A 61806-nucleotide genomic window follows, 5' to 3' on the forward strand; every position below is an offset into this window, starting at 1 on the left:
AATCGACGCCACATCATCTTGGAAGGTAAAAGATTAAATTTTTAGCATCACACGCATAAAAAAAGACTTCAAAGAGGTAAATACACGTCTACCTAGTGTTATTTTTTTGCAAAAAACCCTAAAACACCTTTGTTCGGCTGTGAATTTATTTGCACCTGTGTAGTGAATCGGTTTACATAGAGCTTAATCAGTATATACTGATTGATCACTCTAAGGTTAAGGTTTTGAGATTTTTCTTAAATTTTCATAATTTTCATGTATTTTGAGTAAATAACATGCATACCAAGTTTCTAATCGCAAAACATAAAGTTTAAGCTAAGAAATTACCTCTCTAATAGCTCGAAAAGCACGATGTGTGCTCAATTTTGTTAGAAGATGAATCTCCTCTCCTTTCACAAGCCCAAGGTCGTTTTGGCAGAAAATTGGGGGGGGGGGGGGAGGGGGACTCCCAATTTGGTACAATTGGAGGTTCATCCAACTAACCTAGAAGGTGAACTTGCTATTTAGAGACTGATTTTGTGGAAAACGATTAAGAATTGAGTGAGAAATTAAAGAAAGAGCAAAAAGGAGCTTCAGAGAGAAACTAAGAAAATGGGTAAGGTGTAGAAAGAAATGTGAATAAGCCTATATATATGTCTTGAGGAAGGGGTAAAAATGTCATTCAAGTTCTTGACCTGTCAAAATTCAGTTTTAGTCTAAAAAGTTGGTACAAGTTTGCAGAATACATATAGAAGCTCGATTGACACCTTGAGGGGAATTTTTTAAAAAATTACAAGTTTGGTCCCTGACCTAGAGAAATTATGTTTTAGTCCCTAGATGGGCCAAATGCCAGTATAGCTTCTGGAAAGTATCAAAACAAGTCAAATTAATGCCCCGTGGTGGGAAATTTCAACCCAAGTACCCGAAAGTGAAAAATTACTAAATTGACCTGAAGCGGAAAATTGTTTCCTAGAATGGAAAATAGTAGAGGGAAGCCTCTGCAATCACCAATTCAACGGGCGTAGCTTCCAATTCCATGGGCATGGATCCCAATTCTAAATCAGACGCAGTTCCCAAAAAGCAAGCGAAGTCCTTAAATTCCCAATGGAGCGAAGTCCTCAACTCAAGTGGGCGTGGCCCCACATTGAATCAGCAATCGAAGTTTGAGCTTACAAGGCGTGGCTTCTATAGCTCACATATCCTTTTGCTATATCCTTAATGTCTATGATTTGTCTCTGTTTATTTAATATATTTGCATGGTCATAAATTTGACAAATCAGGGGCAGCTGTCAGCATCCTTTTTTCAGATTTAGATATCGAGAGAAAAATATAAAACCCTATAATGAAAATTACTGCTTTCTCAGGTCTGAAAGTGCAGGACATATGAATCTGAGGCTAGGATCGAGGATAATCCAACTAGAATTACTTTTTTGAAATCAATTTAGATCTAATTGTTAGAAAAAATTAAGATTAAGGGTCAAAATAATAATTTTATAAACTCAAGGACCTAATTATAATTTTCCAAGCTCCCTCTATATAGAGCCCATCGGCTTTATGAAGAGCCAATCGGCTCTACATCAAGCTAATTGAAATTTTATACTCTGACGCTGTTTTCTGTGACGATTTCATGTCTAAATACAGATTCTAGAAGGTTTTCTTGACGACAATCATCCTTTTAATCGATAATTATTTAAATTTTAAGAAAATGAGATAATTATCGAAATATTCATAAAATCTATCGTTTTCTTTAGGGTTTCCTTTGAAACCCTACCTTTATAAATAGAAAGAGGTGTTTAAAGTTTTGGGGGAGAATCAAGAATTGAAAATTGGCCGTAAGTAAGATTGAGACTTGAGAGACATTAAGAAAGAAAGAAAGAACAGCGAAAAAATCCAGAGAGAAAAGAAAGAAAGATATTGTCATCCTTAGTTATCATTAGAAGATCCAAGCCATTTAAGAAAGAACGATTTTAGGAAACAATCCACCGAAGAAAGATCATTTTTGGAAACTATTTCTAAATCGACAAAAGGTTTCTCTAAGCCTGATTCAGCACTAGATTCCTACCCAGTCTTCGATTCAACTACATCCTCATCACTTGAGACTCGTAGATCCAGCATTCACGGTGACAACCTGAGGGTTCCTTCAACTATACATCCACATTCATCATAAAATCAGTTCTTTCATTTCTTTTTTTGTGTTCTTTTATTATTTTTTCTAAGAAACATTATTAAGATTTTGATCTATGATAAGTATGATTAGATTAGGTCTTTTTATGAATATACATGTTAATAGGGTTTGATTCTGATAATAAGAACTTAAGATTTTGAAATCTAATATTTTGTCAATTAGGATTTTTAGATCTAATTAGAAACATGTTATAGGATCAATATTTAGATTTATTTGTCATTATGATTAGGTAATCAAACCTGTTAAACATGATTTTCTTATTATGATTTGCCATATGTTAGTTTATTACACTTAGGGTTTTTATCAATTTTAGATTTTGATTATTCTATTGACTTCTGTTACTTTTATTTCAATAATTTTTATCATATTTTTCTCATTCTAATTGATTTTAATGTCTATGCATGTGAAATTCTGCTTTGGATATGCAAAATTATATTAAAGAACGATGAGAACCAGCTTGAAAAACCCTAGAGCCAACTGGCTCTATGATGAGCTGATCGGCTCTTCACATAGAGCCAATCGGTTGTTCAAGCCAGCCCTCAAATTTTTTTTTGGCGATTTTTTATGTACTTTTTGCTTATGTATAGTTTTAGGTCTTTTTCTTTTCGCAATCATAGTTGTAGGTAGGTTGTAATTATTAGGTTTTACTTTCTACTTTATTTTGTTTATCTTGTTTATTATATGTTAATTAAATATATAATTATGTAATTGATTAATTAAAATAGGCTATATAGACTTAGGGTTATAAATCGATCCAACATGAATATGGTAGTCTAACAAGTTAATCAACTTTAATTGGGTTAAAACCCTAAAATCCGAGTAGACTTAGTGGGCTTTGACATGATTAGTTAGAGTTTGGACTTAGTTAGAATTAGGATCACATTGAATGAGCCTCATCATAATAAGTAGTCCATTAGGCTTAAAGGTTGAAATGCAAGAGCATAATTGGTAATTGGGCTAGACTAGGTGAGCCTTACACATAATTGATTAGGAAATTATGCTAACTATTTTAATATGGGCTAGGTTGAATAAAATGGGCTAGACTTAGGTGTATTATGTGTGTTATTTAGCTTGCCTGTTTATAAATTGCTTGCATTTATAGGAAATAATTTGTTAGAAAATAAAATTAAAGACGAATATATACAAATAAGGAAGTTGGCTTCTGAATCCATCTCTAGACTCTATGGCGTAAGCTTCCTCATGGAATTTGAGAAACGCCACTCATTAGTAAAAGTATCCTGGTAATTACCCGGGTGGTGACTTCTATCTTCGCACTAGTCTCAGTGATTAGTTAGCGTGTTTCCGATTAGGTTGAAATGCCTTACAGTATCGTAGCCACTAAAGAAACTTGGGTGCGCGCTCGAAACCGCCGCCCATCATAACCCTTTGTAAAGTTTGACTTTTGATCCTACCTTTTCATATTTCAATATTTCTAATTTGTCCCCTCATTAGAAATATTGCTTATTGTATCTAAACAATATTTTTCATGACAAATTATGCCATTACCCATAAAACTCTATACCAATTAGATCACTTTAATTTTAGCTAAATAAATAATGGTTTAATACATTTGATTATTACATATGTGGCCCAATAAATTTTCTAACATCTCCCACTAGGCCATATATGTATCTTTAAAATTGTGTTAGACTTTATGAGCTCAAAATCTTGCCATTACAAACATGAGGCATATCCCAATATCTCGTCCATTAGTTAAATCAATATAAGATCAAAGCTTTATTATATCAATCATAACTAAACCAATCAACCAATAATATTAATATAACTAATAACATAGATCAATCATGAAATGTGTAGCATGAAAACCACATGCAGGTGATCTATACATGTCGATTTTCAACTAGTCCTACTTTACTTTAATGAGATCATATAGTAACTTGATGGTACAAATTATAATAAACTGAATACCAAACTTTATTTCTGATGAGAAAAAAATCCAAATACAAAATTATGCATGCACTAAATCAAACATAGAACATATGATACTACATGATAAACTCCCACTAAACCATATATTCCTCAAGTTCTAAGACACCTATGTGAGCAGTGTGCTCATGAAAGACCTTAGATGGGAGTCCTTTTATAAGAGGATCTCCTATCATGGAGTTTGTCCCTAAATGCTCTATGAAAATCTATTTGTTATATACCCTTTCCTTGAAAACTAGGTGTCTGTAGCGACTACGACATTGTAGGGCTTTTCAACCTAATCAAGAACACGCTAACTAGTACTAAGACTAGCGCGAAGATGGAAGCTGCCATCCGGGCAATCACTGGGATACTTTTACTAATAAGTGGAGTTTCTCAGATTCCATAAGGAAGCTTACCCCATAAATCCAGAGATGGATTCAGAAGCCAACTTCCTTATTTGTGTATCTTAGACTTTAATTTTATTGTTTAAAAAATTATTCTCTATAAACACAATAGTTCATACACATGCATACCAAATAACACATATAATTTAGTTAGGTTTAGCCAATTTTATTAAATCTAGCGCAAATTAAAATTGTTAACCTTGCTTGCTAATTAATTATGTATGAGGCTTTCCTAGTTTAGCCCAATTACAAGTTATGTTTTTTCAAGCTTTTAATCCTAGATGGGCTACATATTATGATAAGACCCACTTTGTGTGAACTTAATTCTAATATAGTCGAATCCTAACTAAAAACATGGTAAAGCCCACTAAGTCTACTTTAATTTTAAAGTTTAAGCCCAATTAATATTGATTAGCCTATTGGACTATAGTTTTCACCAGGTTCACTTTTAACCTAAAGCCTATATGTCATTTTTAGTTAGGCAGTTATGTTACAATTATTTATCATACATTAAACCAAGAAATAAACAAAAAAGAGCAAAAAGATAAATCTAAATATTACAACCAGCTTACAACTAAATTTGCAAAGAAAATTCCTAAAACCTAGCTACAATACACAAAACCGATAGAGGTACATCAAAAACTTGCAAAACACAAAAAATAAATAGGGCAAAGGAGTGCAGTGTCGATCGGCTCCAGGGCATCCAGGCTGACTTTTTTAGTTTTCTGTGTAATCCTCACGTCCCAAAACCGATTTTGACATGCACAAAAGGTAAAAAAAAGATTAGAAAATGAAAGAAATAAAATAAAAATAACAAACAACAATCGATTGAACAAAAACCCTAAAAATTAATACAAACCCTAAAAACTGAGAACACAATGAACAAGATTGGCATATATTCAAAACCTTATGCATGTGATTAATCAGATTCAAAACCCTAATAAACTAAGTTAATTACAAAATCATAAAGAAAAGGGAAATCTAATCATATAATCTTATGCATGTGATTAATCAGATTCAAAACGATAATGCTAGCATATTATCATATTCAAAACCTTAATGTTCTTATTATCAGATTTCAAAAACCAATAAATTAATGACATGCAGATTAATTGAAAATCCTAATATAATCATATTAATCATAAAAATAAAACAGAAAAGTAACCCTGATCGTGCTTCTAAGGAAAAGTATAAAAAATAAGAAAACCAGTTTAGAGTGACGTTGATGATGATGGATGCATGTTGGGGAACCCTCAGAATGTCACTGTAGTTGATGGTTCTATGAGTCTCAAGAGATGAAGAAGCGGTTAAGTCGAAGATTGGTTAGGAAACCAGTGCTGGAAGTGGTATTGAGAAAGCTTCTGTCGAGTTTAAAAAAGTTTCCAAGTCTCAGTTCTTACTTAGTGGTCTTCTTTCTCAATGACTTAAACCCTTCTGCCTAGTAATGAATGTAAGTTTTTTTTTCTCTTGCTGAAATGATGTTAGCTTCTGTTACTCTTTTCTTTCTTTTTGTCATCTTTTCATTGTTTTCTTTAAATCCTAAACATCTCTTTCTATTTATTAGAGATAGGGTTTCAAACAAAATCCTAAAGAAATAGATAATCTTCAATTTTTTTTAAAAATAAATTGATACATATATCCAATATTAATTCTTTAAAGTTTGAATAAATATCATTAAAAATCTATAACTATCATCAAATATTTCAAAAATATGTATTTAGATATAAAAACATTAAAAAAATATGGCATCAAAGCGAGAAAGCCCCAATCGCCATTGTGTAGAGCCGATCAACTCTGCACAGGGCCGATTGGCTCTATGCAAAGTTGATTGGCTCCATCCATGGAAAGTTTGAAAAAAATTTGCAATTAAGTACTGATCCTCCAAAATCTATTCTTTTGACCCTCAAACTTTATTTTTCTTGATAATTAATTCAAAATTGATTTTAAGAAGGTAATTTTGGCTGGATTTAGTTTAAGTCTAACCTCAGATTCACCCGTCCTTTGGCTGACAACTGCCCTTGGTTTGTCAAAATCGATAAGCATGCAATGCGTTTAAATAAATTGAGATAAGTCTTAATATCAAGAATATGACAAGGATATCTTTATGAGCTGTAGAAGCTACGCCTTGTAAGCTCGAACTTTGGTTGTTAATTTGATGTGGGGACCATGCCTGCTTGAATTTTTTAGGACTTCGCTTGCTATCTGGGAACCATGCCCATTGATTTCATGATTGCAGAAATTTACATTGCTAGTTTCCATTTCCAGAATCAGATTACCACTTTGGGCTACTTCGATAATTTTCCATTTTCTGGTGCTTTCAATTAGAATTTTCCGCTTTAGGGTACGATCTGATTCATTTTGATGTCTTCTGAAAGCTATATTAGTATTTGATCCACTCAAGAAATAAAGCATAATTTTGATGGGTCGAGGACCGAACTTGTAATTTTCAGGGAACTCTCACTTTAAAATGCCAACTGGCCTTCTATGCATCTTTTGAGGACTTACATCAACTTCTTTGGAGCTAAACATGATTTTGCTAGGTCGGGGACCTAAATGACACTTTTGTTCTCTTCAAGACATATATATATTCTTATATCCATCATTCATTCACTTTATCTATTTTCCTTCACTTTTCTCTCTCAAAACCCTTTTTCACTCTTTCTGTTATTTCTCTCTCATTTCTCAACCAAATTTCATGAGATTATTCTTGAAATGGCGAGCTCTTCCTCAAGGTTTGTTGGACGTACTCCAATCGCACCGGATTAGGAGTTCTCTCCTCCAATTTATTACCAAAATGACCTTGGGCTTATGAATGGAGAGGAAATTCCTCTTTTGGCAAAATTAAACACCCATCAGGCATTTTTGGCTGTCAGAGAGGTAATTTCTTGGCTTAAACTTTGTTTCATGTGGCTGATGTACTAGATATATATGTTATTTATCCAAAATATGCAAAAAATTATGAAAAAATGTCAAAATCATGTCCTAGCCTCAGAGATCCGATCGGTCATCTGTAGTGCCGTACCGATCGGCTTTACACAATGTCGATTGCCTCTGTGTGGAGCCGATTAGCTCTGGACAGTCCGAATCAACTATGCATAGGCCGAGAAAGGGTTTTTAAGGATCTTTTACAAAAATATCAACTAATAGACATAAATTTACTTGTCTAGGGTCTTTTCGCACATGAATTATGTCTAATACCTATGCATTTGGCTTTTCAAGGTCACTTTGTGTCGATCCAGTGGTTCGATGAGCTCCCTAGCATTGTTCAGGCAAAGATCGGAGATACCGGCTTCCGTCAGTTCATAGCTACATCCCGTCAGTCATCGGCAGGGTTGACCACATCTCTATTTATGCCTTGCTCGAAAGGTGGATGGACACTACTCACACCTTCCACACCCTAGTCGGTGAGCTGACACTCTCCCTTTTTTTCTTTTCTACTATTACAAGCATCGATTTCTCCGGCATATATGCCCAATGCCATTTGATAATGCGATCCACGATCAGAGTTTCAACATCCGGGAGCGGTTCATCACTGATTTACTCGGGTTCTTGCCGACATTTAAGACCTCACACTGTGTCACTTGTCAAAGCATCCCCCTCCACTACCAAGGCTTTGTTCCTCGGAATGCTCAGGAGGTTGATCAGATGGCCTGAGCCTTCTTGGTATACCTCTTTGGCACGACTTTGTTGAGTGACTCGAGGATTTAATTGAACTTTCACTACTTAGCCCCACTACTGGATTTGGATTAGGTCTCCTCCTACAACTGGAGATCTACGACTCTAACATACTTGTATCACCAAATGGACATTACTGTCTGAGGCAGTAAGAGGATCTGCGGCTTTTGGCACGCGATCCATGTGAGTTATGCTTTAACTCCTCTCATCTGTATACAGCCAATCGACTATGTGTGTGCTGATTGAATCTTTTGCACTTCGACGTCATTTTTCTCGATGATTTTACGTCCAGATACAGATCCTAGAAGGTTTTTGACGATAATCAAAAATTTTAATAATAATTATTTAAATTTAAAAAATTAAATTAGATATTTATTAACATTATTTTTTACAATTATCGTCTCTCTTAAAAAAAATTTTAAAAGCCTATCTCTATAAATAGAAAGAGATGATTATAGTTAAGATTAACTAATAACTAATAATAAGAAGCGACGCTCAAAAAAAAAAAAAAAAAAAGAGAAAAACCCGCAGAAGAAAAATCGGGAGAAAGAAAAACAATTATTGCTCGTTGACATAGAACTCAAGTCACTAAGAAAAAAGCCACTTAAGAAAGAACTGTTTTTAAAAAATAATTTTTTTAATCAACAAAAATTTTTCAACACAATTAGTCAGACATACATCCATCGTTATCTTAAAATGATATGATAATAAGAACTGATGACCTGATAATAAGAACTGATGACCGCTTGTGGATTTTAATGTTACTTCTAACAAAAATAAAATTAAGTTTTACGTATAACTTTGTTAAGAAGTAGATATAAGTTGACGTTGACAAGACTGAAGACAAATTTGACTTTTATTCTAGAAGAAAGAAAAACAATAAATCGAAAATTAAAAATCAAATATATATTTAGCTATAAATCAAAAAGAGGTGACCGTTCTTATAAAAAGTTTGTGCCAAAATTAACTTTTATTTCTTATAAAAACAGAAAAAATTATCCTGCCATTATTAAATAAATCTTGGTTAGTTTATTTGAATTCTGTAAAACAGAAATAACAGAGAAAAATTCTTGAATTTTTCAAAAATGGAAACTGTAAACACCAGAATCTCAATTCTGTAAAAAAGAAATCAGTACACTAATCAATTAATTGAGCTCATCCTGAATAACTAATCAGTAAGGAAGAATAATCTCAAAACAGTGCACCCCATCAAACTCCGGCGCAAATCTTGGCCTTCTCCGCTCCTGTTGCGGCGGCTGCGAGGATCCTTTCACATTCTCCGGAGGCGAAACTGACCTTTCCCCATCCGTCCCACTCTTCTTCTTCATCGAATTTGCGGGGGCTGTGGCCTTATTCCCATCTTGGATAGCGGAACCAACAGAAAACTTGAGTTTCTGCCCGGAGGATTCTGCGCACAAGGCATCAAAAGAGCTGAACATAGACATCATCATGGCTACGAGATTGCAAGATTTCTTTGCTTTTATGACCGACTATGATACTTCTCAATGAAGAATATATGCTGATTGCTGTTTGGATATATATATATAGAGAGAGAGAGAGAGCGGAGTCGTAATTAACTGGAACCATCTGGAAAGACGCGGTGGATAACCGCTGACTGTCGAGGTTGGACCTGTCAATTTGGTGGGACAGGCTGATTACGTGGACGGCTGTGATTAAACTTAGTACAGAGGTTCAAGTGGTGGCGTGGAGAGGTACCGAATGTATCTCTTTTATTACAAGGAAGTTTCTATAACTGACTAGATCCATCCATGTGTTTGAAGGGGTCTTCGACACGCAGGATCGCAACGGTTGAGGAGGTGGTCAAATCATTTTCATCAACTGGACCATAAACTAATTCAGTAAAGATAATGGTCGCTGTAGTTTAAATCTACATTTTATAATTAATTGGTTCGGTCAGAAACGACGAGTACCAGAAAAAATAATATGAATTTTTTTATTCCGACCAAATTCAACGAATTTTATATAACTTAACAGTAGAATCTCGTTTTTCTGCTAGCTTATTAATTAAACTAATTTTACAATATTAGGATATAACTAACGTTTTATAAATTGAAATTATTAACAATATCAGTATATAATAAAAATGGCTTGTGATTTAAGGCATATATTATTATTTATTTTAGAAAACATATAGAAAACCGTAATATATATTCTTTTATACTTTTTTCAAATTTTTATAAAATTTGAGGTATCTTATTTTTTCTGTTATTATTGATACTTAGAAAATGTATTATTTAATTATTATAATCACTAAAAACAGTTAGAAAAAATATATAATAAACACCTGTCTCTTTTTGGCTCATACTTTAAATTTTTACTTAAATGACTCGATTTGGCTCATTGATTGAATTTATAGCCAAATTAAAACCTCAGTTAAAATTGAATACTACCCTCTTGACCCTCAATAAATCTATTTTTACTTTAATATCATTTGTCTCTTTAAGAATTACATAAAATCACGAAAAAAGTGAGAAAAGAAATAACTTCACTCTTTATTTTTCTTATTGATTCATGATTTTCATGAATCAATAAAAAAATAAAGGGTGTAATATTGGTAACTCGTTTCTGATGTGTAAATATATGTGGCAGTTACATGTAAGTTGTTGATAATAAATAATGACACATTATTTACCATGTCACCCTATTTTGATCGAAATTTTAATTTAACTATAATTACAATCAATTAGCCAAATCGAACTATTTAAGTAAATTAAAAAATAGACTAAATCTGCAATTAAATGTAAAGATTTAAATTTTTAGTATTATTAGACCTTCATAAAATTATATACAAAATTTTACTTCTCTAAAATGTCCGGTATTAGTGACCTAATTTTCAACCAACCATATGCCTTACTTCTTCAAAACTCTTTAAATAGTAGTAACTAATTTGCAACAAAATCAAAGTTTGAAGATCAAATAATACAAAATTTATTTTTTATAATCATTATCTATTATAATTTCAGTGATGTATGTAATCTATAATTTCATCAATGGTAAAATAATTTCAGGCTAAATTATTAATGTGTCTTTTTTAGTACTCGCAAGTACACAAATCATTCCTATAGTAAGGGGTAAGTTCACCACGAGGTCGATCTCTTAAGGAACTATGATGCCACTTATTTTAAAGATTAATTATTAACACAAGACAATCAAAGTAAATCTAAATACTCTAAATTAATATTTTGAGAAGATAATATTCATAAAATAAAGTAACTAAACAATAAATAAATATGCATTGCAAATGCAAATGCAAATGCTTATGATCTAAAACTATATGCTAAAGATAGTATTTAGTCTAGTCATTTACTTAATAATCTCCTTATTTTACTTAAAGCATACATCTAATGAATGAGATGATAATGTGCATTTTTTCCTAAATCACTCAAGCTAATGATGCAATCTAGTTTTCTTATACCAACATAGATTAAAGTAAAGATGATGTTTCTAATACTTTTAATCTAAAGATTTTCATAACAAATATTACTGTTAGATTGATATGATGGTCAATCAATAATAATAGATGAAACTAATAAATATATGAAGGTAAAGAAATCATTCATTAAATAAATAAATAACAAGGTTCATACATAAGTAAAAAGGATAAACTAAACACCTTATGAAAACTAGCTTAACATATTTAACCCAATGATCATGGTATTAAATATAAAGACATAAAATAAAATAAAATAAAAAGTAAAAACTCCCTCTAGATCAAGAATTTCTTCAAGTAAGAAGAAGATTAGTCATCACTCTACTTCTTGAAAAGCTCCTTAGATCTTAAGAAGAGTAATGAAAACTAAACTAAATGTTTATGAAGAACTGTAGAGAATTATGGAGAGAATAATGGTGGGCAGGTAGGAGAAAACTTCCCTCTCCCCCTCGTAAAATTAGGTTTTGCAGAGATATATATAGAGAAGTGTCCTCCTCTATATAAATCTTTCTAGAGATAAGTATACTAATATAAGTCTATCTAGCATATAAGACTTTAAGTATCTTTATCTCCACCAAATACTATCCCATAAATAACTCTTAATATAAATCCTAATAATTATACAAAATAACTAAAATTTCTCTTGGGCTTTGTAATTAGCAGTCCATGCGTCTTAATCTTAGGCCTTGACGCTAACATATCCAATTAAGCTTCTTTTCGAGTATTTAGCTCCATATTTTCCTCTTTTGGCTAATATTACCTGAAAATTGACAATTAAGCTTAAGTGAGGTAAAAACACATATTTTCACCATATTATTTACAGAAATATATCATTAAAGCTCTAAAATACCCTTAAATATCTATATATAATTTGGACCGATCAAATACCCCCACACTTAAACCTTTACTTGTCCTCGAGTAAATAGCAACTGAGAATTAACTTTTGCAAAAATCATGAAGAACATTCATATTTAGCTTCAAGATATTATTCAAAAGAATCTCACTAATGCAAAGATCATGTCAACCCAAGAACACTTGAATCGTAATAATTTTCTTTAAAAATATAAACTCAATCATTGTTAATCAAAAGACTCAAGCATCCAATCCTGCACACTTGTTTCACAACAAATAGTCTAACTCATCTTCAAAGGATACAACTATGATGCATAATCCAAATTATCATAATTCTATTCAAAAAGGCAAAATCTTTATTCACAAACAAGAGATCAATAGGCATTTATCACTTGCTTTTGAAGCTCTTATGCTTTTTTTTTCTTTTTTGTACACCCCTTGGATCTTAACTTTTGATACTTGGGGTATTTATTTCTTTCTTGAGATGTTATGCCTCTTTACACAAATACAAACATGGGTAATGAATGTACCTGGTTACTCAACAAAACATACTTCAAAATGCTTTGCATACTCATAATCTTAATTGCATTTTTACGCGAAAACCGAACATTAGTCGTGTAGATTTTCGGTTACTAAGCAACTAAAATTAGCAAAGTAGAATTATTAAAATTAGAGCTTTAAACTTGCCCATATCATATCTCACAACCTTAGACAAGCCAATTTAATAACAAGAAAATCATAATCTAAATCATATACTTCTAATTATACCCAACTCAAATTTGTCAAACTATTTATCATTTCCATAAGTAAAGAATAGATACTTGATCATTTAAGTGCAAATAACTCATGAGTTCATATTATACATATTAAGAATTAACTTAAGAGTTCAAGAAACTCGATATAATGGCATTCTTTTATCGACTCTTATACAGAATAATAAGAAAAAGCTCAGTAGAAAAATTTAAATTTTGTAAAAATTCATCAAAGTTGTTAATTATCATGTCATGACATGTAAAGTTTAATCGAAGAAATATTCTATTTCCCTCCCCCAAACTTAAATTTGATATTGTCGTTAATGTTATTGCATATATAAGAATAAAGAATAAGAAGAGAGGAAAAGTTAGAATACTTCCCTGGAGTTTTGCAATGCATAGTAAGCCATGAACTTGAATTCCAATCTTCACCATCCAAACCTTAGAAGCACACTTGAACACACATCATTGATAATTATAAAAGAAATAAATAAATAAGGAATTAAAAATAATAAACCATCCTAAATATACTAGAAAGATTAAATCCTAAGATAACTAAAAGTTAGGTCCTAATAAATAAATATAAATCCTAGAATAAAATTTAAAATAAAGTCCTAAATCAATGATATAACTATTTATGTGGAGGAGATGGATATATATTTTATTTTTAAAGAGAGTATTTTAACTTAAAAATAACTCATTTTTTTATTATAATCAATCCCTAATTTTTTAGATTTAATTATTTTAATTTTTGCCCAAAAATAGCCAAGAATCCAAAAATTTTGCATTTTTCAGTGGCCCGTGGAATTTTCAGCGCCCCGCAAACTGCGTTGTCAAGCTGCTGATGCGTCTGCCTACACTACGGGCCCGTTCGCGCACGCTGCTTGTTTGTCGCACCCAGCAGCCCCTCTGAGACCCGCGGGCAGCTTGCTGGTGCCGTTGTTGTGCACCTCGCAGCCTTGTCTATGGCATGTAGCCTGCAACTCACCTTGCATGCTGTCGCTGCTGTCCTCCTTATAGCAGCAACAGCGCCTCGTGGGTGGCTTCCCTCGTGGCTCGCAGCTCCTTCGCGCCTCGCGGCAGCATGCAGGTGCTGGTGGTACCGCGGTTGACTCTGCTGCTGCTTGACTGCTGCGGGCCCGTGTCGTCTTTGTCATGCCTCTGTTACGGGCCCGTGTGAAAATTCGATGCCGCGACGTGGCTCGCTCAAAAATATATTTTTTAAAAAAGGTTTAATTGCTTCACATGGAGACATATTGTCTTTTAGGGATCAAAGAAGGTAAGAATACTTACTTTTTCATCATAAGCCTACAAGGTAAACATAAAACACTAAAATAAAAAAATAAAAGAAAATAAAAATAAAAATAACTTAAATGTATAAAAATAAAAATGTAATTGCTAAGTTTATTGTCTATAAGTAGACATTCCCGATTACGCTCATGGTGGGCTTTCATCCGCGCACTCCACCTCTTGGTCATAAGTCATTCCTTTCAAGTATGACTTCATATTTTTAATGCAAACATCTAAAGTATCACGAAAGTTCTTGTAAATTAAGAATGAGATATCATCATATAATTGTTCATAAACAAGAGAATCTAAATAATTATATGAACACTTATCAATAGTAGATTTAGGAGATAAAGTTAGAGAATTAAATATTTTAAATTCCATAGTTTCTCCTAAAATTGTCATGGTAAGTTTTTCATCACGCACATCAATCACAGTTTTAGTAGTTGCCATGAAAGGTCTACCAAGGAGTATAGTTTGTTCTTTATCCTTTGCTGGTATGTTTTCCATGTCAAGCACTACAAAATCAACAGGAATTATTAACTTACCTATTTATACTAGCAAGTCTTCTACTATACCTCTAGGATATTTTATCGATCTATCAGCAAATTATAGAGACATAATGGTAGGCTTCAACTCTCCCAAGCCAAGTTGTTCATACATCGAATAAGGCATCAAGTTGATGCTTGCTCTCAAATCTAACATGGCTTTTGTATCCTTTTAGTCATCTATTGTAATATCAATGGTGAAGCTACCATGATCCTTCATCTTAAGGGGCAATAAATGTTGAAGCATTATACTTGCTACTTGTACTTTTTCGTTGTTCGCATATCGTATTTTGTTAGTGTTCAACTCTTCAAAGAATTTTTCATAATCTAGCTTATTCCTGATAACATACAACAAAGGTAAATTAGTATTAACTTTAGAAAGCATCTCAATATTTTTAAAATTTTTTTATCCTTTTTGCTCTCTTTAGGTTGGTTTAGAAAAGGGAACAGGTGGTCTATAAGGCTGAGCTATCTTATGAAATTTAGGTCCATAAAGTGCTTCCTTTTCTTTCTTCTCAAGCCTAAGATTAGGCTCTACTTTTTCTTCCTTTTGTATGCTCTCCTTATTGATTTGCACTATTCCATCATTTTTAGGTGTACCTGCATAAGAAGAAGAACTCCTTTAATTTTTCATAGTAATATTATTGACAACCTCATCTCTTCTAATAGTAGTAATAGAATTGGCTTGTTCAGGTTGACTTGATAGTTTTCTTTTTATTGAGATCTTCAAAAATTTATCCCATTTGAGCTTCTAACCGTTTCATTAAGCCTCAATGGACTCTGTCTTTTTTTCATTCCTCTCCATTCTATCATGAGACGCCATCATAAATGATTGAAGTGTTTCTTTCAAACTTGGTTTCTTTTGTTCATTAGATCAAAGAGTTTGTTCTTGATCTTGAAAGAAAGGGTTGGAGTCCCTTTGGAATTGAGAATATTGATCTTGGTAATGAGGTTAATTTTGATTTCTCAATAATCGTGGTGGGTTTTTGGTCATTGTATTTTTAAGAAAAATTTGGATGGTTTCTCCAACCTGTCTTATATGTGTTGGAATAAAGGTCATTCATAGGATGCATGGGTTGGTAAGAGTCCATCAAATTTATTTGGTCATACATGTTTCTTCTATAATTATCAAAAGATGAACAGATATTAGCACCATAACCATAAATACCACAACCATAAATACCACAAATACCATACCTCATTATTTGGTGAGTTTTTTATTGAAGCAAACATCTTAATTTGCTTAGTCAATTCAACCAATTGCATGGTCATCTCACTACTAGCTACTACTTTATTTACTTCTACTATTTTTGTCCTCATATTCTTTTATTGAGAATTGGCTCCTAACATTTCAAAGATATCATAAACCTCATCAACGGACATAGCACCCCAGCTGCATTATCAACCATACATTGATATTATTGTATCAACCCATCATAAAATAATTGGTTAGTTATTAGGAGTGGGAATCCATAGTGTGGATATTCTAATAAAAGTGATTTGAAGCAATCCCTTCATGAAAAGATTCAGCACCCTTTTGATAAAAAGTAGAAATTTCAGCTCTTAATTATTTGGTCTTTTACTTTGAGTAAAATCTATTTATAAACTTTTGATAAACTTCATTCTAATTTCTTAAATAATTAAAAGGCAAGGTCATTAACCAAGCATTTTCTCTTTCTTTCAATGAATAAGGGAAACACATCATTCTTAATTGATCTCTATTTAATCCAGATAATGGGAAAGTATGAACTATAGCATAAAATTCTCTAATGACTATTAATGCATCCTCACTAGGCATATCATAAAATGAATGAAGCATATTAAAATGAATGTTCTTAAATTCATAATTCCTAGATGCATCACCTAGAACTATGCATGAAGTAATGTTACCAATTATAGGCCCTGCATAATCTTTCATAGCTATTGTTCTTTCAGCTCCTATTTCTCTTAGTGGATTTGCCATGATATCAACTTCTTCTTTTAATTCTCCTTCTAGTTATTTCTTGCTAGGCATACAAAATAAAAGGAAGTTTCAGATAAAAAAAACTTAAAAATAAAATTTATAAACAAAACAAGAACACATAAACAAAATAAATCATAACACATAAGATAAACAAATAAAACAAAACAAAAATACATAAACAAAGTAAATCACAAAACACAAAACAACTAACAAACACAAGACACTTTTGATAGTCAATCAATATAATAAATTTGAACACAGTTCTCCGGCAACTGCGCAAAAACTTTATGTGTTTTTTATTAGTACTTGCAAGTGCACGAACCGTTCCTATAGTAAGAGTAAGTTTACCATGAGGTCGATCTCTCAAGGAATTATGAGGCCACTTATTATAAAGATTAATTATCAACACAAGACAACAAAAGTAAATCTAAACACTCTAAATTAGTATTTTGAGAAGATAATATTCACAAAATAAAGTAACTAAATAATAAATAAATATGTAATGCAAATGCAAATGCTTATCATCTAAAACTATATGCTAAAGATAGTATTTAATCTAGCCATTTACTTAGTAATCTCCTTAATTTACTTAACGCATAGATCTAATGAATGAGATGGTGATGTGCCTTTTTCCTAAATCACTCAAGCTAATGATGCAATCTAATTTTCTTATACCAACATAGATTAAAGTAAATATGATGTTTCTAATACTTTTAATCTAAAGATTTTCATAATAAATATTACTACTAGATTGATATGATGGTCAACCAATAATAATAGATGAAACTAATAAATATATGAAGGTAAAGAAATCATTCATTAATAAATAAATAATAAGGTTCATACATAAGTAAAAAGGCTAAACTAAATACTTATGAAAACTAGCCTAACATATTTAACCCAATGATTATGGTATTAAATAGAAAGACATAAAATAAAATAAAAAAGTAAAAACTCCCTCTAGATTAAGAATTTCTTCAAGTAAGAAGAAGATTAGTCCTCACTCCACTTCTTGACAAGCTCCTTAGATCTTAAGAAGCGTAATGAAAACTAAACTAAATATTTATGAAGAACTGTAGAGAATTATGGAGAGAATAATGGTGGGCAGGTATAGAGAGCGGTGGAGAAAATCGCACCCCCCCCCCCCCCCCCCCCCCCCTTAGAATTAGGTTTTGCAAAGATATATATAGAGAAGAGTTCTCCTCTATATAAATCTCCCTAAAGATAAGTATACTAATATAAGTCTATCTAATATATAAGACTTTAAGTATCTTTATCTCCAACAAGTTGCTAACTTTCACCAATGATTTAGGGAAAAATCAATTCAGTGGGGTAGGGCTTACTGAGTTATAACAGCTCAAACTCACTAATTCATTTAATTTTTAGGTTCAAATCATCATTTCTAATGATTAATCCAAGCTAACTAATAGTTGGTTTTAAAATATATAAATATTTTTTCTCTCATTTTATATTGATATGGAAAATTACACTCATTTCTCTTCAAATTCATGATGTTTATATCATGATTGAACTCGAACCAAAAGCACCATAGATTTTATGACATTCTCATCATTATTCAAACCAAAAGCACTGTAGATTTTAAGGTTTTGATCTGGCTCATTACATGAGGGTTCATGACGCACTCCAATAATAGAAGTGCCAAATAACTAAAGCTAATATAGTTCAATCTTTATCTCCCTATTTCAAATGATGCTTGTACAATAAATAGTAAATGAATATAAGCTATTAATATTGACCTTTAAATGAATTGGTTAATGAAATTACAGTAAAAGAGGAAAACTTTCATTGATTAATAAATAAATTACAAGCTTAGTATATACATACAACTAGTTCCTAAACGTAACATAAGACAAAGATAAGTGCCTATTGCCACTTGTCTCTCATGAACTTGATTACTGCAATAACAAACCCCCCGTGACAACTTTGACTTTACTGACTAACCAGCTCCACTAGATCATAAGCTACTTCTTAACTATTACATAAAAAAAAGGAAAAAATTTCTCTTATTAACAACACCCCCCACCCCCCACCCCCCCCCCCCCCCCCCTTTCTCAAGCTAGAGTATACACATTGGGTATGTCGAGCTTAGAAATGGCAAATTTAAGAAATAGCAGGAGCTGAAAGGTTTCCTAGGATTTGGTGAGTAGTAAAAACTAGCAGCAAGTGAACCACTCCATCTTGAATCTTCTATCGAACAACATGACAATCAATTTGGTTTGTTCATTCATGAAAATAAGGATTATGAGCAATGTACAAAGCTGATTCATTGTCATATTAAGGGTTAGTAGGACCAGAATCTTGAATGTGCAGATCAATTAATAAATAAAGAAGCCACTAAACTCACAAGTTGTGTAAGCCAAAGCTCAATATTTAGCTTCACTAGAAGAATGAGAAATAGTGCTTTATTTCTTGGACTTATAGGACATCAAGGAAGCTCTAATAAAAACACAGTAACCACTAATAAACCTTCTAGTATTAAGGCAAGTGGCCAATCTACATCCGAAAATCCTTTAATTTTGAAATTAGAAGTAGAAGAATAAAACAGCCATTGACCATGAACATTCTTGAGTACTTGAGGATTCTGTGAGCATCTTGTAAATGAATTGTAGTTGGCTTATTAGAAGTTGAGATAGTTGTTGAACAACAAAAGAAATGTTAGGGCTTGTAGTGCATAAGTATAAAAGAAATTTCTAATTAATCTCCTATAAGGTTGAATGTCTGATAGAGGGTCACCAACATCAGTAGACTGATAAATGGATTTAACCATTAGAGAAGACACTAGTTTAGAATCAAGAAAACTAATTTCCTTAAATAAATCCAATGTGTACATCCATTTACAAATGTTAATACCAGCTTTAGTTCTAGCAACTTCAATGCTAAAAAATATTTTAAGCAACCAAGATCTTTAATCTCAAATTTGTCATGAAGACATTACTTAATAGAATCAATTTATTGTCACTTGCTAAAATAACATCATCCACATAGATTAATAAAGCAATAAAACAAGTAAAGTTATGCTTGATGAACAAAGAAGAACCAGTTATTGCCTATGTAAAATCTTGATCAAGCAAAGAAGAAATGAGCTTGGCATTCCATTATCTACTAGCTTGCTTCAAGCTATATAGAGATTTCTGCAATCTGCAGACTTAAATAAGTTGTTGAGCTTGAAAACTAAGGGGAAGCTGCAAGTATACCTCTTCATGAAGATCCCCATGAAGAAAGATAATATCTAACTGATAAAGGAACTAATTCATTGATGCTTTAAAGGCCAAAAAATTTCTAATAGTTGTCATTTTAGCAACTAGAGAAAAAATATCCAAAAAATTAACTCCCTCTTATTGTGTATACTCTTTGGCCACTAACCTAGCATTACACCTTTCAATTATCTCATATGCATGATTTTAACTTTATGCAGCCACTTACAACCTATTGGTGTCTTATTGGGTGGTAACTTTGTCAACTGCCATGTATTATTTGCCTGAAGAGCATAAGTTTTTTGCTTCCATAACATCTCTAAGAATATTTAACTACTTTAGAGTAAATAAGACTATCAAGTTGAGTACTAAAGGCCTTATGTGAGGGGAAACGACTAGAGCATGAATATGCTTTATGGATAGTATTAGGTAAGGTCTCTGATCTGGTTGGTTTCTATGGTTTTAGTTGATAGTGATAGTCTTTAAAAGTGTGCATGATATGTTGTATAATATATCTTTTAAGAGATAGATTATCAACATAATATTTATAATCTAGTAAAGGAGTAGGTAGAATAGGTGAAGAGGCTACAGGATTAGGTAAAGAAACAAACACATAATTAGGGAATGATGACTGAACTGATCTAGATGAAGAAACAATAGGTGTGGGTAGTGAAGGTAAAGAGGAATTAACAATCATACTATCACTCATATAAATTATATCATCAACAGAACATATTGGCAAACAAATTGTGCAACTCAACTATAGGAGATGCAAGACTATGAAAATGAAAAAAAATTCATAGAAAGAAACATTTAAAGAAACAAAGATATGCTTGGATTTAAGATAAAAAGTTAAAGCCTTTAATAAGGAAATCCAATGAATATACATTGTGAAGCTCTGGGATCAAAATTTCATTTGTCATGAGAATGAGTAACAGAATAAACAAGACATCCAAAAGTCTCAAAGGTGGTGTAGCTAACAAAATTTGGAAAGGAGTAAGGTTCTATATAACATGTGAAGGAGTCATGTTAATTAAGTAGACAAAATGGAAAATACAATCAGACTAGAAGGAAGAAGCAAATTTGCTTGACATCTAAGAGCTCTTGCCATATTCATAATATGCTTATGATTCCTTTCAACCACATTATTTTTCTCAAGATTATATATACAACTAGTTTGATAAGTTATGCCTTTAGAACAAAAAAATTGAGGCATGTGAAACTCCAAACCATTGTCTGTTCTTATGGTTTTGTTGACTAAATCAAATTGAGTTTGAACAAAGAAAATAAAGTTTTGAACAAGTTGTGAGACTTCTTATTTAGTTTTGAGCATGAATACCCATGTATATCTACTTTATCATCCACAACTATAAGAAAACATTTATGATCATAATGAGAAGAACCTTTGAAAAGCCCCCGTGTATCCATATGAACTAAATCAAAAATCTGATTTACAATGGAATTGCTTACAGGAAAACACAATTTTCTTTATTTTGCCAAATGACAGATCTTACAATGTGTAATAGAAGGAATTCCAATTTCAGAACCTGTAGAATCTTTAGTCTAGGAATTGAAAGATGACCTATTCTATAGTGCTTGAGTTGACTAGATCTAGGCGAAGATTTCGGGCATATGCTGCCACGATCCAAGCTGTGGGCCCATGACCGATGCTAGGGAATGGGTAGGCGTAGAGCTACTGAAATCTGTAGCAAGCCTGACTAATCAATAATTCAAATAAAATATATTTACATATAGTATACCAATGATTCATTGACTAATAATCATTCCTACAACTATTACATAAATTATATCAGTCCATTTGCATAAACAATTAATACAACATTAGAGTATAACATGCCAAATCTTAATAATACGTTTTAGAATAATTACTACGGATTGTCTAGGAATCCAAATAGCTAAGAATACAATGAAAAGTAATTACATTGAGCTTGAGGAAGAAGGAAGTCGGGCTGCCAAAATGAAAGGACCTGCGAAAAACTTAGTTGTCACTTAAAAAATTAAGTTCGAGATTGTCAATTTTGAGAATGAATTAAAATCATAAAATCTGAAAATAAATACAACCATCCAAATAAATAAATAATTAAATAATAAAAATTATTATAGAATAAATAAAATGCGTGTCATGTCATAATTCAGAAAATTCAATTTTAACATATACAGGATGAGTACATTAGCAGAATCCTAGAGTCCAATTCTATTAGCCATTGGACTCTCTTATTCCAATAAAATAAGTGCCCATAAAGTAAAACTAGACCAGGGCATATCACATAATTATTCATCTGTTACTTGTCTCTGATTATTACCGGTGCGCATGTAGTCTTAATGCAACCCATCAGATGGCATATTCTATTGTCGTCTCATCCCGAGTTATATTGCAATTATAGCATCAATAATATTAAAAATAACATGAATCACAAGCAATCATAATAATATTGGATTATTAAAATTAAATAGCATCGGTTATGGTGGACATAAAAATTAAAAGCAGTATTCATGGTAATAATAATAACAATGATAAAAGTGATGGCAAATAATACTATAATAATATTAAAAATAATTAATAATATTATTAATTAATTAATTAATTAACACTGTATTTAAATAGTGGCATGACACATGCATCATAAATTATATAACTTTAACTCACAGTTCTAATGAATTTTCTCTAGCTGCTCCTACGCCTCTAGTGAAGTTGGTTGAACCGTCAGATTATCTAATCACGGAAATAGTTCAATCAATAAAGTATTTTATAATTTATTCTAGGCCTAAACTCCTAGAATTAGACTGCCTAAAAGTTTTAACTTGAAAATTCCACCAAAAATTCGGCAGAACCTTCTCTAAGATACGGATGGGTCAAGAACCTATTAAAAATACTCCTAATAATTATTAAATATTTCACAAGAGTCGAGTCACCTATAACTGGATTATTTTTTCCGATTCCGTACATATCACAATACAACAATTAATAATAAATTAAACACGATTAATTCTTAATCATAAATCAACTCACAATAATTTTTCAGTACTTAATTTAATTATTTACAGCCAGTATTTCACAAAATTAAATAATAACTAACCACTATAATAAATATATAATATTATTACTAATTAATTAAGTTAAATTAATTAATTATTTATAATTAACAATTAATGAATTAAATATTACTAATAATTTTAAATAATATTTTTGAATCCAAATAAATTATATTGAGCCAAAAATCTAAAATTTCGGCGTCCAATAAGTAACGGAGTCTGAAAGTTGGTACAGTCAACTGTGTCGAAATTCAAATCCGAAAGCCCCGATGGGAAGCTTGAGACACATGGACCCTTGAATATACCAAATCGCAGCCTAAATCTCGCTGGAAAATGCCAAATCGCGATGGAGAAGAATCTATTCTGATGACGCGGTGTAGAGGCTGTCGACGACGGAATGAGAGAGGGGAAGGGCTGACTTAAGATTTTTGATGGTGGAGAGTCTAAATCCGGCGGGAATTTGAGAAAAGAGGCCAGCAAAACAATAGGAGCTGCAGGTGACGTCCTTCTTCTCCCTTGCTCCAACGATATTCCGGCAAGAAAATGGAAAGGAATGGGTCACCGGTGAGAAGAGAGGGAGGGGATGGAAGTTTTGTTGGTTGGTAGAGATGTGGGTGGTGGTTATGGCTAGAAATGGTGGAAAAATGGTGAAGAAATGTGTATATGCTGGAAGCAGAAGAAGAAAAGAGAGGGGGGCTACTGATTGGTTTATTTTTTATAGGGAAAATTTCACTTTCGTCCGTTAAAAAGGCCTAGCTGAAAAAGCCCCAACACTAATTATTTGCTCAGTTCCCCCCTTTTGTAATTATACGTATATATATACTTAGTTATTATTTCAGTAATTTGACACTAACTTTAGACTTATAATAATAATAATAGTAATAATAGTAATGATAGTCCTATAAAATAAATAAGTAATAATATTTAGTGTAAATTAAATCGAAGTTTAATTGAAAAATAAGCATTTAAGATAAATTTTAAAATGTCTCAAATCAAGAAAATATATTTATTTATAAAAATAAAAAATTAAATGATACTTATAATAATTTATTAATAAAATTATTATTTTTAGATGCTCAAGGAAATATATTTATTTGTAAAATAATAAATTAATATTATTTTTTAAAATGTTTAGTTTTTTTAGATGCCCTTAAAATATAATAAAATTAAAATTTAAAAATTAATGGGGTATTACATGTGTACTTAAGTGTCTCTAGAGACTAGTACTGTAAGATATTTTTACCTAATCGATAATACGCTAACTAGTCATAGAAACTAGCACGGAGAAAGGGAGTCGCCACTCGGATAATTCTCCGGGATATTTTTACTAATTGAGTGGCGTTTATAGATTCTATAAGGAAGTTTCGTCACATCCAGAGATAGATCCGAAAATCAACTTCCATATTTGTGTATTTTATTTTTAATTTTATTATTTAATGGACTATTCCTTATAAATACATCATTTATAACTCTATAATCAATCACTACATGTGATATCCACCTAGTTCTAGCTCATTTTGGTTAAGCCCAATCCTCATTTATGTTGTTATCCCAAATTAATTATGTACAAAGAGGCCCACCTAGTATAGGCCTATTACAAATTATAAATTATGCTTAGTAAGATATTCATCTTAAATGGACTATTCTTTTGCATGTCAAGGCCCAATTAAGTTTTTCTATTCTAAATGAGTCCATTAATTGATCTTGAACATGGCAAAAGCCTACTAAATTGATATAGATTTTAACTTAAGCTCAATTTACCATCTTTTTAAACCTAATAGACAACAAGTTTCATGTCATAGTCCAATTGTTAAGGCCTTAGTCTAGATGGCAATTTTAATTAACAATCGCGGAATCAATTATTTGCCATGATCTAAAATAAAGCAGAAAATAAGACAAAATAAGGAAAGCAAATAAATCTTCCGTAAAATTATATCATGGACCTAGGCTCATACAGCATTATGAACCTGGGTCATCTTACACATGCATAATATTTATTTTTTAGGGCTTTGTTTGATTGTTTCTTTAATTGTATATAATTTTTTCTTTTTCTAATAGTATTTTAGATAATAAAATAGTCATATTACAAACTAATCAGAATATAATATTTATATTTGATATTTGATAAATTAATAATCTTATTAAGTATTAAATTTTAAAAATAATTTTTTTATTAAATATTAATTATTTTGTTATTTAAAATTTTCTTAATAGTTACTCCATTCATTTCATACTAATTAACATTTTTTAGTATTTCATTTAAATTAAGAAGAAAACATTTAATAAGTTTAATTATAGGGAATAAATAGCTAACTGAGATTAAATGACTCTTCTATAGATATTATTATGTGCATTATATTAAATGAACATCGAGTTTACATTTGATGAACTTGTAGTTTATAGATAATAAATCTGTTGTTTTTTAACATATGAATACTTATTTATTTTATGCATATATAGTATATTCATTACTTATAAATTGTATATTCATTTTTTATTATTGTCAATTTTATTAAACATGAACTTTAGATTCATTACTTATAAAGTATACCTTCATTTGTTATAAGTGTCAGATTTATTAAACATAAATTTTAGATTCATTACTTATAAATTATATATTAACCTATTATTAGTATAAATTTATTAAATATAAGGTGTATATTTATTAACTTTTACTTACGAACTTATTTTTAACACGTGAATCTGTTATTTATCATTTATAAAGTGTATATTCCTTTATTGTTAATGCCAGGTAAATTACTTATAAATTGTATATTTATATATTATTAGTGTCAGGTATATTAAACATAGATTTTAGGTTCATTATTTATAAATTGTATATTCATCCATTATTAGTGTAAGATTTATTAATATGAAGTGTATATTTATTAATTTCTATTGATAAACTTATTCTTAATATATGATTTTTTAAACTATAATTTATGAACTTCGGATATACATATATTGAATTTATAATTTATAACATATAAACCTACAAGTGATTTTATAAATTTAAATTTTAATGATGATGTTTAAAAAAAATATTAAAATTATTTTTATTTTTTTGAAATTATAAAATTATTATTTTCTTATAATTACTTTTAATTATATTGATTAAAATTTCTATTTTTTTAATATATAGTACTTTCTTATAAAAATATTATTTTAATAATAATATAATATAAAATTAAAAGGTGAGACATAATAAAATAAATATCTATAATATATTAGTTTATTTATTGTATAATAGATATAAATTTATAGTATTAATTTTTTTTTATTTTTTTATCTATTAACCATTTAATGATATAAATTAATATTTAACTAAATAAATTCTAACTTTATAATTTATTAAAACATACACCTAATTTTCTTTTTTTTTAAATGTACGTGTATTTGGTCTGTTTTGGTCTTGAGCAGGTGTATGAAATAACAATCCACATCTTCCATGCCGCCAAACTTAATAGCTTGGCAGCCTTATCTTAAATTATTTTTGTGTCAATTTGTACACATATAAAAGTTCAAGGCCAAAATGAGCTCGTCTAGTAAAGACGAGCACAGAAAATGCACCGCATGCGGACCACCTGTTTTGTGGGCGAAGCGTATCAGGACCCATGTTTTGCCCACTTGGCAAATCCTCATAGTCTCACTTTCGTGGTGCCATGGGGACCCTCCCCCGGTGACTCCACCGCCACAAGTGAAATCTTGTGGTCGTCAAAAACTACAATTAGAGAACAAAACCACAAGTACGAACTGCTAAAACAATTATTTTACTTCATCTTCTCTTCCTCTGCCTGACAGAGTACAAGACAAAGAAGGTCCTCTTGAACATTACCTATGGCTAGTCTATCTGCTTCTCATTTTGTCATAAAGAGGTGTCATATAAATGACGAAGCGAATGTGTCGCAGCCCATAGTGACATTATCGAAAAATAATAGCTTGAGTAATCACGTCGGGTTATGGTTGAACAAGTTGGACATGCTAAAGCTGAGAAGTAAGGCTACTGCAAGGAAAGTGAGTAACAGTACGTCTGAGAATTCCAAGCAATTCGGAGTTATCAAATGTGGGGTCGGAATGAATTTGATTTTTGTCGGAACTGAGGTTGGTCCATGGAGCAAAACTGGTGGACTCGGTGACGTTCTTGGTGGACTGCCACCAGCCATGGCAGTGAGTATATACATTACATATATATTATATACGCAATTCTTGTCCAGCAGTTGTTCAAAATGTTACTTTTTTCTGAATTTTGCTAACTAATTTCGTTTGATGTTCGCATCCCTAGGCCAATGGGCACCGTGTCATGACCATCTCACCACGATACGACCAGTACAAGGATGCTTGGGATACAAACTTTGTTGTTCAGGTACATTCTCTAATGTTTAATGTCAAGCAATTATTAAAGAAACAACTTATTTATTGGGTGCTGTTCATGCTAATTTCTTGTGTCATGCTTCTTAAAAAAAAAGGTGAAAGTTGGGGATAGAATCGAAACTGTTCGCTACTTCCACTGCTACAAACGAGGAGTTGATCGTGTTTTTGTGGATCACCCAATGTTCCTGGAGAAGGTAAAATGGGATCTAGTTTTTCTTTTTCTGTGGATGAATGTCACTAGTATTACTTACAATCCTTTTTTGACTCGTAAGATATGGGGGAAAACTGGGTCAAAACTCTATGGTCCCCAGGCAGGGGATGATTATGAAGATAACCAACTTCGTTTCAGCTTGTTTTGCCAGGTTAGTCCCACATGCTGATTTGCGTTATTGCAAGTTCTTCTACCTGATTGAAACCTGCGATTTTGCTGCACTTGCAGTGTAATTATGTTTCGTTATTTCTTTCAGGCAGCTATAGAAGCACCGCGGTTGTTAAGTCTCAATACTAGCAAATACTTTTCAGGACCATATGGTGGGCAAGCGTAGTACTAAAATAGGACTCAGTGATTCTCTTGTTGAGAAATTACTCTGTGCAGTTAGTTGATAGTTCTTCATGTAATTGTAGGTGAGGATGTTATCTTCATTGCTAATGATTGGCACACTGCTCTTGTTCCTTGCTATCTGAAAAGTATTTACAAGGCTAGAGGGATCTATAAAAACGCCAAGGTTTGCATCTTACTGTTTCTTGCTTATCTTTCCAGTTGCTGGAAAGCTCACTTAACCCTTCATAATGCTTCCAGGTAGCTTTCTGCATTCACAACATTGCCTACCAAGGGAGATTTGCAATTGCAGATTTTTCACTTCTAAATCTTCCAGACCAGTTCAAGAGATCTTTTGATTTTATTGATGGGTACTAAAACTTTAGATACTCCTAGTTCCTGTTAGATGTATACAGTTCATGACACTTTTTTCTTAAAAAAATTTTGCAGATATGACAAACCTGTGAAAGGAAGGAAGATTAACTGGATGAAGGCTGGCATATCAGAATCAGACAGGGTTGTAACTGTGAGCCCATACTATGCTGAGGAACTTGTATCCGGCGTGGAGAAAGGTGTGGAATTAGAGAACATACTTCGGATGACTGGAATCATCGGAATTGTAAATGGCATGGATGTGCAAGAGTGGAATCCATCTACAGACAAATACATCAATGTCAAATTTGATGCTACCACTGTAAGATCTTTAGAACAATAAACATTGATTTTCTTTCTGTTCTTACCATCCTTCTGGCCAGCGATAACAAATTTAGGATTGGTGATTGTTAGGTGACGGATGCAAAGCCTCTTTTGAAGGAAGCCCTGCAAGCCGAAGTTGGGTTGCCTGTTGATAGGAATATCCCTGTAATAGGCTTCATTGGTAGACTTGAAGAGCAGAAAGGTTCAGACATTCTTGCAGCAGCCATTCCATACTTTATTCAAGAGAATGTCCAAATAATTATCCTTGTAATTATCAAACTCAGAAGCTACTCTTGTCCTAATACTTGAAGACAGGAAAGAGGCTAAAATGAGTGTATGCTTCCAATTTTCTTACAGGGCACCGGTAAAAAACACATGGAGGAACAGATAATGCAACTTGAAACACTCTATCCCAGCAAGGCCCGAGGAGCGGCAAAATTCAATGTTCCTCTAGCGCATATGATCATAGCTGGGGCTGATTTTATATTGGTCCCCAGTAGATTCGAGCCATGTGGTCTGATTCAGTTGCATGCAATGCGATATGGAACAGTAAGGCCCTTATCTTCTACACCACATTTCAACAGTAAAGTTGCATCTGAAATGTTTTAAGAAGAGAAAAAAAAATGTTGAGTTGATAAATTTCTACAATCCGGAAACCTGATACAGGTTCCAATTGTTGCTTCAACTGGTGGACTTGTGGACACTGAAAGAAGGTTATACAGGTTTTCAAATGGGTGCCTTAAGCGTTGAGGTAAAGATATATCCATCCCTATGGAAGCTGTTACTGGCTAGTGTACTCTGTTGGAAACAACCTTAATTAACATCTCTTGTTTTGCTTCAGTGTGATAAAGTTGATCCTGAGGACGCAATCGCAGTGGCAAAAACAGTGAACAGGGCACTTGCTGTCCATGGTACCCGTGTGCTTTGGTAGAAATGATACAGAATGGCATGCGTCAGGATCTCTCATGGAAGGTAGGCCATTTGAGAGAGAAACAGAGAAACAGTATTAAGTGACAAGATCATGGAAAATATAATCATTCTTTGTTTTTTTAGGATGATATCATTAAGTTATGCTGTAACAGGGACCTGCAAAGAAGTGGGAGAAGTTGCTGTTGAACTTGGGGGTTCCTGGAAGTGAACCTGGAATTGAAGGAGAGGAAATTGCTCCTCTAGCCAAGGAAAATATTGCCACTCCATAATGTGAGCAACTAAAATTTAATCCACTGATGAAGCGCCGCGACTAACATACTAGCTGCATTCTCAGCTAGTGCTATCAATATAGAGGTGCAAAATAAGGAATGCATGATACGTGCTAGCAAGAAGAATTTGTTACAATGCTTGACCTAAAAACTAAAGAACCCATGATTCAAGAAAGTGGAGAATTCCGCAGGTTCATCAGAATTCTTCAATATATATAAAATTTCAAGCACAACTACTGGCCTACACATTAAGCATTTTCCCTATTCCAATAAAATTTTTGTACAAATTACTTTGTTTATTATAAGCATGCATAAATCAAAAATAAATGAAATCCACTTTTAAAAATGCAAGCGGGTTGACATTTGCTGAAACTATGAGAGCTTCATCTTTTTGTTTTATTTTTTCTCTTCTTCCTTTAATTCTACAAATACAAACCATTAATAAAGCAAAACATTTCCTCAAAACAAAGCCAAAGCAAGGTGGAGCATACACTAGTAAATTTCATTTGAACCACCACCAGATACTTCATCACAAATATACTATTATTTCCCACAGTCAATGTAGGTTGAACTTAATATAAACTGAGTGAGGCTGAAAGATATAAGGTGTAAAGAGCAAGAGTAAAATATCTCATTACGCTGTGGCATTCCACGGCAGTGGCAATCGATCAGCGGCCACCACCAGAACTATACAACAGCAAAAGGCAGTCAGCGGCCACCAGAACAAAACATTTTCATGTCATTGCGGAAATAACCATGACAATCAGGGTCAGCAATTAACATTACAAGTCAACTGCTCAATATAATAAAAATCTTGAACAAGGATTCCATGGCATAAAATAACAAGTGTAGCAGCTAGCTAATCACCAACAGCACAAAGGGAAAAAGAATTACATCTACTGCTTGTGCATGGATCCTTCTTCCTAAACACCTAATTATTAAAGAAACAACTATAATAACACAATTATAAATCCATTTTTGTACCCAATCCATGCAAACAAAAAAGAATTCACTAGAACACCACATGATTCACAGTAACTAACTATAGCCAAGGCTCCAATAAGCACAACCCGACATATCCAAGGGATTCCGTTGCCACCATCAAGAATTGTGGAGGACACAGCACAATGCACCAATACAAAAGCATACACTGGTAGACTAAGAAAAATCCAATGGAAAACAAGAGTCAAATGGGTACATGAATCAGGGGTTTGCAAAATCAACCAAATTAGAATAGAAAACTACTTTACAACGATCTAAATCAAATCAATCACCCAAGAAAGTTAAACAAGCAAATGAAATTAAAGAGACGTGAAAGAACTTAACATGAATGCCAAAAGACTGTAAATTATCTCAGATTACTCAAAAATTAATTCCATCCAAAATACAACCGCTTGAAGAATTAGTCTCAAAACGCAAGATAAATTAAATCTAACTTCCGCCTAACCGAAAAAAGAATGATGAAAGCACCTAATCGAACAAGCTGAATCCCATGTCATCGTCACTCTCTTCCTTCGGCTCCTCCTGTACATCATGATCACAAGCACAATATTAGATCTTGTCAATGTCTTAGAAACTAAACCAAACGAAACAAACATAAAATGAAATAGAAACAAACCTTCTTCTCCTCAACAGCAGGAGCGGCGGCGGCGGCACCGGCACCAGCAGCGGGAGCAGAGACGGCTACAGGAGCAGCGCCACCACCAGAACCAACATTCATTACAAGATCATCAATGTTCTTCTTTTCTGCCAATTTGGCAAACAAGCTTGGCCAGTATGACTCTACGGCCACGTTGGCTGCCTTCACCAATGTAGCAATCTTCTCCGACTATATATTTACATATTTCACATGTTTATTCTTTTTTTCATATTAAAAAAACCAAAACAAAATACCCAAAACATAAAACTTAAATAAACGATAAGAAAAGGAAGTAAAGAGATAATTACAGTGACGGGGATTCCATCATCATGGAGGATCAAGGTAGCGTAAGTACAAGCGAGCTCTCCAGCGGCCATTATTGAAAACTCTTTAAGATTTCTATCTTCGATTACGATGATATTTATTAGTAAACAAGCGAGTAAACCCTAGAAATATTAACTTTATAGAGAAAGAAAGATGGGCGTCAGACCTAACGGGACTGCAGAGATGATCGTGTGGAGTTAGTTATTGGATTTATAGGTCTAGGGTTTTGTCTATGAATTCTAGTAGGAGACTGCAGACCGGGTTGGCCTTTCATTTTCGGGCTTTTGAAGAGCTGGCCCAATCACAATAACACTGTTAGTTTTGACAAATCACGATTTTTCATACCCGGCCCGGCTTTCAAATAGATGAGATTGGAGCCCCACTTTTGATACCATCCCCGATTGGAATTTAAATATAAACAGTAAAATATCTTCTTTAACTTTAATAAAATTTTTATATTTTATAACTTATTTTATTTTTATTTTTATTTCTATAATTATTATGAATTTTAATTTCTTTCTACTTTTCTTCTTACTTTCTACTAATAGAAAAATAAGAATTATAAATATCAATTAATTATATACATAGAAATTAATAGTACATTTATTAAATATAAAGTAGAAAGTGAAGTTTGGTTCTCCATATGTAGAGAGAAATTGACTCTCTATTTTATATTTAAAAAATATAGAGTGCATTGAAGTGTTTTTGTATAATATGATTCTTTAAAATAAAGAATTTAACATATATAAGGAGTGCATTAGAGATTCTCTAAGTATATAATATTATAATATAAATAAACTATAATTGTGTCTCTGAATTTTTTTATTAGATCTCTATTTATGATGTAGTCTGATCGAGTTGAGTAGAAATATCATCAAAATTCAACTTGATTTGGTTTATAAAAACTCAAAGTTCAATCAAATTCAATTGAGCCTTTTAAACTTGACTTTCAATTCAATTACTTTATAGAAATGATAGAATTATAAAATAACAAACTTCTGAAGCTCATTTTTTTGAGAAATTTTGAATTCAACTTAATTAGATTATAATATAATTTGATAGAATATTAAAATAATAAAAAATTAATTAGGCAAGTGAGTTTGTGAGAGTCAAATATTATAGAGCTCAAGCTCGATACCTTAACTTATCTAAATAGCTAGAGTTTAAATTCAATTCTATTAAATATTTTTAAGTTGATCTCAAGTTATTCACAAATTGGCTCAACTCATTTACACCTTAATCACTTTTAATTTATTTGTTCTATTTATTTAATAAGAAACTTATTGGACTATTTTGGTTAGATACATCTATTGGCATATGTTATTACTTAATTTTTGTTCAGCTGTTATATAAGCCTCATGATGAGACTAGGATAAGTCCAATGGAGTGAACTTTGAGATAGTGAGGAAAAAGGCTCCAAAAGACAACAAACGATACCCAAAAGCTCTAGAATAGACTAAGGAAACCTTAAAATCGAAATTAAAAACTCTGTCAACTCAAAAATAAAATCTCATAATCCCGAAAACCTTAATTGAGACCTTAAAACCCTGAAAATCTTAACCGAGACCTTAAAACCCTAAAAGCCCTAATCAAGGCCTCAAAACCCCTAAACCCCTTTGAAAAGCCACCTTACACCACTTAAGTTAAGGCCTAAACCACGTGGGCTAAGCCAAGTCCACTTGGGCTTAGCAAAGTCCATGTGGGCTAAGCCTTGAGCTAAGCCCAAGTGGAGTAAGATTAAGCCTACATGGGCTAGACGATTACCCACGTGGGCTAAAGGTCCAGAAGAAAATCTACATAGAGATTCATACCTAAGAGGTATATTCCCCTCCTAGGGACGTGTGTTTCAATCTAGACCCTTCCTAAAAACACTAACAATTAATCCTTTACCTTACATTACTCAAACCAATCAAAAAATAACTTATACACCATCCCAAAACCCTTAATATATTCATATCAAATCATCATTTTCTTACTCATAAATCCTAACCACAAATTTGAATATACACTCTCTAACCAAAAAGAGAAAAGGTGAATTTGTTTTTCTTCTTCAAGAGCCTATAAGATCTTCTTCTTCATCTTTCTTACCAAGGTGAAGGGAGCATAACTATTGATGTGAATGCTATCCAACAACCGATAAGGTTCTCTAATTTCAAACAATCTATCCAACAACCGATAAGGTTTTCTAATTTCAAACAATCTCTTTTGAAGATTTTTGAGAGGCTGATGCAAAATGGCCTACTACAACTTACTACCCATAAAAACTCCCCAAACCTTAACACACCTAGCTTTAACTTTTCCCAGGCTACCATACCGACAACTGTATTCACCTTAAACACGAAATCCAAGACCTAGTCAACGTTGAAAAGCTAACTAACCCGAACCAACCAAACACTAAGAGAAACCCCTTGCTAACAATACACCACCTCCAAACCAAATTTTCATTATCAACCCTGATTTCAATGAAGAGAAGACCATGAATTCCTTCCAATATGTACCTGAACTTGAACTAGAATCTAAACCAAAACTAGAATTTGAACTTGAACTGGAATCTGAACTTGAAGCAGAGCAAGCACCTAAAAACTAGAGCGAGAACTAGAGCACCTACCCTACATATATCCATAAAGAACCTTCACTGAGTTGGGAACACCATTATCCATGGTGTTTCAACATTTTTTAAGAAGTAGGAAGTTCATGCCTTTAACATCAAGGCATGTTTCAGCCCCTCTTAATGATCAGTATTGCGAGTTCCATCAAGTCTTTAGGCATGCGACTGATCAATGAATTCACCTAAGACATGAGATTCAAGACTTGATAGACTGTGAAGAATGGAAAATAGGGCAGTTCTCTCAGAATATTGTCATGGATTCTTTTGTAGCTAATGAATATAAGGACTTACTAGGGCAACCATCTAGGAACTTCTAAGGTCCTCTATTCTAAGCCTTCTTCGATCGACATTCAAATTGAAGACATCGTGTCGAGCGACTAGGGTTCAAATAATGATGAATAGTTAGTCGAAGACTCTTGTATCATGACGGTATAGAATCAAGGAGAAATAAAGTCAGTCATGGCTATTGACATCTGGTATAGCTCTAGGAAAAAATATGAGCTCCAAGACGGTATTGCTAAGGATATTTAGAGGGACAGTGACTCTAACAAAAGACCGGTTGGTAGCATCCCTTTTCCGGATCTAGATATCAAGGGAAATACGGAAAATCCTATGATGAAAGTTACTACCTTCTTCGGTCTCGAAAGACAAAAACAAGCGAATTCGAGACTAATGTTGAGGTTAATCCGGTTGGAATTACCTTTTTAAAATCAAATTGGACTCGGTTGTCAAGAAAAATGAAGTTCAAGGGTCAAAACGGCAGTTCTTACGAATTCAAGGACCTAATTACAAGTTTTTACCTTTCCTTGTGTAGAGCCAATTGGCTCTACACAATGTTGATAAGTTTTTTCCAATTTAACATCATTTTTCTCGTAATTTTACGTCCAGATACAGATTCTAAAAGATTTTTGACGATAATCAGGATTTTTAATGATAATAATTTAAATTTAAAAAATTAAATTGGATATTAATCAACATTATTTTTTGAAATGATCGTTTCCTTTAGGGTTTCTTTCAAAATCCTACCTCTATAAATAGAAAAGGTTGATTAGGGTTAGAGGACCAATATATAACAACGACACTCAACAAGAAGCAACACTCATAAAGAACAATAACCACATATAGAGAAAAAGAAAAACTAAAGAGAAAAGAGAGAGAAAATTATTATCGTTATTGATAAGACTCAAGTCACTAAAAAAGAAGCCACTAAATAAAGAACTTTTTTTGCAAACTTATTTTTTAGTCGATAGAAGTTTTCTCAACACCAGATCTAGCACTGGATTCCCACTTAATGTTTGACTCAACTACTTCCTCATCACTTGAGACACGTAGAACCATCAACTACGGTGACAACATGAGGATTCCTCCAAACATGCATCCATCATCATCCTAAAAAAATAAGATTTTAAGTAATTATAATATTTTGCATCATCAAAAGCACATATGAAATCTTGAGGTCAACATCAACTACATCTTATTTAATTGATGTGCTGAAGTATGCTTTAGAGTATTGCTCCATATTGTAGTCAAACATGTCTTGCACTATGTTCTCTCCTAAATTCCCTATCTCATTCAAGCTCAACCTTAATTCTTGCTTAAAAGTTGATCTGGCACATTTTCAAAATGCAAGCTTCTTTTTCTCCCATTTCTATCTCTTTGCCTATGCAGCATAAATGTGTCTTGCACACATTCTATGTTTTGCCTTGGGGAGATTCTCACTCATTGCACTTTCCAATCCATGTACATAATGAAGAATAGATTATTTATAATAACATAATAAATATTAATTATATTAGTTAAATGAAATTAAAGAATATATACCTTTTGCATGTTAGATATGATTGTATATCCTTCTCCTTCCTCTAGTGGCGGATCATGCTTTAACAGTTTTAAGAACCACCCTTAATTCTTTTTGTTCTCAACTGAAACTATTTTCCAAGCCAATGGGAACATTTGATTGTTCACATCCCTCCCTATAGCACATAACAGTTGTCTTTTGCAAATACTCTTTAAAAAGCACCTGTCTAATCCAAATATCCTTCTACAGCTGCCTAACCACCCTTTTTTACATGCATCAAAACACACGTAAAACCTCCTGAAATAATTGAGTTCCCCTCCCTCATCTCTTTCAGCTTTGATTATATAAGTGCTGTCAGGATTACTTCTCTTTATCTCATTCACATAGTCATGTAGTATAGCATACTCCTCTTTATAGCAACCTTGCAAATCTCTCATTACTCTCCTTTTCATATTCCTACACAATGTTAAACTAACTTTTACCTTATCAACTCCTTTTGTTTTATATAAGGCTGAGCCCTTAGCCTTTCTTTAAACAATTCTGCCAAAAATTTGATGTTTGCCATAGGATCACTTGATGACACTTGTGATATGGAATGTAGGTTTTAACCAAAACTGTATCCTTATGACCATCTTTAGATGTTAGGAATACCCATGGACAAGTTTTGAGACATTGTGCCCTAATCCTCACCTTGTCATTCTTTACTAAGTGTACATTCTTCCCCTTCATTATTGCATATCTCACTCTATTGTTGGGTCTCCTTAAAGCATCATTTTCACACTCTTCATCTGTCTCGCTATAATAGCTACCAGGATTATCACTATCATAATAGACAGAACTAGTACCATCTTCATCATCCTCAGAACCACTACTAAATAAATCATCATCTTCCTCCTCTATATTGATATCAATATCTACTTCATTTACATTAATAGTTGCTCCAATTGTTGGTGCATCATCCTCATGTACTGCATTACCTCCCTTTTTTATCTAAATTATTTTTCTTCCTAAACTCTCTAACATTCTTCCTTGTTTTTTGGAGCTCATCATCAATTAATATTTATCAACATTCACACAAATGTTTGTTGGGGGATTCCATCAACAAAATCACTGTCCTCACCTGAATCAACATGTCCAACCCCATTCCTAGGTTCAGATTCCTTATACTGTATGCCCTTTAAATCAAAAGCTAAACTGCTAACAATTGACTTACTTTGTTGTGTTTGTGAGACATTGGCATTTAAATCCTCATCATGCTCAATGTAAAATTCAAGTATATCCCCATCTATTAACTTGCTGGCTATCTCAAGCCCACCAACATCATCATGTATTTTTATAAACTCACTTATATTCACCTTGTAATAATAAAGTGCAACTATAGACATATACCCTAAATCCTCTTTAATATAAGATATGATATTCGGATAAGATATCGGATCAATATCTAGAGTTTCTATTACAAGGGTATTTGTCCCACCCACATACGTAACAATATCCCCTCTAACAAACTTTCTCCCCATGATGCAACAACAACTCCAAATATGTCTCTGACATTCTACATAAAAAGAAAAAAAGAATATACATACAATCACCAACCTGTCCAACATCAAATAAAATAGCAATAATACTCAGTATCAGTCAATAAACTAATATAGAATATTATAAAATATTCAATGAATATGCATTAAACCAAATTCTTAACTCTACAAATTTCAAAATCATAAAAATACAAACACATTATTCCCACAAATCCAAACAATAGAAGACCACAGGTAATAAACAACAAATTATTCAATAAAAGGCAATAGATACTAACCAGAATAATACACAAAGTGGTCGAGAGGTAAAGTAGTTAAAAATCAACTCCCCATTTGTGTTGAAAATAAACATACTCTTCCCACTTGCAAAGTACAATACGGAGTCTTTCAAAGCACTTCGACCCCATAGAACAATAATATCTAAATCTAAGTCCATGGAAAGCAAGTCTGCAAAAAGGAATTGAAAAGGAAAAAATTAAAAGAATGGTGTTTTCAACTTCTATGTTTTCGACGGCTTTGAAAAAGAAAATGCTAGTTTTTAGGATATTTTTATATTTTTTATTTGATTTCAATTTGTTATTAAAAAACTATACTGTTTTGAATAGTTATTAAAAGTTGCTTAGTCATCATCCTATGTGGCAAAATAATCACTTTGCCCATCCCATATAACCAGGCGTACAGACACACGCGTAACAGTGGTTCATTTAAGTAAAATATTACAAAAATTATAGTACAAAGGACTAGTTAAAATGCATAGGAACCGAAACAAACACGCAAACTACGAGTACGAGTTTTGCGGTAACGAAACTTGGTATATTGTTATCGTTAGTTCATTCAAGTGGACTTGCGGCACCTCATTTTAGAGGCATACTTTTGGTGATTAAGGCCCTGCGCACTCGGAGAGTTCTAATGCGAGGGTAGAGTAAAGGAGATCTCCATCAGTTTTCATTAAGGGGGCAGTAAGAATAAGGCAGACTCTGGCGCTGCAGCTTCACTGCCAATTGCCTTCATTTCGAGAAATCTGTTGCTTAAGTAACACCTATCTGTTTCCTCCTCTTCCTTTGTTTTTATTTTTTTTTTCTCTTTTGATTTGAGGGGAGAAGCCCTTAGCTCAGGATTATTTTTTCAGTTATTTTTTGCGGCCCATCCTGAATTCCTCTCCAAATTCTCAGATCAAACTCTATAAATTGAAAATTTTCTTTAGTTCATTAGTGGCTTGTCTTTAATAAATTAGTGTATGTGGTTGAGTGATAAATAAGAGATTATGGCTTCGCGATTTCAAGCTGCTCCACTGGTGGCTTCGCCCTTGTACCCTAACGCCATAGCCTGGTCCGACGAGAACCTTATCGCTGTTGCCTGCGGTCACCTTGTCACCATTCTAGTAATTCACTCACTCATTCCCCTTCCCCTGTTGCTTCTTTTTTTTTTTTTTTATTATATAATTTTGTACCAATTTAAACATGTCTTTTTTTTCTTTTGAATTTTTTTTTATTAGAATCCAGCATTGCCTTTTGGACCGCGAGGCTTGATCACAATTCCAATAAGTGAACCTTATCCAATTGGTTTGGTGAAAAGAGAAGGTATGTGCTTTACCTTGTTAAAATTGTTCCTAAATTCGTTTCATATGACTATAGAACATGATAGGTATCTTGTGTAATTATATATAAACAAGCATTACTCTGACTCTTTTGCATTCTCATGAACCTATTCACTGAGTATTTGCCCTACTTTTTATTCTTTTCAATGGTTTATGATAACAGTTTTTAATAAAAGATTGTAACTTGTGATGTCTGTAGATTTGCTTACTGGGTGTTTGCTTCCCACTGCTTTATCTCGGGACCGGCGTCCATGTGTTCGTTCAATTTCATGGTCTCCTTTGGGAATGGCGTCTAACGCTGGGTATGGACCTAACCTTTTGCTTAATAATGACTCGTCTCTAGTGCTGATACGCAATTAACCTAATACTTTAGGGTGAGTATAACTACTTTATAGAATTTCAATTCCTCTTGTGTTGTAATTTACGTAGGTGCTTACTTGCGGTTTGCACCACTGAAGGGCGTGTCAAGCTTTATCGACCTCCATTTAGTGATTTTTGTGCTGAGTGGATAGAGGTATGCGTTAATGGAGTTACTTGGGGATGCACAAGTTCTAAATGAAGAAGCTGGTAGAATTATCACATAGATCACCCACTTTATTTTTGAAATTTCTTGATTCTGTATCAGTTAAAGAGAACTATCTTTCTTTTTCAAATAAGCCTATCATGAATCACACAAAAATGAGGAAAAGACGCAAGGAAAATAAAAAAGATTAGACGTGTTTAAGAACAGTCTACCAGGTCGTGGCACACTCAGTGAATCTGCTTGTACCTCGGAAGCATGATATGCTAATATGCGACTCATCGTCAACAAGAATTCTTTATCATTACTGCTTGAAATGCTGTAGTGAAAATATATCAAAGCCTATAAATTTTGGAGAATCATGTGCTTTCCGAATTGTCAAAAGTTGTTTGACTTGTGATTTAATAATGACATTTTGAATCTACTTTTTATGTTTATTTACTTTTTCAGCTAACCATGCATGCCCAAACCCATATGAACATAATCACATCCATAGTATTGTCTTGATCAGAACTAAATTCATTTATTCATATCCTTGTAGGTTATAGATTTATCAGATAGGCTTTATAATTATCTTGCAAATACCAATTTTGAGGAATCAGAAATTCCTGAGTCAGAATTTTCTCATGTAAGTTCTTCTTTTCTTAAATCATGATTTTGTTTACTTGGTACATTATTTATCTGGGATAGTGCTTATTAACTGTTTGCCATTTTAAAAAATCCTGAATTGGCATTATGTATTTTCTTTTACTAGGAGCAAACAGAGCTAGGATGCATTGATGATCATGCAAATGTTTTTCCAAACTCTATTACTAGAAAGGAATATAACCGAAGACGAGGTGTTGCCCCCAATGGCATGTAAATTTTTATTCCTTTTCCTTTTCTTTGTTTTCATGTTCTTTCCTTCTTTTTTCTTTTGTTTTCTTTTCTTTCAGTTTTCTTATAATAGTATATTTGCTTTGCTTTCTCTCTATTAAAGGCACATTTGTCTTTTTTGAAGTATTGTTCATGCACTCCAGCATAAAACATTGTTGCCAGAGAGCTATCCAAAAGGATTGATTATCTTGTGCTACAGTTCATTCTGTGGAGTGTGTACACGTTAGTCCCAACTCATGGGCTCTAAAAGTCAGGTGGTAGGTAATGGGTTGTCTAATATGTAATGGATGTAGCCATACAGGCCCTCAAATAGGTTCTTTCACTGAGATGTTACTGAAATGATGTGCAACATCCAAAATGGATGTTAGGAACAGAGGAGGAGGGGAGAAGAAGACTGGGTGGGTTCAAAGGTTTCAAAAATCAGATGTTATGTAACATATTTCCTAAAATGTAAACACATCTTAGATAAGGCTTTTCACTTAGACATTGCTGAGAGAGAGAAAGAGAGAGAAATAAAACCTGAAAAATTGCTGCATAAGGGGAAAAGGTCGACTGTTATGTTGTGTGATTTTCCAGTGTGTTTGATTTTTTGTGACCTGTGTCTAGATCTCCACGAGAACATCCTTCTACTGCTACTTTCATTTATTATTTGATAATATTTCCAATGAAAGAATAAGTATACTACTGGGATATTGGCAAATATTTTTGGTTTAGATATGCTTTTTACAATTACTTCTATGGAGAAGTGAGCCTTTCGATCAAGAATGAAGTGAAGGAAAGGAAGGAAGGGACTGAATCAAGGTCATTGGCTGGTTTAAGAAAAATAAAATAGAATAGAAAAGATGAGGAAGAAACGACAATGAAGAAAGGAGAAGATGATGTTAAAAAAATGGACCATAGTCATAGGTGATATTTAGATTATTGCCATTGTTTTTAGTTTAGTGTTTTAATCTCTCTCCTAATTAGCATTTTTGCTGAATATACACATGCATAACAGTGTGAAAATACACGCGCATAAAACATTTTATTAAGGACCTAATGCTTACAAAACTAAAAGTTTAAGGAGTTTTTTAAAAACCCCACGATCACCATGGATGAAGTACAATAAAAGAAAAGTACAGGGACCTAAATATGGCTCTTGCCTTCTCTCTTTTAGAATAGTTTCTTCTTAAAGTCCTGGTCTAAAAATGAGCTTTTTTCTTTTAATACAGGTGTTGACTTTTCTCTAATAAATGTAAATTTTTTTACTTATTCTATAAATGACCATGTTGCAGCAATAAGGACTCTGAAACTAGCAACCGTGAGAAGATTCATGCTGGATGTAGCTCTCATGCTAACATGAGCGGAGAGCAGTTGCCTAAGGTAAGCTTTTTGTTATATGATAGTGTTATACATTTTCTTCCTTCATGTTTATTTAGTTTATGGTTAAATAAATATTGTAAAAGAAATAGTTTTTTTGATATAGGACATCCACTTAAAACACTTGATTGGATTTTGAATTAGAGTTCGATTGTAGAAAAACTAAATTAGAACTCAAAGAATCAGACATAACTGCTTTACTGAAGAATTTCCTTTTCTCAGTAAAACTGCAAATTAGATAGAATAGCTTTGTGAGCGTATCACTACTACAGTTTCCTGTCAAGAGTGCTTTGCGTCACACAACTCAAAGAGAAGCATAAGTGCTGGAACTTTGTTCTTTCAATGAATGATTCTGAATTTCTTTTGCATTGAGGTTGAAACTGCTCTTTTTTCTTTTTTCTCCTTTCAAAAGTAGCCTTTTAGATGTTATTAGAAAAAAAGAAGTTTAAGATTGTTGATTAGCTATATTGGAGTTTTTATGAATAAAACATGGGAAATCTACTCCAAAATTGCTTTCTAATCCTTCCTCCTCTCTTCCCCTCAACAGCAATGCCAAACAAATCCTGTATGAATTGAAGCATTACGTTAATGCATATGGACCACTAATAATCTGATCCTAGTTGGATTTTGCACTCCTATATATGGGAAAAAACTCCCTCTTTTTTTCTTGCTACTAGAGTAACAAGGAATCTGTTGAAATTCAGAACATTATAGCAACCCAACCTAAAAAAAGGACATCAAATGCCCTTGTATAGGTTGGAGCTGTGAAATCAAAATGTTTTTTCATTGTTGTGGATTTGTACACTTTGAAGTTGCTACTCTAGCTTGCGACATTGATTGTCTTTCCTTATTAATTTCTGCTCAAACTCTTTTTTTATTCTCTACCTCTTACTAACTGTCCAGGTTATTGATTCAAAATCTGACAAGAGGAAAAAGAAAAAACCAGAAAGTTGCTCACTTCCACAGATAACTGCAGATCAATATGCTTCTCGCAGTGCAATGTTGTCATCGGTTGTTGTTGCTTGGTCGCCACTGTTGTGCTTGTCATCTAAAATCAGTTTGGTTTCTCAAAATGATTCACCTCGCAGATTCTCTTTAATTGCAGTTGGAGGGAAGTCTGGTAATATCTCATTATGGAGAATTGATGCACCACAAAGCTACTCTATTGAGCACGGTTGGCTCCCTACCAGTGTGATGCTTGTTGGGCTTTTGCAGGCACACAATTCATGGGTCACTGCAGTTAATTTTGCTTTCCTTGGATCTAATACTAATCCTCAGGTTTTATTGGCTAGTGGGTGTTCTGATGGGAGGTGAGTTAGGTAATGCATGAACATCGAATGGGTTACTAGACTATTTTTAGAAAATAATAATTATATTATGTTTCTTAATGTAGTATAAGTCTTAACTGATGGGCATGTAGTGTACATTGATAGAAAATGGCTTTTCTGTCCTAGTACTTTTACATCTTGTAGGAAGTTTGTATATGAGAATCTGAAGAATCTTCTAGTTTGATGGCTTTATCTCATTGATTAATTCTTCATATCTCTGCCTTTGGGTGTTTAAATTAAGTAAATCTCTCCGAAGGTAGAGCAATCATCAAATCTATGCAAAACTGAGCATTCCTAAACACTATAAAATTCATTTGCCTTTTTCTGTTGAAGCTTTTGGACATAATAGAAATATGATGCCAATTGTAACTGGTGCTTAGATGCTGAATTGATGCATTTTGATGTGTAAAAAGCACTTGATTTTCTTTCTTATATTCAAATAAGTAAACTTGAATTTACTTTACCTCATTGCTAGAGAAGAAGGAAGCTCTAATAAAATCGTTTCTTATCTTCTTTAGTGTGAAGATCTGGTTGGGCAGTGGTGAGATACTTCTGGATTCATCAGAATCTAATAAAACTCCATTTTTTCTATTGAAGGAGGTAGCTCTATCTACATTCTTAGTAGTCTGAAATTGACATATACTGATCTTTTCTTTTTGGTAATTCACTTTCTGACTTCTAATTTCCCACTAGGTTATCCCTAGCGATTTCGTCCCAGTTTCAGTACTTTCCATAAAAATACCTGTTCAAGCAGTGGAAAAAATGCTATTAGCGGTTGGGAAAGGATCTGGTTCTTTTGACGTATGGACATGTGACATATCTGGTTGCGAATTTTCTAAATGCGGTTCAAATGATGCTCATGACTACGTTGTAAGTATCTCTTTGTTGATTAGTTGCATGCAGCATCTCAACGTTCATTATATGTGTGATATTTTATCAGGTTACTGGTTTAGCTTGGGCTTTTGAAGGATGTTTGTACAGTTGTGGCCAGGTACTACATCTCATTAACTTCAGCTGCATGACTTCAACTACCCCTTGACTTATTAATTTAGTCTGCTTTTACTAAACTGAAATGGTTACTAATTTGAACTTGTTTTCAGTTCTTACTTTACTTTTGAGTATTGGAGGCATGCTGTTGGTGAGATTTGAACCTCAACTCCTAGATATCATCACATTTACTGCTAGGCTAAGGCAAAATTAATCTAATTGTACTTTTGGTGCTGCATTTTCTGTTTTTCGCTGATGCAATTTGCATGATCAATGTCAAATATTTTACTCTTAATAATATATTACTTATAAACAGTGAAATGTAACATCCTTACTAATTTGCATGGCAATCAACTAAATTATTGGACTAGATCTTAAATTAATGACACATTCATATTCAAAATACATTTGTACTAGAAAGATGGTGTAATGATTTGCCTATTTTTATTTTCCTATGAAGGTGTAGAAGTGCCATTTAATAAGCACCTCTTTCAGCTACAGGTTGTCTTACTGATGTCATTTACTCATTATCAGACATTCTGCAAGATGCATTATATGCTATGTTCATGATCTACATTGCTCAAGAAAAACATATGTTTAAATACATTTTTTATTCTGAGTTCCTCATGTTTGTACATGAGGAATTTCACATTATGGTCTAGGTTTTGTATTAGAAACATTTTGGACATTCTTGGTTAGAATATTTTTGTATTTGGAGCAATAGTCGCAATAAAGTTAAGAGTTTAAGAACTTGGATTTTTAGGAATTAGGATTAATATTCAAGTCCACGAATATCAATGCCGGTGATTATTTATTTCCTTATATATTTTTAACTATAGAATCAATTAATAAGATTTCTAGCAACCATTGCTACTTTGGATTGTGTAATGCCAGTGTTCTTAGAGGTGTGAAGCGACTAAGGCCCAAAACTATCTTGGATCCTAAAGTTGTGTCTGTGCTTCATAGAGGCGAAAGGCTAAACAATTAAATTTTAAGATGAAGCATAACATAATATAAGAAACTAATCTTATAAGACTTCTCACATTCATAGCATAAAGCAATAAAAATAGGGAAAAGAAAGGACCAAGAGACATCAGAAAGTTTCTCTTGTAAAAAAGAAAATGAATAAAGTGGGTCTGGTACAAAAGCAAAGTAAAATTGAGCCAAGACTAAGAAGAATATAGAAGAAGGATGAGAGACCGAGAGATAGCTTCCTCTGTTTCCTTTTTGCAAAACTACCATAAGTCGTTCTTCTTCTTTCTTTTGTTCTTTTAGTTTGATTTGGTGTACATGAGAACATGGAATGCTCCCATAAATGGTTGAATCATTCATTGAGATATCTTTATGAGGGAGTGTATAAAAAGGAAAAACCAAGTACTGGAAAGATTTTGTTGAGGCCTGCCTTGTGCCTGCAATAAGGCATGCACCTGATGGTAGTCGCCCACCTTTTGCAGGTTGATTTGAGGCACTGGGGCTTGTGTCCCTTCCTACTTGCACATGAGGTACCACTGTTAACTGTGATGCAATACAACTTTTGTTACGAAGCCTATGGAACCTTAGGTATGATGCCAATGGAAGTTTAGGTGGTGATGCCCAAGTCCTTTTATTGTTCAAGGGTACTGTTAATAGTGGTAGACCTGTGTGGCAGAAAACCTCTAAAACCTGTATTGTATAATTTTCTTCATAGCAAACTCATAATAACAAACTCTTATCATTGTTATACTTGCAAGGTTCCATAGGTTTGACCTAACCCTTGTCGGCTTAACCTGCAAGGTATCCTATGTAAGGTCAGCACATTGGACAACTGGTACAAGAGAGAATTTCATATACTAATTCGTTATTATCTTATGCATTGATATGGTGCTTCTATTACATGCTTTTGTGTGTCACAACAAAAGCCTTGAATTGCACTGTTATTTGACCATATATCTTTTATAACTTGGACATCTTAGGATAACTATGTACATTGCTGGCTGTTGCGTGGGAATGCTCTTTGTGAAGTACCATTTCCTTCAAATACTCCTAGTTTAAGCTTGACTGATGTATGGTTTTTAACCTTTTTGGTATATCTTTTTCTATTTCCATGTGTTAATTCTGGCTAAAGAAATTGCTAAACGTTTTTGCAGCTTCCAGATGTGTTCCTTTCATGCCTAGGTTTGGCAATATCTCCTGGAAATCTTGTTGTTGCTATGGTATAATATTTTATTTCTCAAATCATTTCATGCTTATTAGTTTGCTTTTCTTTTTTTCTTTTAAAAAAAAAAGAAAATCTAATACTTCCAATTTTCATTGATCTTATCCTAATTTATCATCTTTCCTGTTAAAAATTCTTGGTAATTTGTTTTCAAGGGTCACTTTAGCTGGCATGTTATTGATCTCATTCTGAGGCTATTCTTTATGCTAAATCTTGCATTGTTATTGTTAATTGTAATCAGTGCGCCAAATTAGTATGGCCGTTCTCATATTTGTTTCATCATTTACCTATTCATGCAAAATATGAGACTCCACAGGAGTATGGAGATACTATTGAACTGTAATTTGGATTAATCTAGAAGTTCTTTCCTTTTCTGGATGACAAATGGGCTTGGGTAGAATTCATTCCCAAAAACTAGCTCAAAGGAAGAGGGTGCCCAGTCCACATATATAAACCATAACAACCTAGTAACTAGGCAATATAGGATAAATACAACTTCCAACACCCTCTCTCACGCTTAGAGTGACATACAAACGGACCGGGTCCAAACCCATCATTATAAACAAAAGGCTAGCTCTGATACCATGACAAATGGGTTTGAATAGACTCATTCCCAAAAGCTAGCTCAGAGGAAGGGGGTGTTGAATCCACATATATACACCATAACAACCTATTAACTTGGTGATAATGGGATAAATACAACTTCTAACGCTGGACTTCTTCCTAGTAACCCCAGTTAACTGTTTATTGTTAATGGAATTACTACGTTTTATAAGCATTGGGCATTGGATGCATAAGTTGGCAAACTCTTTCAATTGCTGTCAAAGGATTTGAAAAAACAGAAAGGCCTGGTTGCGTCTTGAATTTTCCTGGGAAAATGCTTTATTCCTTTTCATAGTGCCTTTTATACCAGTTGATCAGATAGTAAAATGGTAATCCATGTTCTTGGAATGTGGTGGTTCGTTATAAACTAATAAAACATGTCTCTGTTTTCCCTTACTTCATGGGCCATTCTTATTCAAACATAGAAAAGATTGTACCTCTCTTTATTTTACAGTTGAAAAACGTAATATAACATAATATGATTTAACTACTACAAGTTGCATGACATAAACATAGACCTAAATTAACATCCCTAGTACGCTATTTTTAACAGATAATCGTGATGTATAAAATAGGAGAAACAAATATCATATCCTATTGATTTTCCTGTTCGATTTTATTACTGGTGCTTTAAGCTTTTTCTCTTTTTATTTATATATCTTTTAATTCATTGAATTTCTAATATGATGATTATCCTCATCATAATGATGAAATATTGTGATTTATGTTGTGACAATGATGACACCAATGCTATTGCTCCTTTATATACTGTGGACTAATGTTTGATGTCTACAGGTTCGTAATCTTGATGTTGAGCAATTGGATCATATGTATGAGGCAAGGTGAGTTGACCTTCTTCCTGCAATTTTTCAATGTTTTGTCAAATTCTGTACTTGTTGAGTAATAACAATAGGATGAACATTAAGAACGGGGTAGACCAAGTGCAACTAAACTCCATTGAAAAAAGCCTTTGGTGTAAACCAAGGAAGCTAATCAAACTGATGTAGGACAAGGAAATGGAAGAGAAAAGGAAAAATTTCAAAATTTAGAAATAAAATCCAAATATATTTTTGTTCAGTATACCTATATGTCACACATATCATGATTTTTTAATGTCTTTCCAATCATTGTTGCGGCTGAGACAACAATGTCTGCTAAATGGATTGTCATGATGTTGTGCAACAGTCAGTCATTAGTATTTAGGATGGAGTCATTCTTTTTTAGTCAGGAGAATCCTTCCCAAACACAAATTTTCTGAAATTTGACTAGAATCCAGGATACAAATGCTTTAATTTTTTTTTTTTTTTTTTTAATGTTTTGGTATTTTGGGAGGTTCATTGAATCTAGGCTAATCCTCCTTATCTATAAGGGAGGCATTGACATGGGAGTTCAATCACAAGAGTTCAGGAATCTTGAGAACTTAAGATTATGCATGACATACTGGCAAATGGAAATGACTATGTTCAACTCTGATGACTTCTTTTTAATTTTTTTTTTTTTTTTGTAAATGAAGTCCATTAAGCAAAAGGCATTTTGAGGGGGCTGAATTGTTTCTCTGATTTTTAAATCACATTGAAACATCACATTTCGTTTTTTGCAACTATTGTTAGAGTTTGACATGAAAGAATGGTACTTTAAACATGGGAGGACAATGGGCTTCATTTCTCTAGCTGGCATCTCTTTCTTTTTTGTTTGTTTCTTTATTATTATTGTTGTTGTTGTTGTTTTATTTATGATTTATTTATTAATAATTATTAGTGTCAAATGGGCTTGGGTAGAACTCTCAAAAGCTAACTCAAAGGAAGAGGGTGTCCAATCCATATATATACACTATAACGGCCCAATAACTTATTGATGTGGGACAAATACAATTTCTAACACCCTTCCTCACGCTTAGCGTGTCATACAAATGGGCCGGGTCCAATTCCATCATCACAGACGAAAGGCTGGCTCTGATACCATGTCAAATGGGCTTGGGTAGAACTCATTCCCAAAAGCTAGCTCAAAGAAAGAGGGTGCCCAATCCACATATGTACACTATAACAACCCAGAAACTTATCAATGTGGGACAAATACAATTTCTAACTATTAGTATTGCTATTATTTTTATTATTCTTATTATTATTGAACTCTCCTTTTAAAATCATACTAGTGGGCCTTTCTGAAGTCTTATTTAAGTTGGGACTTAACAGAAAGAGCTATCAACTTATTTGTATAGTTGTAAAAAAATTATTATAAAATAAGTTCTTTTATGATTAAGTTTTTTTTTTCTTATCATGTAGGGCTAATATTTTAAGCACTGCAATTTCTAGCTTAAAATTTTGTTATATGATATTCTCTAAATATATCTCACGTAGTGACAATATATTCTTTTGATAATCATGCAGAGCACAAAAGGCTATTGTTGAGTTCTTCTGGATTGGTGGGCAGCAATGGGATCCATTGTCCAAGACATCCCTAGAACTGGCCAGTGAATCTGTTTTTGGTTTTTCTGAAAAGGAATTGGTTTATTGGGAATCCAGTATTCTATGGTCTTTGAAAAAAATTGAAGATTTGCAAAAGCCCCTAGTTATGTGGGATATCATAGCGGCATTATTAGCATTCAAGAAGTTTATACCGAAGTATGCGGACCATATATTGGCTAGATATCTCTCTATGACATTTTTGGGTTCTCATATAAACCTTTCCATTAATGAGATTTTGATGCGGATCTCTGATAATTTAGCAAAAGTTGCTTCTCGCCTATTGCACCTCCTGAATATTATCTGCCGGTGCTTGGTACTATCAGACTTGAAATCTGATGAAATTAACAGTAAAGTAGAATTAGAAGAACCAACTAGTACGGCAGAGGAGCAACAATCTTTGTGGATGGAGCTACTTTTTAAAAGTGAAAAAGAACTTCGCGAAAGACTTGTTGGTTTGAGTCTTTCTGCTTGCTCTACTGAAAGTTTTTCTCGGCCTGGAAATTGGCATCCTGTTGGATCTGCACAAATGGTGCAGTGGGTTGAACTTAATCGTGATCATATCAAGGATCAACTGAAATTCCTTGCATCAGAGGTTCAAAAGAACAAAAGGAGGTACTTTTTGCTATTCTGTTCTTTATGAAACAAATTTGTTTATTAGTTTGTGATCAATCCACACCCAAATGTAAATTATTGCTTTTCCTGAATCCTTTTAATGTTATTGATTTGCACCTCACAGTTTCTCTATAGAGACAAGTTAGATTTTTGTGTGTCCCACCAGTTTGTTTAAATTATTAATAAAAGTAGATATGCTGATTTGATAAAAATATTTAATTAACAATTGTCGAATTTAACATGTTCCTAGCCAGCAGTGGAGTTGATTGCGGAAATTGATATAAATGTGAAAAGGTGAGGTACAAATTGATACGATTAAAGGATTGGCCAAATTGGTAATCCACACTAAGATTTGGTTTATTTTGGTCAATTGAACAAACTTTTTTGCATGCCTAAATAGTGAACAGAATGAAAGAGCTTTTACTGTTGCATGCATTTGCATCTTCTTCCTATTCCAATTTTTTCCCAAGTAAAAACTTATGGTCCTTGCATATGGCTAGATTATATGGATCACAAATAGTACATGTTTCTTAATTAAATTAATATGAGCTTTAGCTTTCAATGTTTGTCGTACTTATATAGAATATATAATAGAACTGATCCCACATTTCTAGCTCTATAGGCAAGCGTGTTTTCCAATTGATCATATGATCCTCTAATAATATCAAATATCTCATGTATGGATGAAATTTGTCTGTTTTGTATGGATATGTTTTATATTTAATTGATTTTGAGAGTTGATACTGCATCTTCTAACGCAAGGGTTTCAATTCTTTATTTGACAAATATAAGGCTAGGAATCTTGATTCTTTATCAAAATTCTAAATTTGTTCTTGATAAAAACAGAGCTTTTAGAGCCTATAGCTTCTGCTCCTATTTATTGCATATACCTTGATTGATTTTGGCATATCATATGCATCATTACATTCAATTCAGAGACCATGAAATAAAGTTGTATTCCCAACCGTGCTTACATTTGTGGTATGGAGAATTTCTTATTTATGTCAATTTGCACTAGTTTTATAGCAGTAATTGAGAAATGGATATTATCTTAATAGATGTGGTTACAACTTACAAATGTATTTTTCTTTTTTCTTTTATTTGTTTTTTTAACATCCAATAAGATTTGCATACTAGACTCTGCAGGTGCAGGTGATTTGGCCAATCTATTGGTAAGAGAACATGAATACCACCAAAATTGCTATTTGAATACTTGGTTGGATAATGTTTGTTTTAAGGTATAATTATAGATATTGAAAAATTTGGAGTATCTAAAACATTCAATGTTGTTAATAATGGATAATATCATTGGAATGAGAAATGGAGAGGTAAAAAGGTGAACAAGAAAGGAGAATGAATGATAATTTTAGCTTGCAATAGTTCTATCTATCTGAGTTTTCTTGTTCTCTTTCTCACATATACAATTTCATCCAGACATAAACGCATACATGTATGTATTTATGCGTCAAATGGAGCCATCATCTTCCCATGGGATAGTAGTTTGGAAATTAGACTGGCCAAGTCCATCAATTTTTCTCTCTGCTTAGGAGAAAATCTGTTTGCACTTTGCGCTTCTGCTTGAATTCACCACACACCTGTAAACACTTTTAACGATGAGATTTAAAAAGGAAGAAAGAGATTATGATAAATTATAGAAATGCGAGATTATAATGATTGAATTCTTCACAAAACATGCACCTTTTCTTTTTTATGATATTTTTGAATGAAATATAAGATATCAGTTGTGTATGTTTGCACGAAACAGGCTCTCATCCATTGAATATGAAGTTGAGGAACAATGTAGCTATTGCTCAGCATCAGCTCCTTTTACTTCTGCAGAGGTTGCATTTTGCCAGGGTTCGGAGAGCAGTGACAAAGATGTGCAGAACCACAAATTGGCACGGTGTACCGTTTCTATGCAGGTTTGCCCAGCTACACCATTATGGTCTTGCAAGTGCTGTACCAGACAGATTTCCAAACTGGCACCAGAGACTCTTTTTACAATGTCTGAATATCCTGAAGATTTCAAACCCTTGATGGAATCTTGTAAATTAGCAGAAATGTCAAAACCATTGTGTCCCTTCTGCGGCATACTGCTTCAGAGATTGCAGCCAGACTTTCTACTTTCAGCATCCCCAGTGTAAGTCTTCATGTGTTGCTGCAATTATGTTGTACTAAAGCGATTAGTTCACTGTACAATGTGATAGAAGTAGAAGCTAATTTATTGTATGAGCATGCTATTTATGATGCATATGTTGGCAAATGCTCTAGTGTATCTCAATTGTTACCATCTGTTTTTATTTTTTTGGTTATGGTTTTTATACCTGAGTTAAAAAGGATTACCTCGTGAAAATTTTCAAGATACACATTATGCTTTTGTCTTTTCTTAAATATAATTTTACATATATCTTTAATTTTTATATATAGTTTTGCACTTATTTAATTTAAACCATAACTAAAATAAAACTTTATAACTAATGTGATATTTAACAATGTATGATAGATTTATAAATATGTTAGATTTTAGTTAGAAATTTTTTTTTTTCAAATTTGATTAAACATAAAATAAATATATATTATAATAATTTATTATGATCACAAGATATCAAGTTGAGCTTTATATATTCAAAAGAAAATACTTATTTTGTTAGAAGTTTATCTTTTGTTAAATTTATGATAAAAAAATAAGTGTTATAAAATAAAATATACAGTATTTATTACATATAGAAAATAGAAATAAAGTTTAATTTGGGCGGGCTCAATTGAGTCAATTTTTCAGATTTATAGATTTTTTATTCTAAATTTTGCATGTTTCTTTTAAACTAACCTTATTTTGAAATAAATGAGTTCTTTTTTGTAAGTACCAATAATTAAAATTTATAATAACATTTAAAATTATTTTATAATTTTAATATAATTAATATAATTAAGTAATAAATAACTATTATCATTATTATTTTTGTTGAAACTATTTTCATTTCCATTGGTTCATTGCTTTCGGACCACCACCACCTTGGCTCTTTACTTTCCGGTCTTTGTTAGAGAAAATGCAACAACCCTGATATATTGCAATATTTATTTTTGTATTATGTTTCATTTAATTATTAATATAAATTTTAAATTTAAATAATTAAATTTAATATGAAAAATTAATATCGGTTATTTTCATTATGTTTATTCTCCTTTAAAAGAGTATAATTTATTTTTATTTTTATAAAAATATAAGACTAATTTGAACTAAATATGTAAAATATTCATAAATTTAAAATGACTAAATTAAATCCGAACAAGAAATTAAGTGGCAAAATTGGATTTTATTCTAAAATATTACTCTTATATCTCAAATGTAAAACGTCTTTTCTTTTAGCGCCTGTGCCAAAAAATTACACGGATATTATGTTTCTTGCAAGGACCATCTAGATGCAAAATAAAACTTGGAAACGAGAACTTATCCATTCATTGTTTATATTTACTATTCCTTTCCTGTCATTAATTCATAAAAAATGCAGGAAATGGCATTTGAAATCTTAATTTGACATTTTCTTAGAGGTTTACAAATTGATAATGTGCTTTATTGAAAGAAAAAGAAAATTTAAACGTGCTCAAACAATGCATTCCTTTGTCTAAAGTCCTTACTTTTATCCAATTTTTTTTTTTTCTTTTAAAATCTCTATCTCACAACTTTTAACAAAGGTTGAATTGACAATAAGGGTTTGAATATTAAGCAGTCAAGTCTATACTTATTTTATTTGTATATTTATTTTCCGTCGGTATCTATCAATGAATTATGAGCAGAGGCGGAAGGAGGGGGAGCCATGGCCCCGCCAAGTATATTTCAAAAATTATAATTTTCTTTTTGTAGTTTTCTTTTTAGTTTTATTTTTGATTAATTTCTTTAAAAAATAATATTATATTCAAAAAAATGTTTGGTTTGGAGAATTTATACAGCCGATAACTGTTTTTATTCAATAGTTATATTAAATTTGTTTAATAAGATTTAAGAATTAAAGTTGATTTAGTCCAATTAAAGATTAATTCTATCAATTATATTTTAGAACTTTTTCTTAATCAACTGATAATTTTTTAAATTTTATTTATTTATTTTGATCATATTATTTTTACTTAAAATTTATAATAATAATTTATTTTAAAATAATTTTATATAATTAATATTTACAGTTCATGATAAATATTTTATTTTAAAAATTATATTAATTACTTAATTAATATTCTTAATTATAATATTTTAAATCAAAAATTTGTTATTAATGAAAAAATTTATTTTTAAAATAATTAAAAAATTATTTTATAATATATCAATTCAATTAAATAAAATTAACTATAAACTATTTTTATTAATTTACATAATTAAATATAATATTTTAAAATTAAATATTATTTAAAGATAATTATATTTAAATAATTTTTAAATATATTAAAAATCATTAATAAAATTTTACTAAAATTTAATTTACTAATCCTTAATTATCAGTTATCTATCATCCACGTGTTAGCTATCTATGTCAGTGAGCCGAACCGAACAATCCCATGTTCTCAACACATGGTTACCGCTTTTATATGCTTAAAGAGAGCAAGAGCTAGAACATAATCCTTCTTAAAAAGCCCACCATTCATTTATTCCATCGCGACACTAGATTTTATTGTATGATGACTTTTAACAATCATTTCTTTTTTATCTTAATATGTTTAATTGGAATTTGCTTGTGAATAATATTTGATTTATGGTTTTTGTCTTAAAGAAGTGCAAAAGGCACGTAAAAGCTGGAGCCTCGAGCTAAAATTGGTAAGTTTAATTCTTTACAGTAATTATCGGCAAATTTAAATTTTCAAAAGTAATTATTCTGTCTACACAGAAAGGAATGTTTTTGAGTGTATTTATTTTAGTGAAGTTTGGGACATTTTCTTTTATTTCATATATATTTTATAATTTATTTTTAAATTATGTTTTGAAAGAATTAGTTTTTAAATTTTATTGATACCCTTTTCTAGAAAAATCGGCGTAATGAATAGCGACTTCTCTGGCAACGCTATTACCCGCGACCAAATCCCAACGTACACGAGGCACTATGGCACTGTAAAGTTGACACTGCAGTGCTTATTTAAAATAATATTTAGTCGTTTGCTTATGTAAAATAATACTAATCGTGATAATTATAATTATTTGAATAATAAATAATAATTCTAAATAAATTTATAAATAAATTTAATTAAATTTATAATATTTTTTATTATTAATAATATTAAAATGATAATATTTTGAAATATTTTTTTATTTTTAAATATTTTGAAATTTTATTAGTTTCAAAATCTTTTATTTAATTTAATAATAAAAAATTATTTTGAAAATATTTATTAGTTAATTTTAATACATATATGTATTATACTATAAATATAATTAATATTAATATTCTCTTAGAATTAAAAAATTATATAATTAAAAAAATTAATTTATTAATAAAAATATTAAAAATTAAATTTAAAATGTTACCTTTTAGAATTATTATGTAATTAAAAAATTAATCTGTTAATTTATATAATACTAAATATATAACTAAAATACTAATTTTGTAGTAGTTAGAGTTATTGTGTAATTAAAAATATAATTTATTAATTAATAAATTAAAAAAAATGATAAAATTATGTATGAACTTGAATTCTGTGTATTATAAATAAGTTCACGTATCAATATAAAATTTCATATGGCAAAAAATTTTATATTTTAGGATTTAATATATATTAAATAGATAATCACAGATATATTACTTTAATTATATATATTTTTAATTCAAAAAATTTGTATTATATTTCTTCATTAAAAATAAAATATATGTATATAGTTTAATCAATAATATGAAAATTTGTATAAAAATTAATAATTTATAATAAATAAATCATTTGAGCTTAATTATTTCTTAATATTTTGAAATTGTTTATCGTACTTTAAGAGCTAAAATCACAAGATGTTTCTAATTTTCAAATACATATTATAAGCTAGACGTTGTTATAAATAAAATTTTATATAATAATAATTTAAAATGTTTCAATGAAGTTTTTATAATTTTAAAGCTCCATATTACTATTAAAAAGATAATAATAGCTACTTTTTACAATTAAAATTAGATAAAAAGGTACTCACAAGTTTTTATCTTTCAGCCAAATTGTAATTAAATTCCTATATTTTAAAATAACTCAATTACATTTAAAATAATTTAATTATACTTTTAATATTTAAAAAATAGAATAATTATATTTTTAAAGCTAATTTCATTTGTTATATCATTTTTTATTTTTTTCAATTAATGATAATAGTGTTCATTTTTTTGTCAAAATAAGAAGAAAAAAAATCATTTTAGGACTTTTACTAGAGCTAAAACTTCCTAACATCAAAAAAGGTGAAGCAAAAAGAGTTAAGACACTTTTTTTTAGCATCTAACATTAATTGGATTTTATATCATTATATGATAAAATATAAGAAATTAGTTGTAAGGATATAATTATTTTATATTTTATATTTTATATTTTAAAAATATAATTAACCACTTTAAAATTTACAGATTTAATAGAGGTTTGCCTAAAATTTAAAACTTATTAACTTAAAATTATTGTTTAACTTAAGAAATAACTTATTATTAATAAACTATTAAATATTAATAATAATGTTATATCAGTAATCATGGTAAGATCATTTCAATAATATTATATCAGTAATTTTAGAGTTTCTGTGAAGTATTATTATGATATCTCTACTATTATAAAATTTATCAATTAATTATATATAATTAATTTATATGATATGTTAGATGTATGTCCTAAAAGCCGATGAACTTTTACTTTTTGGTTCATATATTGTGATATTATTAGATAATGAATCATTTTATTAATGACAATTGTCTATCATTCATTTTTGTAGCGATATAATAATTGAATGGATCCAATAATATTTATTAAAGATTCCTTTCTCAAAAGTTGAGTATACGAGTGACGAATGATCTTTAGAATAAATACTATAAAATAGTTGTTGGTTGTAGGATTAAATTCCAGACATCTTTAATCTGGAAGACTAACATAATGCGTTTAACTCTATGATTAATATGAGATACTAATACGTATAGGATGGTGAGTCTCATGCCATTTAGTATAAGTTATTAAGTTAATCATTATGGATCACTTGTGAGACGAGTGGACTGAACATTGACTTAAAGAAATAATGAATCACATGTATGATTTACTTAAATCATTGATTTATTATTAAGTTATGATGGTGTAACTAATCCTCATACCTGAGGTGACAGAGTTGTCTCATAAATATATAATTGGAATTTAGTTATGCTTTAGGTATCCTTTCATACCTAGAATGACTACTTGTAGATAGTGGCTCTAGTTGCATATGCATGGAGGTAGGTGTTCATCAACAAGGAATCCATTAACTTAAGTAAACAAGGAGAATATCCTATGTGATCCGATAACATTTTGACTAAGAAATTCTTGGCCGAGATAATTATGATGAATGGAAAATGAGTTTTCGCATTAATCATATTTAGTTGAGATGTAACTTGGATTTGGTCATAGAATCAAATTAGTGGATTTGACTATTTCATGATCTTCACTTTATCCTGATATTGTTCAATAGAAGGATTTAATTACACGGTAATCATAAATAAAGAGTTCATGGATGATCAATGCCTTTATTATTAATCGGATAATTATAATATGTTGCTAGATGTCACTTATAATTTATGAGAATGATTGAGGGACAATTATTTAATTGTTCCTTTAGTTGATTAAAGTGTTTTAATTAATATTAAAGAGTTTAATATGAAATTCTCATTGCCAATTAATAATGAACGTAGAAACTCACACACGTTAAGACCAACTCAAGCACGACGATAGACTTGACTTGTACCTCGAGTAGGAATCCTAGCATCTTCCAAAGTTAAAGTCCGTAAATATCTGACGAATGATAATGTATAATATATAAGTGTTATATATTGAAGGAGCTTGATACATGTCATCACAAAAGAGTTTGTAATGACATATATTTGTACAGTAGCTTGATACGTGTCATCACAGAAGGATTTTATGATGAGACGTGTTAAAAAAGTAGCTTGACACCTGTCATCATAAAATGTTTTATGACGATATATGTGGAGAAAGCATCTAGACATGTATTATCACAAAAAAGGGTTTTATGATGACATGTGTTAGGAAAGTAGCTTGACACGTGTCATCACCAAAAGAGTTTTATGATGATATTTGTCAAGAAAGCAACCTGACACGTGGTGTCAGTATAACTTGACACGTGTTATCACAAAAGAGTTTGAAGATGACATGTGTCAATATAGCTTGTTACTTGTCATCACAAAAGAGTTTTATGATGACATGTGTCAATACTGCTTAACACATGTCATCACAAAAGAGTTTCGTAATGACATGTGTTTGTACAACTATGTTGAGGATTATGAATTCTTAACACTATAAAAGAGAGTTTCTTACTTCTATTATCATGAGAAGAAGAGAGATAATTGACATACTTACTATCATAATAAGGTTATCATAGTAGAAAACTTGAGAGAGGAGGAGTTCTTCATCTTCAAGAATTGAATAGCTTTACCTAAGGTTGGTTGTGTGAGATAATCTAGAGGATTTGCAATTGTTGAATCTCTATTTAATTCTCTAATAGAAAACATCATCAACAATCAAAAATTGAATTATACTCTTCAAAGGTTGGAGTCTTTTTCTTTGTGTTCTTCACGTTCATAAGAGAAAATTATTTCCTTTTCTCAACTTAAATTCTTAATTGTAACTTGTAACCTTAATTTCCATGAGATATGAAATGTTTAGAGCTTTCGCTGCACCACTGCATTTGTTTTTCCAACAGTGGTATCATAGCCAACCTGTTGATAATTGAGAATTTTTAATAATTCAATCAGAATTGGATAGAAAAACTTAATTTAATTGCATGTAGGATGATTTTGGACTTAGAAATTCATTTGATGTGTTTCTTTGATCTATTCATTTGGTTTGTAAATTTAATTATTTACATTAGGGTCGTAATTAATTATTTTGGTACCCTTTAATTTTGCAATCTTATTTCACCTTGGTATGCCAAGATTATAAATTGTAAAGTGTTACAAGTGAAGAAATTTGAAGATTCAAGAATCGGAAGGGAACCAGATCATCTAAAATGCAAGAAACTAGATCACCATGATTTGATTTAGGCTTTTGGTTTTCTTGTAATTTATTATAACCCTAAGTGCCCAAATTTAATTAGTGGCTCTGGAATTAAATTAGAATAGATAGCCCTTAATCATCTGAGTTTATTTATCCGCTTTGATATGCATGGGATGGATGTTTAAAACAGATGTATGCTGGTGAGACCTAATAAAGACTAAAATCTTCCAATTAATATTAAGTTGATAAATGGTATGATTTGGAAAATCGATAGCATGGTTCTCTATTATGCAAAATTTAAAGATTTTTATGGTCATAGTAATCGATCATGGACAAACTGTGAGGCTTATGAAAGATCATGAGATAAATCTGTTGAATTTTATCAAGTATTTAATGTTATAAGTATAATTGCTATTATTATATCGACTCACAAAAGAGGTTCTAATATTATAATTATATTTGTTGGATAGTAAGCTTGATTTAATTATGTACAATGAACCAATAATCGACGAAACGTGAGGTTCAAAGTACTAGGAGCCGAAGTATAAATGATTGGATCATGCATGAGATGCATATAATATGAGATATTTACTTATAAAATGTTAGTAACTCAATAATTGATGAAACATGAGGGATACTAAAATTTGGTAAGAAACCAATCACCCGCTAGAAATCTACCAACAAGGATTTTCGTTTCTCACTTGGAAGTGTGAGATTCACCAAGTTAGTGGGAGTCATCATTTTAATTTAAAGACCAAAATCAAAATGAAATTACATAATCAGTCACTAATAATCTACTATTCTTTGCAAAGTTAAAAGGGGCCCCCCTCAATGCACTTGCAAGCATATTTGATGCTAACCAGTTGATTGGACCAAATTTCATTGACTGGCTCAGGAATTTGGGAATAGTTCTCTATATGAATTCCTTAACGGTCAAGGAAGGTGAAGGATCTGGCAAAAAGTAGGATCCTTAAGAAGGATCAGATAGTTCTAAAAATTGGGAATGGAGCAAGTGTTGCTGCAATTGCCATAAGAACTACTTATGTTATTTTGTCTATGAGATGTAAATTAATATTAGAGAATTGCTTATATGTACCTAATGCATACAAAAACACCATTTCACTTTCTGCTTTAGTAGTTAAGAATTATGAATTCAAGTTTGCAAATGATGTTTGTCAAGTTCATTTTGGAAATGAATGTATTGCATATGGTACTTTAATTAATGGTCTCTATTATTTAAATTTGTATGTAAATAAAATTAAAATACATAATGTGAACATAAATGCCAAAGCAACCAAAGAACTAAACCTGAGATACTTATGGCATCTTAGATTAGGTCATATTGCAGAAGAAAGAATCATTAACTTGGCTAAAATGGGATTAGTAAATTCCATTAGTTCTAAACTATATCCGACATGTGAATCTTGTCTTCAAGGCAAAATGACAAGATCACCCTTTATAGGATAAGGGGAACAAGCCTTGAATGTTTTAGGATTGGTACATAGTTATATATGTGAAATTTTTAACATTATGGCACGTGGTGGTTACACTTACTTCATTACCTTTACTGATGATTTATCATGATATGGGTATTTGTAAATTATAAGATACAAGTCTAAATCCTCAAAGAATTTAAAGCTAAAGTGGAGAATCAGACAAGCCTAAATATTAAAGCCCTTTGATCTGATCGAGGTGGTGAATATTTGAGCAGTGAGTTTGATAAGTTCCTAAAGGAACATGGCATTGTTTCATAACTTACTCCCCTTGGAGCACCACAATTGAATGGTGTATCTGAAATGAGGAATCGCACCTTGTTAGACATGGTACGACCAATGATGAGCTTTAATGATTTACCCACTTCCTTATAGGGATATGCCTTCCTTACAACGTTATACCTTTTGAACAGAGCCCCTTCCAAGTTTGTTCCTAAAGTCTCCCCAAGGCAGCCTCAAACCCTGGCCCAACTCCACCCCGACGTCCATCTACCAATGCTCATGAATTAGGATCTGCTACGCTCTTGTGTAACTCATCAATATGACTATGCCATGTACAAGAGATTCAATTTCCA

General features: G+C 31.8%; 3 protein-coding genes across 8 annotated transcripts; 2 read left to right on the plus strand and 1 right to left on the minus strand.

The window, feature by feature from the left end:
• The first annotated feature begins 26937 nt into the window (after positions 1-26937).
• LOC8269527 (granule-bound starch synthase 1, chloroplastic/amyloplastic-like) lies at positions 26938-30397 on the plus strand. Its single transcript, XM_015722523.3, is given in 15 exon segments — positions 26938-27461; positions 27577-27657; positions 27761-27859; positions 27938-28027; positions 28133-28196; positions 28290-28390; positions 28465-28574; positions 28654-28897; positions 28990-29166; positions 29257-29448; positions 29566-29603; positions 29605-29650; positions 29741-29815; positions 29818-29871; positions 29982-30397. Coding segments are annotated over 15 exon segments (1818 nt in total). The 5' UTR covers positions 26938-27131; the 3' UTR covers positions 30099-30397.
• Positions 30398-31425: 1028 nt separating this feature from the next.
• Positions 31426-32272, minus strand: LOC8269526 (60S acidic ribosomal protein P1). Its single transcript, XM_048376906.1, has 4 exons — positions 32228-32272; positions 32046-32140; positions 31717-31926; positions 31426-31622 (listed from the first exon to the last, which is right to left on the minus strand). Exons 2-4 carry the CDS (start codon positions 32112-32114, stop codon positions 31569-31571), a joined length of 333 nt encoding a protein of 110 aa, XP_048232863.1. The 5' UTR covers positions 32115-32140; positions 32228-32272; the 3' UTR covers positions 31426-31568.
• A 6480-nt stretch (positions 32273-38752) lies between these two features.
• LOC8269545 lies at positions 38753-52912 on the plus strand. 6 transcript variants are annotated; one of them, XM_048374280.1, is made up of 19 exons: positions 38757-39386; positions 39501-39585; positions 39802-39904; positions 40032-40116; positions 40664-40750; positions 40877-40980; positions 42273-42360; positions 43261-43368; positions 43463-43477; positions 43573-43667; positions 44204-44285; positions 44379-44555; positions 44626-44676; positions 46127-46174; positions 46625-46714; positions 46799-46864; positions 48265-48311; positions 49857-50546; positions 52312-52912. In XM_048374280.1, the coding sequence occupies exons 1-19, from the start codon at positions 39270-39272 to the stop codon at positions 52688-52690; spliced, it is 2517 nt and encodes an 838-aa protein (XP_048230237.1). In that variant the 5' UTR covers positions 38757-39269; the 3' UTR covers positions 52691-52912. The 6 variants fall into 6 exon arrangements, with proteins under 6 accessions (XP_048230239.1, XP_048230237.1, XP_048230223.1 ...); XM_048374282.1 differs by having other exon boundaries at positions 38753-39386; positions 43261-43667; positions 52386-52570; XM_048374266.1 differs by having other exon boundaries at positions 43261-43667.
• Positions 52913-61806: the final 8894 nt, after the last annotated feature.

This window comes from Ricinus communis, chromosome 1 (assembly GCF_019578655.1).
Source record: "Ricinus communis isolate WT05 ecotype wild-type chromosome 1, ASM1957865v1, whole genome shotgun sequence".
NCBI lineage: Eukaryota > Viridiplantae > Streptophyta > Magnoliopsida > Malpighiales > Euphorbiaceae > Ricinus > Ricinus communis.

Coding starts and splice junctions, on each gene's coding strand:
- LOC8269526 (XM_048376906.1), bottom strand. CDS start 32,114: ATGGCCGCTGGAGAGCTCGCTTGTACTTACGCTACCTTGATCCTCCAT. Junction 31,927..32,045: donor ATGATGGAATCCCCGTCACT/GTAATTATCTCT, acceptor GTAAATATATAG/TCGGAGAAGATTGCTACATT. Junction 31,623..31,716: donor CTGCTGTTGAGGAGAAGAAG/GTTTGTTTCTAT, acceptor CATGATGTACAG/GAGGAGCCGAAGGAAGAGAG.
- LOC8269545 (XM_048374266.1), top strand. CDS start 39,270: ATGGCTTCGCGATTTCAAGCTGCTCCACTGGTGGCTTCGCCCTTGTAC. Junction 40,981..42,272: donor GGTGTTGCCCCCAATGGCAT/GTAAATTTTTAT, acceptor ACCATGTTGCAG/CAATAAGGACTCTGAAACTA. Junction 43,668..44,203: donor AGTGGGTGTTCTGATGGGAG/GTGAGTTAGGTA, acceptor TATCTTCTTTAG/TGTGAAGATCTGGTTGGGCA.